Source organism: Anomaloglossus baeobatrachus, chromosome 3, assembly GCF_048569485.1.
Source record: "Anomaloglossus baeobatrachus isolate aAnoBae1 chromosome 3, aAnoBae1.hap1, whole genome shotgun sequence".
Classification (NCBI taxonomy): Eukaryota; Metazoa; Chordata; class Amphibia; order Anura; family Aromobatidae; genus Anomaloglossus; species Anomaloglossus baeobatrachus.
Genome location: NC_134355.1, coordinates 321,833,996 through 321,906,084, shown reverse-complemented (window position 1 = coordinate 321,906,084; position 72,089 = coordinate 321,833,996).

The following is a 72,089-nucleotide window of genomic DNA, read 5'->3' as shown; positions in this document are numbered from 1 at the left end:
CCAATTTGCAGACACGGTGTTTCGGGGTGCTTGCCCCTCGTCAGTGCAAAGTATGGGGGTGTCTGATCTGGCTCATGAGAAAGCTATGTGGGGACCACGGGGGAACACTATTCTCCTTAAGGAGACTTTGCAAGCCAGTCTGGCTGCCAGGTAAGGGGACTTATAGCTGCAACGCCCCTCTAAGAAATATTCAAATTGTCTCTCCAGTAAAGGAGACAAACTCTAGCACAGCGCCACCTATTGGAAGTAGCGATCCTAAAAGTCACAAGTGGATTTTCAACAATCCTTTGCAATATGACTCAGGATATATAAGCCAGATCAGAATCCCAATTTGCAGACACGGTGTTTCGGGGTGCTTGCCCCTCATCAGTGCAAAGTATGGGGGTGTCTAATCTGGCTCATGAGAAAGCTATGTGGGGACCACAGGGGAACACTATTCTCCTTAAGGAGACTTTGCAAGCCAGTCTGGCTGCCAGGTAAGGGGACTTATAGCTGCCACGCCCCTCTAAGAAATATTCAAATTGTCTCTCCAGTAAAGGAGACAAACTCTAGCACAGCGCCACCTATTGGAAGTAGCGATCCTAAAAGTCACAAGTGGATTTTCAACAATCCTTTGCAATATGACTCAGGATATATAAGCCAGATCAGAATCCCAATTTGCAGACACGGTGTTTCGGGGTGCTTGAAATAAAAGTTAATGTACCATAGAGACAATATGTGAAAAAGAAAAAAAAAAGAAAAAAAGCCCTGTAAAAATATTTAAAAAAATCCCACAAAATAAAGAATGAAGTCCTTGACTTGTAGCTTGGGGTCACTTGTGAGGATTTTCAGATTTTATTAGTATATCAGGGGCTTTCCTAATGTGACATGGAATCCGCAATCTATTCTAGCAAATTGCGCTCCAAAATGTAAATGGCGCTCCTTTCCTTCTAAGTCCTGTCGTGTGCCGAAACAGTAGTTTCTGACCACATATGTGGTATTGTCATACACAGATGTAGTAGCACAGCAATTTGTGGTGTCCAGTTTCTCCTGTTACTATTTTTGTTTTTAAAAATTACTATTTTTAATTTTCAAGTTCCAATGTTATAAAATTCTGTGAAGCACTTGTGGGTTCAATATGATCACGAGAACCCCTAGATAAATTCCTTGAGGGGTTCAGTTTCCAAAATAGGGTCACTAGGGTTTCTTTTGCTTTGGCATGTCAGGGTCTTTTCAAACGTGTCATGTCATCCGCAATCTATTTCAGTCAAAATTGAGCTAAAAAATTCAAATAGCGCTCCTTCTCTTCTGAGCCCTGCTGTGTGCACATATGGCAGTTTCCATCTACATATAGGTATCTTTGAACTCAGGAAATAGCTTAACAAATTGTATCATTCAGTTTGTCCTGTTATCCTTGTGAAAATTAAACATTTGGGGCCAAAACAACATTTTTGTGGAAAATAGCTATTTTTTTGAAAGTTTCTAAATGTAGTTTTATATACACCCTTTATGTGCAGTTTATTATAAAGGGGTCACTAAACTTCAAACGTGAAGTAGACCCAAATAAAATAGATTTTGAAAATTTCATTGGAAAAATTAAAAATTGCTGCTAAACTTTTACCCCTTTTATATTTCTAACCAAAATATGTTTCAAAAATGTTGCTGATGTAAAGTTGACAAATGGCAAATGTAATTATTATCAGTAGTATGACTATCTGTCTTAAGGCATCACAATTTAAATTTTGAAAATTGCATGTTTTTCTAAATTTTTCAACAATTTTCAATAAATTCATAAATATACGCAAGTTATATTTAGAGATGAGTGATGTTCGAGGTTCGCCAATTTCATGTTCGAGTGATTTTGTGGGGTGTTTGAGACATTCGACGAACTCAAGCTTTTTGCTAAAAGCTCGAAGTTCGAGAACGGTTCGATCAACAAAAAGCCTAGCTAGTTACTAGCTGGCTTTTCACTCTAATAGTGTGAGTCACTGTGAATCATGATATTATCAAAATTCAGCATATAGTGTGCGGGGGGGACAGGGTTTAGATCAGTGCTGCTGCTGAGTGGTGAGAGAATGCCGATCGCCATTTCTTTTTTCCCCTAACTGTGCGCACAGTGGGACGGGCCAGGCTGTCAGCAAATCACAGAGACACACACTGCAAAGTGGATTTTTGCCAGACAAGCAAAGGCATGTGTCATAGACTGTGCATGTCACATGTCCTTGCCTTATAAGACACGGCCATTTTCCCCATCGACACCATTATGTCTCTGCTGCATGAGGGGGACAGTCACCGCTCCCGCTGTTGCTGCTGTGTGCGCTATAGAGATACAGTGCAATCTACACAGCGCTTTAGGGATTAGGGACTACTGGTTATTTCAGCCCTTTTCAGGGCTGATTTACAGGCGTTCATAGCCATATCTGGTAGGCAGGTCAGTGCAAACACTGTGTAGGGCTTTAGATAACAGCGTCTGGCTACCTGAGTTCAGGCAATTCCTTGCTGCATTTCTTCATTAGCATAGATAGAAAGTGAGGCTTCTTTTGCTGTCCACTGACCCACAGGACCCATGCATTCTACCCACCTGCCCATTTTTGCCGCGCTATTTTATTTCCCCAAAGAGCTGACACTTTTTGGGGCATCCTAAAAGTGTCTGGAATACTAAATTAGTGTTCCTTTGCTGTCCACTGACCCACAGCACCCATGTATTCTACCCACCTGCCCCATTTTTGCCACACTATTTTATTTCTCCAAAGAGCTGACACTTTTTGTGGCATCCTAAAAGTGTCTGGAATACTAAGTTAGTGTTCCTTTGCTGTCCACTGACCCACAGCACCCGTGCATTCTACCCACCTGCCCATTTTTGCCACGCTATTTTATTTCCCCAAAGAGCTGACACTTTTTCTGGCATCCTAAAAGTGTCTGGAATATTAAGTTAGTGTTCCTTTGCTGTCCACTGACCCACAGCACACGTGCATTCTACCCACCTGCCCATTTTTGCCACGCTATTTTATTTCCCAAAAGAGCTGACACTTTTTGGGGCATCCTAAAGGTGTCTGGAATACTAAGTTAGTGTTCCTTTGCTGTCCACTGACCCACAGCACCCATGCATTCTACCCACCTGCCCATTTTTGCCACGCTATTTTATTTCCCCAAAGAGCTGACACTTTTTGGGGCATCCTAAAAGTGTCTGGAATACTAAGTTAGTGTTCCTTTGCTGTCCACTGACCCACAGCACCCGTGCATTCTACCCACCTGCCCATTTTTGCCACGCTATTTTATTTCCCCAAAGAGCTGATTCTTTTTCTGGCATCCTAAAAGTGTCTGGAATGCTAAGTTAGTGTTCCTTTGCTGTCCACTGACCCACAGGACACGTGCATTCTAACCACCTGCCCATTTTTGCCATGCTATTTTATTTCCCCAAAGAGCTGACACTTTTTCTGGCATCCTAAAAGTGTCTGGAATATTAAGTTAGTGTTCCTTTGCTGTCCACTGACCCACAGCACATGTGCATTCTACCCACCTGCCCATTTTTGCCACGCTATTTTATTTCCCAAAAGAGCTGACACTTTTTGGGGCATCCTAAAGGTGTCTGGAATACTAAGTTAGTGTTCCTTTGCTGTCCACTGACCCACAGCACCCGTGCATTCTACCCACCTGCCCATTTTTGCCACGCTATTTTATTTCCCCAAAGAGCTGATTCTTTTTCTGGCATCCTAAAGGTGTCTGGAATACTAAGTTAGTGTTCCTTTGCTGTCCACTGACCCACAGGACCCGTGCATTCTACCCACCTGCCCATTTTTGCCACGCTATTTTATTTCCCCAAAGACCTGACACTTTTTCTGGCATCCTAAAAGTGTCTGGAATATTAAGTTAGTGTTCCTTTGCTGTCCACTGACCCACAGCACTCGTGCATTCTACCCACCTGCCCATTTTTGCTACGCATTTTTAATTGCAAACTGTGCTGCCACTGTTAGGGGCATACTAAAATTGACTGTGATAGTCAGTGTTGGTTCTTCAGCTGTCTATAAAGCCAGACCACCTCTGCATTGTACACACCTGTCCATTTTTGATACGCAATTCTAATTGCAAACTGTGCTGCCACTGTTAAGGGCATACTAAAATTCACTTTGATAGTCAGTGTTGGTTCTTTAGCTGTCAATAAACTAGACCACCTCTGCATTGTACACACCTGTCCATTTTTGCTACGCAGTTCTAATTGCAAACTGTGCTGCCACTGTTCGGGGCATACTAAAATTGTCTGGGATACTACCTTAGTGTTCCTTTGCTACCAATCACGGTACAGCACCTGTGCATGCTACACACCTGTCCATTTTTGCTACGCAATTCTAATTGCAAACTGTGCTGCCACTGTTAGGAGCATACTAAAATTGACTATGATAGTCAGTGTTGGTTCTTCAGTTGTCTATAAAGATAGACCCCCTCTGCATTGTACACACCTGTCCATTTTTTCTACGCAGTTCTAATTGCAAACTGTGCTGCCACTGTTAGGGGTATACTAAAATTGACTGGGATAGTCAGTGTTGGTTCTTCAGCTGTCAATAAAGCTATACCACCTCTGCAATCTACACCACCTCTCCATTTTTGCTACCACATGTTAAGTGTCCAATCTTGTTGCTAACAAAATGAGTGGCAAAAGGAACAGGCACGTTGGAAAAGGAAAAAAAGTTTGTGTCCGTTGGGTAGATGGGAAAGCTACATTAACATCTGCTGAAGAAAGGCCATCTTCCAGCAAAAGTAAGTTGTCTACTACTTTCCGTGGACAATCGGATGTGTTCCCTTTTTACGGAAACGAACAACTGTAAGAAAGGTAGATGATGCACAAAAAAAGAACATGCTTGAATGGATCGCAAGTGCTCCAACAAGCGTCCTCTCCTCCACCTCAACTTGAACATCCAAAAAACAACAGTCCTCTGAGTTGTCACCCCAATCGCACTTGATTCTTCCAGCTCTCAAGTATCCACCCGCCCTGCAAAGTATGGTGTAACAGAGATGGCTGAGTCTGCAGGGCTGTTCTGTCACACTATAGGCTGGGAATCAGAGGTCTGCTCCCAAGCTACAGTGAGTACAGACCAGGAAATGATCTGCAGTGATGCCCAGAAGCTTTGGGAGTCTGATTCAGGCCCTGATGACCAAGTTTCTGAGCATAATGTAGAGCCTCATTCACAAACTGTAACACCTCTTGGTGGAGACAATGAGGAACATACTGATGACGATGAAACTCCGATACCTGATTGGAATGACAACTTAACTATTCAGTCAGGGCAGGAAGAGGATAGGTCTGAGGACAAGGGGAGTGCAAACACAACGCTTGATGATAAAGTTCTAGATCTCCCTTACTGTCAACCCACAGTCAGGCACTCAAGGAGGTCACCAAAGGCGGTGGAGGAGGATGCAACTGCCTCTGAGCACAAGTCGGGGTGGCTCTGAAGGTCGCATGGGCTCTAAGCCTTGCCTAGCCTGGTCCTTTTTTGACATTGCAAAGGATCTCCAAAATCATGTGATCTGTAAGATTTGTCGCCAATCTATAAGTAGAGGGCAAAACCTCACTAGTTTGACAACTTCTTCTATGAATCATCACATGAATAACAAGCATAAGTCCCAGTGGGAAGCTCACCATGCTACAATGCGGCCAACCTCCGTCTATCCCTTCAAGTGCATCCGCGCGCTCTTCATCCTCTATGATTGTGGGGACAGCTGTCACACATGTTTTTCCACGCAGACCTTCCACCTCTTTAACTGCAACAGGCAGTTTGCTTGGCAGATCGTCAATTGTTTTGGAAGGGGAAACAAGTGCTGGTGTAGAGCTCTCTCAGACATCAAGAGCACCAAGTTTGGATGAAGGCAACATCATGTCTCCGCCTGCACTTTCCTCACAGACCTGCAGTTTTCCAGGGACACCCTACTCAACACCGTCTCCACACAGCAGCCAGATCTCTGTCCCTCAGATGTGGACAAATAAAAGGCCATTTCCTCCGAGCCATGACAAAGCTAAGAGGTTGACTGTATCCCTTTGTAAGCTCTTGGCTACCGAAAGGCTGCCTTTCCGCCTGGTGGACACAGAGGATTTTCGAGACCTTATGTCAGTCGCAGTGCCCCAGTACCAGATGCCCAGTCGCCACTACTTCTCCAAGAAAGGTGTGCCTGCGCTACACCAGCATGTCGCACACAACATCACCGCTACCTTGAGAAACTCTGTGTGTGACAGCGTGCATTTCACCACCGATACTTGGACCAGTAAGCATGGACAGGGACGTTACATGTCGCTGACTTGGCACTGGGTAACTATGGTGAGAGATGGAGAAGGGTCTGCTGAACAAGTCTTGCCATCCCCACGGCTTGTGCGTCAATCATCTGTATGTCGAAGCTCCTCCACTGCTTCTGCCTCCTCAACCTCATCTGGGTCCTTCACCTCCGCCCCAAGCCTGCCTGGTCAGGTTACCCACATTGTAACTGCGCACAAGGAATCCCGCACACCTCCTTGCTATGCTGGCAGCAGAGCTCAACGGCATGATGCGGTCTTTACCTTGAAATTTCTTGGAAATAAGAGTCACACAGCTGAGAAGTTGTGGTCAGCTCTTGCAAGCGAGTTCACGAAATAGTTGTCTCCACTCAACCTGCAGCCAGGGAAGGCCATGTGTGACAATGTGGCAAATCTGGGTGCGGCCCTATGCCGGGGCAAGGTGACACACGTGCCTTGTATGGCTCACGTGTTGAACCTTGTTGTCCAGCAATTTTTAACCCACTACCCTGGCCTAGATGGGCTTCTGCACAAGGCACGGTCACTCTCTGCTCACGTCCGCCGTTCAACCGCCGCAGCTGATTGACTTGCATTGCTCCAGAAGTCTTTTGGCCTGCTGGTTCATTGCCTGAAATGCGATGTGCCGACATGCTGGAATTCGACTCTCCACATGTTGCAGCGACTGTGGCAGCACTGCCGAGCCTTGGTGCAATACGTTATGATGTATATCCTGGGCCAACGAGATGCAGAGGTGGGGCAGATCACACTGCTGGAGTGGTCTCAGATCAAGGACCTATGCACCCTTCTGCACAGTTTTGACATGGCGACGAATATGTTTAGCGCTGACAATGCCATTATCAGCATGACAATTTCAGTCATTTATATGCTGGAGCACAAGCTAAACACTTCGGAGTCAGGGGGTGGGACAAGAGGAAGGGGAGGAAGTACAGGAGGATTCATATGCGCAAGGGATACCAACATCTACGAGGTCCAGACGTTCAGCATCACCAAGGTGGCAGGCATGGGATGGTGGGGGAGAGGGATTAACAAGGGTGCATGGTAGCAGCCAAAATGTTGAGGAAGGTGCAGGAGACCAGAAAGAAATGGAAGACGAACTCTCGATAGGCATGGAAGACTCAGCAGATGAGGGAGACCTTGGTCAAATTTCGATTGAACGAGGTTGGGGGGAGATGTCAGAGGAAGAAAGCACGGTTATCACCTCGCCGCCTCAAACACAGCAAGGACTTGGTCCGCATAGATGCACAAGACACATAAGCGCCTTGTTGCTGCACTACCTAAAACATGACCCTCGGATTGTCTGAATTAGAAGTAATGATGACTACTGGGTTGCCACACTATTAGATCCCCGGTACAAGTCCAAATTTGGCAAAATAATTCCAGCCATAGAAAGGGACGCACGTATGCAGGAGTATCAGCAGAAGCTGTTACTCAACCTTAGCTCGGCTTTTCCACCAAACACCAGTTGTGCACGGAGTGAATCTCCCAGTTGTAACTTGCCAAGCATGGGACTGTCTCGTCATTATCAGTCTAACCGTACCAGCAACACCGTATCTGATGCTGGTAACAGCAATTTTATGTAATTGTTTCATAATTTTTTTAGACCATCCAATGCAAGGCCACAAGAGACAAGAAGTCTGACACATAGTCAATGGCTGGAGAGGATGATACAGGAGTATCTCCAAATGATCATCGATGCCATGACTTTGCAACTAGAGCCTTGCTTATTTTGGGCTTCAAATCTTGAAAAATGGCCTGAGCTCTCCACTTACGCCTTGGAGATCTTGTCATGTCCAGTAGAGTTGAGCGCGGTTCGTGGTTCGAGGTTCTCCAGTTCGCGGATCGAGTGATTTTGGGGGCTGTTCTAGATCGAACTAGAACTCAAGCTTTTTGCTAAAGCTCGATAGTTCTAGATACGTTCTAGAACGGTTCTAGCAGCAAAAAAAACAGCTAATTCCTAGCTGGCTTTCCGCTGTAATAGTGTAAGTCACTCTGTGACTCACACTATTATGACATTTCAGTGTATAGTGTGCGGGAACAGCGCATTCAGATCACTGCTGTATGTATAATGGCCATTTTTTTTTTTTCCTTGTCTTCTTTCCCTAAGCGCGCGCGTCTTGTGGGGCGGGCCAGCATGTCAGCCAATCCCAGACACACACACAGCTAAGTGGACTTTTAGCCAGAGAAGCAACGGCATGTGTGATAGGATGTCCATGTCACATGTCCCTGCATTATAAAACCGGACATTTTCCTCCAGCACGCCATTATCTGCCTTCTGGGTCCTTGGTGTCAGACATCACTGGCGCAGCTCCTATCGCCGATACTGCTGTATACGCTCCATACACAGCGCTGGACAGCTTAGGGATAGCACTTTCTATCAGTCCTTTTAAGGGCTGATACCGGCAGGGTCAGACCCATAGGTGACAGGTCCGTGAAAACAGAGTTTAACAGCTACACAAGATGACAGCGTCTGTGTAGCTAAGGTCAGGGATTTCCTCGCTGCATTTCCCCATTAGGATGGATAGAAAGGCAGGCTTCCTTTCCTCTACCCAGAGACCCACAACCCTGCCACTGTACCCTCCTGCCCTTTGCACACTCAAACTCATTGTTACTAAGCCATTATACTAGCAAACACTGAGTGAACTTAGTGGCATCCTAAACGTGGCTATTGGACTTCTGTATAGTCCCAGTAGTGCACAGATATTTGCAGCACGTCTGCCTGCATTGCACACTCAAACTTATTGTTACTAAGCCATTATACTAGCAAACACTGAGTGAACTTAGTGGCATCCTACACATGGCTGTTGGACTGCTGTATTGCCCCAGTAGTGCAAAGATATTTGCAGCACGTCTGCCTGCATTGCACACTCAAATTCATTGTTACTAAGCCATTATACTAGCAAACACTGAGTGAACTTAGTGGCATCCTAAACGTGGCTATTGGACTTCTGTATCGTCCCACTAGTGCAAAGATATTTGCAGCACGTCTGCCTGCATTGCACACTCAAACTCATTATAACTAAGCCATTATACTAGCAATTATGCTGCCAATTTAAGGGCCGTAGTTGCATTGTCAGGGATAATTATTCTTTATTATTCTGCTGTTAATAAAGCTAGACCACCGCTGCAATCCTACACCACCTCTCAATTTTTACTACCACATTTTAAGTGCACAATCTTGTCGCAAACAACATGAGTGGCAAAATGACAGATGCTGGTGGAAAGGGGAAGAGGCGTGTTGGAAAAGGAAAAAAAGGGTTTGTCTGTGGGGAAGGTGGCAAAGCTCCATTAACATCTGCTGAAGATAGACCATCTACCAGCAAAAGTAAGATGTCTACTACTTACCGTGGACAATCCGATGTGCTCCCTTTTTTACGGACACGAACAACAGGAACAAAGGTAGATGATGGCCAAAAAAGGAAAATGCTTGAATGGATCTCAAGTGGTCCAACAAGTGCCCTCTCAGCCACCTCAACTACCGCATCCAAAAAACACCAGTCCTCTGAGTTGTCATCCCAATCAAACTTGCTTTCTCCCAGCTCTGAAGTCTCCATCAGCCCTGCACAGTATGGTGGAAGTGAGATGGCTGAGTCTGCAGAGCTGTTCAGTCACACTATAGCCTGGGAATCAGAGGTCTGCTCCCAAGCTACAGTGAGTACAGACCAGGAAATGGTCTGCAGTGATGCCCAGAACCTTTGTGACTCTGATTCAGGCCGTGAGGACCAAGTTTCAGAGCATAATGTTGACCCTTTGTCACAAACTGTAACACCTGTGGTTATAGACAATGAGGAACATACTGATGACGATGAGACGCAGATACCAGATTGGGATGACAACTTAAATATTCGGTCAGGGCAAGAAGAGGCTCGGTTTGAGGGTGAGGGGAGTGCAAACACAACAATTGATGAGGAAGTTCTAGATCCCACCTACTGTCAACCCACAGTCAGGCACTCGAGGAGGTCAACAGAGGCGGTGGAGGAGGATGCAACCGACGATGAAGTTACCTTGCGCCTTCCTGGACAGAGTCGGAGCACTGGTAGCACGTCTACAACTGCATCCTCAGCTACCACTCTGCCTCTGAGCACTAGTCGGGGGGGCTCAGCAGGTCGCATGCCCTCTAAGCCTTGCCTAGCCTGGTCCTTTTTTGACATAGCAAAAGATCGCCCAAATTATGTGATCTGTAAAATTTGTCGTGATTCTGTTAGTAGAGGGCAAAACCTCAGCAGTTTGACAACTTCTTCCATGAATCGTCACATGAATAAATATCATATGTCCCAGTGGGAAGCTCACCGTGCTGCAATGCGGCCTAGCGGAGCGAACCATCCACCGCCTGCCCCTTCCAGTGCATCCGCGCGCTCTTCATCTTCTAGGACTGTGGGGACAGCTGTCACACCTGGTTTTCCACGCACAACTTCCACCACTGTAACCGCAACAGGCAGTTTGCTTGGTAGGTCGTCATTTGGTTTGGAAGGGGAAACAAGTGCGTGTGTACAGCTCTCTCAGACATCGATAGCACCAACGTTGGATGAAGGCAACATCATGTCTCCGACTGCACTTTCCTCACAAACCTGCATTTTTCCAGGGACACCCTACTCAACACCGTCTACACACAGCAGCCAGATCTCGGTCCCTCAGATGTGGACAAATAAAAGGCCATTTCCTGCGACCCATGACAAAGCTAAGAGGTTGACTTTATCCCTCTGTAAGCTCTTGGCTACCAAAATGCTGCCTTTCCGCCTGGTGGACACACAGGATTTTAGAGACCTTATGTCTGTCGCTGTGCCCCAGTACCAGATGCCCAGTCGCCACTACTTCTCTAAGAAAGGTGTGCCCGCGCTACAGCAGCATGTCGCACACAACATCACCGCTTCCTTGAGAAACTCTGTGTGTGAATGGGTGCATTTTACCACCGATACTTGGACCAGTAAGCATGGACAGGGACGTTACATGGACTGGGCACTGGGTAACTATGGTGATAGATGGTGAAGGGTCTGCTGCACAAGTCTTGCCGTCCCCACGACTTGTGTGTCAATCCTCTGTCTGTCCAAGTTCCTCCACTGCTTCTGCCTTTTCCACCTCATCTGTGTCCTCCACCTCCGCCCCAAGCCTGCCTGGTCAGGCCACCAGCGTTCTCACTGCGCAGAAGGAATCACACACCCCTCATTACTATGCTGGCAGCAGAGCGCAACGTCATCAGGCGGTCTTTAGCTTGACATGTCTTGGGAATAAGAGTCACACAGCTGAGGAGTTGTGGTCAGCTCTGCGGTCCGAGTTTAATAAATGGTTGTCTCCACTCAACCTGCAGCCTGGTAAGGCCGTGTGCGACAATGCTGCAAACCTGGGTGCGGCCCTTCGCCTGGGCAAGGTGACACACGTACCTTGTATGGCTCACGTGTTGAACCTTGTTGTCCAGCAATTTTTAACACACTATCCCGGCCTAGATGGCGTTCTGATCAGGGCACGAAAACTGTCTGCTCACTTCCGCCATTCAAGCGCCGCAGCTGAGCGACTTGCATCGCTCCAGAAGTCTTTCGGCCTGCCGGTTCATCGCCTGAAATGCGATGTGCCGACACGCTGGAATTCGACTCTCCACATGTTACAGCGACTGTGGCAGCACCGCCGAGCCCTGGTGCAATACGTCATGACGTATAGCCTGGGCCAACGAGATGCAGAGGTGGGGCAGATCACCCTGATGGAGTGGTCTCAGATCAATGACCTATGCACCCTTCTGCACAGTTTCCACATGGCGACGAATATGTTTAGCGCTGACAATGCCATTATCAGCATGACAATTCCAGTCATTTACATGCTGGAGCACACGCTAAACACTATTCGGAGTCAGGGGGTGGGACAACAAGAAGGGGAGGAACTACAGGAGGATTCATATGCGCAAGACACAACAACATCACCAAGGTCCAGACGTTCATCATCACCAACGCGGCAGGCATGGGACCATGGGGGACAGGGATCAACAAGGGCACATGGTAGCAGGCGAAATGTTGAGGAAGGTGCAGGAGAACATGAAGAAATGGAGGACGAACTGTGCATGGACATGGAAGACTCAGCGGATGAGGGAGACCTTGGTCAAATTTCAGTTGAAAGAGGTTGGGGGGAGATGTCAGAGGAAGAAAGAACGGTTAGCACTTCTATGCCACAAACATAGCGTGGACTTGGTCCGCATGGCTGCGCAAGACACATGAGTGCTTTCTTGCTGCACTACCTCCAACATGACCCTCGTATTGTCAAAATTAGAAGTGATGATGACTATTGGCTTGCCACACTATTATATCCCCGGTACAAGACCAAATTTTGTGACATAATTCCAGCAATAGAAAGGGATGCACGTATGCAGGAGTATCAGCAGAAGCTGTTACTCGATCTTAGCTCGGCTTTTCCACCAAACAACCGTGCAGGTGCAGGGAGTGAATCTCCCAGTTGTAACTTGACAAACATGGGACGGTCTCGTCATCTTCAACAGTCTACCCGTACCAGTAGGACTGTATCTGGTGCTGGTAACAGCAATTTTATGGAATCTTTTCATAATTTTTTTACACCCTCCTTTGCAAGGCCAACAGAGACAACAAGTCTAACACATAGTCAACGGCTGGAGAGGATGATACAGGAGTATCTCCAAATGAACATCGATGCCATGACTTTGCAAATGGAGCCTTGCTCATTTTGGGCTTCAAATCTTGAAAAATGGCCAGAGCTCTCCACTTACGCCTTGGAGATTTTGTCGTGTCCAGCTGCCAGAGTTGTCTCTGAACATGTCTTCAGTGCTGCTGGGTGTGTGCTGACAGATAAGCGCACACGTCTGTCCAGTGACAATGTGGACAGACTAACGTTCATCAAAATGAACAAGTCATGGATCCACAAGGAATTTACTACCCCTGTGTCATCCTGGGGAGAGTAAATGCTTGTGGATTTGGAATGTGCTTGATGCAAATCAAAACATCCTGTTTGCAACTAGGGCACAAGTGCTGCCCCTGATGGGGTGTCTGTGTGGCCCAATATTTTGAAAAAAGGGAGACTCCGCTTGGAGTAACCCTTGCTTACATTGTTTTTAAAAGGAGCCAAGATGAACAAGTCATGGTTCAGCAAAGACTTTGCTACCTACCCCGGTGTCATCCTGGGGACGGTTAAGAACGGCGTATTTTTTAATGTGCTTGATGCCAATCTAGCTGTGAAGTGTACAACTAGGGCACAAGTGCTGCCACTGAATGGGTGGGTGTGTGTGGGGCACAATTTTTGGAAAAAAAGGGAGACTCCGCTTGGAGTAACCCTTGCTTGCTGTGTTTTTTAAAAATGATCCAAGATGAACAGAGCTGGGATCAGGAAAGACTTTGCTACCTACCCCAGTGTCATCCTGGGGACAGTTAATTATGGCGTATTTTTGAATGTGCTTGATGCAAATCAAAACATCCTGTTTGCAACTAGGGCACAAGTGCTGCCACTGATGGGGTGTCTGTGTGGCCCAATTTTTGGAAAAAAGGGAGATTCCGCTTGGAGTAACCCTTGCTTGCTGTGTTTTTTAAAAATGATCCAAGATGAACAGAGCTGGGATCAGGAAAGACTTTGCTACCTACCCCAGTGTCATCCTGGGGACAGTTAATTATGGCGTATTTTGGAATGTGCTTGATGCAAATCAAAACATCCTGTTTGCAACTAGGGCACAAGTGCTGCCACTGATGGGGTGTCTGTGTGGCCCAATTTTTGGAAAAAAGGGAGACTCCGCTTGGAGTAACCCTTGCTTGCTGTGTTTTTTAAAAATGATCCAAGATGAACAGAGCTGGGATCAGGAAAGACTTTGCTACCTACCCCAGTGTCATCCTGGGGACAGTTAATTATGGCGTATTTTGGAATGTGCTTGATGCAAATCAAAACATCCTGTTTGCAACTAGGGCACAAGTGCTGCCACTGATGGGGTGTCTGTGTGGCCCAATTTTTTGAAAAAAGGGAGACTCCGCTTGGAGTAACCCTTGCTTGCTGTGTTTTATAAAAATGATCCAAGATGAATAGAGCTGGGATCAGGAAAGACTTTGCTACCTACCCCAGTGTCATCCTGGGGACAGTTAATTATGGCGTATTTTTGAATGTGCTTGATGCAAATCAAAACATCCTGTTTGCAACTAGGGCACAAGTGCTGCCACTGATGGGGTGTCTGTGTGGCCCAATTTTTGAAAAAAAGGGAGACTCTGCTTGGAGTAACCCTTGCTTACATTGTTTTTTAAAAGGAGCCAAGATGAACAAGTCATGGTTCAGCAAAGACTTTTCTACCTACCCCGGTGTCATCCTGGGGACAGTTAAGAATGGCGTATTTTTGAATGTGCTTGATGCAAATCTAGCTGTAAAGTGTACAACTAGGGCACAAGTGCTGCCACTGAATGGGTGGGTGTGTGTGGGGCCCAATTTTTGGAAAAAAGGGAGACTCCGCTTGGAGTCACCTTGCGGTGTTTTACATGATTTTAGAAGGGCGTCCCATGCCTATATCTGTGTCTCGTCCTCTTTTTCCTCGTTACGCTCTTTTGTTTTCGCATGAGAATTTGTTCTTGGCACTTTCCCATGTGTTTGTGTTGTGTTGTGAGTTGTTTGTCACCTTTTGGACACCTTTGAGGGTGTTTTCTCGGTGTTTTTATGTGTTTGTGAATGCTTGCCATTGTTTCCTATGCGGTTCGAGTTCGGTTCGTCGAACGTTCGACGAACCGAACTCGAACGGGAGCTCCGTTCGGCGAACCGACCTCGAGCCGAACCGCGACCGGTTCGCTCATCTCTAGTATCCAGCTGCCAGCGTTGTCTCTGAACCTGTCTTCAGTGCTGCTGGGTGTGTGCTGACAGATGATCGCACGCGTCTGTCCAGTGACAATGTGGACAGACTAATGTTCATCAAGATGAACAAGTCATGGATCCGCAAGGACTTTACTACCCCTGCGTCATCCTGGGGAGAGTAAAGGCTGGTGTATTTTGGAATGTGCTTCATGCAAATCAACCTGTCAAGTTTGCAACTGTCGCACAAGTGATGTCACTGAAGTGGTGTGTGTGGCCAAATTTTTGGATAAAAGGGAGACTCTGCTTGGAGTCCCCTTGCAATGTTTTTAAAAATGAGCCAAGATGAACAAGTCATGGTTCAGCAAAGACTTTGCTACCTACCCCGTTGTCATCCTGGGGACAGTAAAGGCTGGCGTATTTTTGAATGTGCTTGATAAAAATCAACATGTGCAGTTTGCAACTGGGGGACAAGTGATGCCACTGAAGTGTTGTGTGTGGCCCAATATTTTGAAAAAAGGGAGACTCTGCTTGGAGTCCCCTTGCGGTGTTTTTAAAAATGAGCCAAGATGAACAAGTCATGGTTCAGCAAAGACTTTGCTACCTACCCCGGTGTCATCCTGGGGACAGTTAAGGCTGGCATATTTTTGAATGTGCTTGATGCTAATCAACACATCCAGTTTGCAACTGGGGCACAAGTGATGCCACTGAAGTGGTGTCAGTGTGGCCCAATTTTTGGAAAAAAGGGAGACTCTGCTTGGAGTCCTCTTGCAGTTTTTTTTAAAAATGTTCCAAGATGAACAAGTCATGGTTCAGCAATGACTTTGCTACCTACCCGGGTGTCATCCTGGGGACAGTTAAGGCTGGCGTATTTTTCAATGTGCTTGATGCAAATCTACCTGTGAAGTTTGCAACTGGGGCACAAGTGATGCCACTAAAGTGGTGTCTGTGGGGCCCAATTTTTGGAAAAAAGGGAGACTCAGCTTGGAGTACTCTTGATGTGTTTTACATGATTTTAGAAGGGCATGATATGCCTATATCTGTATCTCCTCCTCTTTTTCCTAGTCCAGCTGTTTTGTTTTCGCATGAGTATATGTCCTTGTCACTTTCCCATGTGTTTGTGGTGTCTTGAGATTTGTTTGTCACCTTTAGGACACCATAGACGTTGTTTTCTATGTGTTTCTATGTGTTTGTGTTTGCCTCCCATTGTTTTCAATGGGGTTCGAGAGGTTCGTCGAATGGTTCGTCGAACCGAACTCGAACGGGGCCTCCGTTCGACGAATCGAACCGAACTCGAACCTTCAGAGGCTCGTTCATCTCTAGTCATATTTACCTAAATTTAACAGTAACGTAAAGACACTGGTCTGATTTGAAATATTTGGCCTGGTCAGGAAAAGAAATAAACAGACTTCAGCAGTAAGGGGTTAAAAGGAATTTGTCAGTAGGATCAACCAACCTAAGCATATGTGATGTAGGTCATAGGAAGCTGAATAAAATGATACCTTAATATCAGTGATCCAATATCTTTTCCAGGGAACTCCATGTTTTTTTATTTGTAAATGAACAGTTAAGATCTATGGTCCAGACACTGATGCATGAGAATCTGCTTTTAACTTATTTTAAATGAAAAGTAGAGTTATCAGTATGAGACATGTAAGCTAACACCGTACAGTAGAATTGTACTTTGTCTCATGATAACCAGTTCTCACACCTCAGCTGAATTGCAATTTTGGCTGCCTGTAAAATGCAAGCTGAAGCACCATGAGAGGACAAGTACGAGCCGTCTAATGCTGTACTGTTATAATCAGCTACAGATGTGCATTTTGCTACCGTTTTTTTTTGCCAGGAGATGCAGTATTGGTGCAGGAATTTGGTGTATAAATTCCAGCACCAAATTTGCATCTCTTGGCAAAAAATGTGGTTTTGGGCCAGGTGATGCAGCTCTCATTGAAGTGAATGAGTTCTCCTGAAGTGAGGTTACTGAGTTCAACGAGTTCACCCGAGGCAGGACCATGGGAAGGAACCTCCAACTGTAATCGCAGGTAAAATCAGTGACATCACTGCTCACAACTGTGGCTCAGTTAGTGTCTGCCCGAAGCTGCAGCAGGTGGTCATATTTTCTAATGTGCCCGTGTGCTATGACTTCAATATGTAGCAAAGTTAGGATTGTCGTGGGATCTTGTGTGGATTATATTGGATCTGGTGTTAGGGGGGTTAATAAATTGGAGAAAGAGGGTTTTTTTTCTCAAATAAAGTATTTTTTCAGTGTGTGTGGTTGTTTCTTTCCACGTACAGGATTAGTATTGGGGGCTCGCATAGACTCCCACCCATTACTAATCTAGGGCTCAGTGGCATCTGTGAGCTGTCATTAACCTTTTATATTACTCCGAATGGCATCGCACCAGGGCAATCGGGATGAGCTGGCTAAAGAGCCAGAATTGTTGCATCTAATATATGCGACAATTTTGGAGAGGCTGCAGGCTGCTATTTTTAGGCTGGGGGCCAATTAACCATGGGCCTCCCTGGCCTGAGAATACAAGCCCCCAGCTGTCAGCTTTATCATGGTTGGTTATCAAAATCGGGAGGAACAGAATGTCATTTTTTAAACTTATTTGTTTAAATAATTAAAAAAAAGCTGCATGCATTGTGTCCCTCTTATTTTGATACACTGTTTTATCTGTGCTGGGTATCACAATATGGGGTACATTATGCCTTTTTAATGTATTTGTTTATTTTTACACCAATATAGGTACGAAGACTGCGTGTGTGATTCCAACCAATTACAGATGTTATCACACAGAGAATATTACTGCAACCAATCACAGATGCCAGGACTGATGGTGGGCAAGGGAAGCAATGAATATGTGTGAGAGTTAATGAGTTTATCTGGAAGCAATGTGTCAGCCGTGTGGGAGACTCGGTAACTACAACAATCTTGCTGTGCAGCCCCCTAGCTCTATCTACCACCATTTTACAGCCAATGTTCGAGTACCCATAGACTTATATGGGGTTCGGCGTCCAGGCAGATGTTCATGTTCAAGTCTGGACCTGAAAAGAACTTTTTTTTTTTTAAAAAAAAAAATCTGACTTAAGGGTATAAAATTCAGTGTTCAAAATTACATTTTTTGTAACATTTTTGATATTTTCAGAAATACATGCAAATCATATTGAACAAATTTTAACAGTAACATGAATTACAATGTGTCTCAAGAAAACAGTATTGCAAACCGCCCAACCGTCTCGGATTCAGCGGGATTGTCTCTTTGATGGCTCTCTCCCGCAGGCCCGCTGGTGTCACAGCTCTGGTCTCACAGTTCTGGTCTCAGCTCCTCCCCTAAGTGCAGTAAATAAATTAACTAAGTACAGTGTATTAATTAAATTCTCATCTGCTTTGGTTTACCAGGACTCAAACTCAGGACCTCAATGTCCATAGGCAGCAGCTCTACCATTGAACCACTGCTTGAACTGAGAGGCATAGGAGGACCTGGTTATCTTGATCTATACTCCAAGAGTAGCCAGAAACAAATTATTCAGTTACATAGAGAGATATATAATGCATCTCTATGCAGCTGAAGGAAAAGTCAGATTCTTTTGTTCCCATAAAACCACTATAAAGAAATGAGAATAAATACAAATATATATAACATTTTTCTTTATGTTCACCCCCCCTTTAAATCAAACAGCAACTTTCCAACATGTTCCAGTAGCCCTAGTTGTTGAGCCACTAGTTCTAATGATGTCATAGGGAGGATTTTACATGGATGAATCTGCATTACAGCCTCTGATTACACAAAGATCCATTGCACAGAGCAGCATCTCTGTGTCCTTGTATTCTTGAGGGAGAGGAAAAGAGATTTTTTTCCCCCTTCTATTTAAAAGAATTAGAATAATGTAATTTTTATTGTGCTTTTTTATAAAATAATAAACATCACAAATCAGTAAATAACATGGACATATTTGGTGTCCCTGTGATCGTAATTACCTGAACACCACAGCAATCAGATTATTTATGGTGATTGGTAAATGGCATAAAAATATGGCATAAAAATATGGCAAAATTGATTATTTTTCTCTATTAAACCCATAAAAATGTAATAAAAATGTATCGCTGAGGCTCTGTTCAGACAGTAACGTAAATGCTGCATTTTTTCTCCAGGTGTCCGCACCATATGCGCAATCACAATCTTCTCTGATTATTGCGTGTTTGCTGCGTTTTTTTATGCATTTTCCCTGATATCTGATATATGTATGTTGCAGATGTTAATTCTGATTTTTAATGCTTTAATGTATTAATACAGAAAAGCTTTGATTCTGTGTTTATAATATAACACCATATTTTATGTTTCCCTTTTTTTTCAGGCCCACACAAAATGCCCGTGGCACAGCAGCATATAGAGCAAGGAGTCGTGACACAATAGCAGCACCAGTAACGGACTTATGCTGCCTGCCATACGGGACAGGAATGGAACCAATCCAAGGACTCGGTTCCAAGCGTAGATTCAAGCCACTGGGACTCATACAATACAGTGCAGGGAGGAAGAACTCAGGGAAACAGAGAAACTCCCCAGTTCTGACCTCCGAACTATCCATTATTGGCTGGAGCCCATGACAGCGGGGACCGGCAGTCCAAAGGAAGCGACATATCAGTGAGTAAAGAACTTTAATTGCAGCCGCTGTGTTGTCCAATCCTTCCCGCGCCCTGATCTGCTATAATAGAGTGGACTACTACTCTCAACATCCTCCTTGGGGCCTGAGCTCTTCCTGTGGATAGCTGTGCCATCCGAGCTGCATTATTGTACCGCCCCCGCGTCAGCAGCTGGGGTGCTAGGATCTGGATCCGCGGTGGCTCGAGGGGTCTCCGGACCCGGGGCTCATGCAGCCACTCGAATAAAAAGGGGGTTATGTACAGGGGATGGTATGAACAGTTCGTGACGCCACCCTTAGTGTGCGATAAGGGTAAAGTACCACCGCTGCGGCTGGGATTACTCAGTGGCGATGGTGTGGGCAGCCAGGTGTTTAACCTCTCTACGGGTAGAAGGGATGCCCCAGGACTCGGTAATGCCCCAGTTGTCGGGAAGGTGCCGTCAGGCCGGTAAGGGTTAATTGCGTACTCACTCAGTCCAATAATCCTGATGATAACAACCGTGGAAAACCAATGTTCTTGAAGCCACTGCAGCAGGGAGGGAGCACGCCTGGATCCCGTGCCCGTTGGTGTTGCCTGTTAGCCTATGACCTTGACCTTGGCACCTCTTTCTGTGCATTGGTCCCTTTTAGCTTGAAACTAAAACGGGTCCTGCTCACCCGTATGGCTAACGGAGTGAGCTTGCTCTCAGGGTTCACGCTTGGGATTTTCTGGACTATACAGTGGGAAATTCCTATCCCCCTCGTTGTGCTAGTACTCCGATTTTGGAGCAGGTGGAGAACAGATCTTGAAGGGTCCGTCCTTGTCGGGTGAATTACCAGTACGTCTGAAGCTACTTCCTGGCCAAGCGTCCACATACCCCGTTGTGACCTGGCCCCTGCCCGGTGATGGCACAAGGCCGCCGGCTGTCCTCCTTGACAGTCCGTGCCCCTTGTCACGATCCCCTGCAACCGGGGTCCAGCTCCTACCAGGCCCAGACCAACGTCTGCCACCTAGTAACTGAGGAGCCCAGCTCCTGACCTCTCCTCCCCCAAGTGGCTGGACCTATTCCCTTCAGGCTGTCCACTGGTGTGTCTGGTGGGTGTGGTGCAGAGTGTTCCTAGGGTTTTGATTAGCTTGTTCTTAGCAACACCAAAGGTCAGGGACCCGTAACCAAGGAGGAGGTGGATATCATGCAGAAGGGCAGATTGCACAATACCCTTTGACGACCTGATAGGCCAGGACGTCACATTATTATCCGCCCCAGAGAAGACCTCCCGCAGTGGCAGCTCCCACATTTAGCCGCAAACCACAGGTGGCGTCACGAATAACTACTCCCATCATCCCCATCCCCATCTTTATTGACACCGCCGGGGTCACAAAACCGGGCCAGGCCACTGTGACAACCCGAATCGACATCGGCCCGTAGACAAGTAACCCCCGAGACCCCGTGTGCACTGCAAAATTTATCCCTTTTTCTGTTCTTCAAAAGTTGGTATGGTATCGGAATCACTGGGAAATATTGAAGCGTTCCAGACTTGTTACCTAATAGACACTGGTCAGAATTGTAAGATTTGGTTTGGTCAGGAAGGTGAAAAAAGGTTGGGTGGTGAAGGGGTTAATGCAGTTCAGAAGAAAGGAGTTAAATGTAAGTGCCATGGAAATCAGCATGCAAGTTGCTTGCTTACAGGCAAATCACATCATTGTAAATAATTATTAGCTTTCAGAAAGTGCCTGAAACAGGAATAGTTCCATACAGATGTGCACATTTCCTGCACTAATAATCATCATTAGTGCAGTGGGTAACATAAAGAATACTCCTGACGATACGTATATAAAGATAGTTAACACTATGGTCAGTCGTTTTACTTACAGCTGATAAACATTTGTAATCCCTATAATCTTTAGAGAGTATATATTCCATACGGCATCTATGCAGTACTAGTAAAATACGTGTAATGTTCACATTTGTTCATAGTTGTTTATAACTCCTCATGCTATATTGCAGAAATACATAATAATGCCATACCATTGTTTTGGTATAGTATTGATGTTTTGCTTGTCATGTGCATCATGCACAATGCTAGAATATCAAATGATTAAAACATAGGATTTTGTAGCACACTATATAACTAAAATGAAAAAGCTAAACGCAAATGTCTTAGTAATTCAGAAAATTAGCTACTAAAAATACACTGCTAAATATTGAAAATGCAACATCAAGAAGGTAAAGTTGTGAAGTTATGTAAATCATAGGGTTGATAAACATTTTATTGATATGCAAATTTTGAAAAAAATGGAAATGTTTAAAAATGTCTAAACCATCTCGACTTATTAAACATCAAGGATGAGCTCCATGCACAGAAATACACTCACATGTATTAGAATTTTATCAATGAGGTTTGTAATGCTTGTCTGAGGAATGTTCTGCCACCCAGAATACACTCCGAGACGCAAATCTTCGAGCTCTCTTTGCCGTTGCCGACTAACAAAGTCATAGATGTGCTTAATGGGATTGAAGTTCATAGATACTGCAGACCATGCACTCATGTTTAGGTCACAAAGGCTGCCCAAAGTAGTGCAGACAACTTGCGATCTTGTGTTATCCAGTTAAATTTTTTTTATATATTTATATATCCCTTTGTGAACACCTCATCATGAAAGTGGTCTACAAATCAATATCTTTCTATTATTGTGCCCAAGCCTCGTCAATGAAGAGGATAGACCTTCATGCCAACCTTCATTGCTGTCTTCCCTTCAACATAGTAACTTTTGAGAGTGATGACGTGAGGTTAATGGAAAACCTGAAGCTGGACATCTGCCTTGCAATTCAATGTTGTGCAAACACCTCTTTTTGGTTTGTGTAGACATATTTGACACCTTAGGATTGGCATGTGATGTCTAATTTCCCTTACAATACAGAATGGATCAATCAAGGAAGCAGTGGTACAGCCATTTCTTCAAAGTGTTCCTTGATTCATTTTTCAACATTTTGACGCCAGGCCGCATGTTGCTTGTGCAACTGAAATTTGTGTTTCTGGACTTGACTTCCATCAAGTATATCTGGTACATCATTCATTGAAAATTGCAAAGGGAATTGCCAGCATCCTGATGATGGCTTGCTTGCCCAAGTGCATAAAGTGTTAAACAAGTTTCATGTCTTTATGGTTGAAAGTAAACATAAGTTCATCAAGTTCAATCTATAACCAAACATGAGATTAGTGGATCACTCGAAATTGAAATTTGACAAAATCTCTCAAAAATTTTGATTCAAAGGCAATAAATGCATGCAAATTTTAATAGTGGAAAGCAGGCATTTGCTGGAAAAAAACATGAGGAGAAGAGAGAGCCCATAAGAGCTTACACGCATCAGGTGAAAGAACCAAGTTGACCAAACGAACCTACACGTTGCTCTAAAGAAGAGATGGCCCGATTAATCAAAAGAATTAACACTCTACAGGAAAGAGTGAGAGATCAAGAGAGGATTTCGCTGACCGTAAGAGCATAAACTCTACAAGCAAGAGACAGAGAAGACCCTGCTGACCATAAGAACTTACACTGTAGAAGAGAGAGAAAACTGTTGACGAAATGAGCTTATAGTCTACAAAAGAGAGAGAGAGAAATGGCCCAGTTGATCATCAGAGCTGACACCCTACAGGAGAGAGTCAAGATGACCTTGCTAAGAATAAGAGCTTAAACACTAAAGAAGAGAAAGTCTTACCCAGTGACACTGGAGGTGGAATATGACCTTGCCATACAAACTATGCTTTGCTGAAAACCGCTGCTCTCTGATGGTCCAGGTACTGACCATTACCGTTTACGGTATAGCGATCTGTAAGATGTCATAGCACTATGGGCACTATGGGGAAGCCCATGTGGCAATGCAAAGTAACATTAGCCCACTCTCTGATGGTTCAGTAGTGCGGCAAGTAGTTCTGGTAACATTTTTTTGTTATTTTGAAATCTGCAAATCAAATCTCAAAATATTGAAATTCATATGAAACTGTGCATGTTATGAATTCTCAAACTTGATCCTCCATGGATCAATTCACTCATTTCATATGATCTTACTTGATACTGAATAAATCAAAAGATTATGTTTTTTCCCCAATTTTTTTCATCAGTTGCATATTATCACATCTATTGATCCTATTTTTTTTTCCATAATTCCACGATTTCTTCATGGTGTTGCATTTTTAAAGCTGAGGAGTGTACTTCCTCAGCCCTCTCAAAATGTAATTACAGTGCGCTAAAAGAAGTATTCAAACCCCATGAACTTTTCCCAATATTTTAATGTTACAACCACAAACTTAAATATATTTTCTTAAAATTTTATGTGATATACCAAGTAGCGCCCCTGAGCCATCAGGAGCTACAGGGAACTGCATCCTGTCAAAGATGCAGGGCCTACCAACAGGGACCCAGAAGACCAGTGCTGGTAACACCAAAACACACATATAATCCCTGTTTTTCTCCTGCAAGAACTGGTGACAGGCTAGGGTTGGACCAAATGGATAGCCACCTAGGGGTGAAACCGATCCAGTCCACTAGACGACAACCAGGAAGCAGGGGCCAGACAGTCAGTAAGTGGAAGTGAAAGGAGACGGACGTAATGACACTGATGGGAGAGTGTAACAGTGACCTGTCAGGCTCAGGCGTGTGGTTGCTGAAGGAGTACGATGGAGTACTCTCGGAACCATAGCACCGGCGGGGTACAGAGCCCTAGATCAGGCAAATGCTCCAGGCAGACCTGATAAAATCTGCACAGTAAGGGGACCATCCAGGACTTCACTGACCATAGAGTTTGGGGCACAGCAGAGATGGGAGAACCAGGGGACCAGGAACTGAGGACCAACCCGACAGGGTTCAAACTGCCTGCTATATGGACCAGAACCGAAAGACAACCAGGAGGGAACCCCTAGACGCTCCAAGCCACAGAGACCCACCAACCAGAGACAGGTACAGGGGAAGTAAGCAACCAGGTCACCACACCAGCACTGGAACTACGGGGACCAGTGGTGAGGACCAGCCTCCATCGGGTTACAAGCATCACCATTGTGAGTAAAGAACCAGTTACACTGCAATCCCTTGTGTGATCTACCTTCTTTCCATGCCCCGGTATTGTGAACGGACTTAACATCAAACACCATCATTTATCCCCTGGGGCCTAGCCCTACTTACGGAGGTCCACAACATCCAGGCTGCCATTAACATCATCACCAGCAGTGAGAGACTGTGCAGTGGCGGCTCCACCCATATAGCCGCAACCCACAAGTAGCGTCACGACAAAAACTTTATTATAATCCCTGTAAATACCCCCTTTTAAAAGCGACCCTCCCAGGGTCACGGAACACAAAATAGAAAGTATCTGATATATCAGATTACTGTGTGGTGCACTTGCCAGTGAGGAAAACTAGAGTGTAGGAATTAAATATGCTAGTTGGGGAGCATCTGAAGGTATATAGGGAGAGGTTGTTTAGTTGTGGATTAAAAGACATGAATTTATAAAGTGTTCTTATATTTTGACAAGAAGAGAGCTTCAAATCATGATTACTTGTAGCAAATTTGCTGTGCAATAAATCATGCTTACATCATCATTCACGGTGGACTGACTCTTTGTAGCGTTCCCTCTAGACTGTAGACCAACCAAAGGCACCATTTACACTGGTCTGTAGACTGTGGACAGTGTGTCACTATGGTAGGTGTGGACCCATTGTGCAGTGAGCTCGGCCCTCACTGGAGTGGTGTGACTGTCTTCTGGTTCTTCACTAGAGCCTCTGATGGTAAGGATAGGTTGGGCTGCATGTAGACACCTGGTAACACTCCAGGGCAGTCCCTGGAAATGCAGAACCTGACTGTAAGTTCAGAGGCACTGTTAAAAGTTATAAGAGGGCAAAGACAAAGATGTGGTCAGACAATTTGAGGTCAGGGCAGGCAGCACCGGTTCAAAACAGTTAGCCAAGGTCAGCTTCATAGAGGTCAGACAGGATGGGTAAACAAGCTGGGTCGATAACGGAGAGACAGAGCAAACATGCACCCATGGCATCCAGAGACTAGCAACTGGGAACCAAGTCGAGGGCCAGGAAGGGTGGGAGTGGCTACTTTATAAATCTCCCGCTGCTTTGGAAGAGGCCAAGGAAGATTAACCCTACAGGACACAAGAGGGTTAATTCTCAGCAGGAACCAGCTGCACTTCTCTATAGCCAGGTGGACCAGGTGGAAAGAGAAGCAATATGCAGAAGAGTGGAAAATCTGTATGAGGGCTCAATGTGGTGGCCTTAAGGGTGCTTTACACGCTGCAACATCGCTAGCGATGTCGTGCGTGATAGCACCCGCCCACGTCGCTGTTTCGTCATGGGTGTGATCGCTGCTGTAGTGAACAATAACGCTATGGCAGTGTCACACGCACATACCTGCTTAGCGACGTCACTGGAGACACCGAACAATCTCTCCTTTAGGTTCGTTCAGCGTCACAGCGGCGTCACTAAGCGGCCATCCAATAGCAGAGGAGGGGCGAAAATGAGCGGCCGGAATATGCCGCCCACATCCTTCCTTCCTCATTGCCGGTGGACCAGGTAAGGAGATGTTCATTGTTCCTGCTGTGTCACACATAGCGATGTGTGGTGCCGCAGGGACGATGAACAACCAATGGCATGCACCCCCAACGTTATTATGAAAAGGAGCAACATGTCAACGATCAACGATTTTTGACGTTTTTGTGATCGTTGATCGTCGCTTCTAGCTGTCACAAGCTGCGATGTCGCTAACGACGCCGGATGTGCGTCACAAACACAGTGACCCCGACAATATATCATTAGTAGAGATGAGCCACCCCCCTAGAGTTCGAGTTCAGTTTGGTTCGAACCCCATTGAAAACAATGGCAGGCAAACACATAAAAACACATTATACATGTACACATACAGTTAATAAACATTGCCATAACACTTACAGGTCCCCGCGACGCGTCCTGCACTCTGTCTCCCGCCGCTTTTCCTTCCGATAATCACTGCGTCCTCCCAGTAACCAGCACTGATGATAGGACCTATCGTGACGTCAAAATAGCATGTGACCAGTCACGTGTCTATTTTCTCATTGGCTACAGACTCGTCACATGGCTAGGTGTCATGCTAGGTCCTGTCAGTGCATCTCTCCGGTACGCGGTGCTCATTCCAGCATCTCCGTGTACCGGCGAAATGCTCTGGCACATGGTCGGCTTCCCCGTTCCTGCATGTGGGCACTCTTTACAGTCAGCCCATATGCAGGGACTGGCTGCCACAGCCGGTAAATAGCGGCACCGGGAATCACATGTTCGTAGATTGCCGTTGCTATAGTAACGGTGGCAGCGGTGACATCACCGCTTACAGCCTGCAGCCTCTTCTCACTCACTGAGTGATTAGACTGCACGGAGCAGCAGCGTCTTCCTCCCATGCAGTGCTGTCTGATGTAGCAGAGCTGCATGGGTTGAAGGAGAAAGAAGACAGAAGACCAGGATTGTGGAGGGATGAGAGGGAGTAATAAACATGGAGTCTCTAAGTGTGTCTGTGTATTTATTTTTATTAACGTATTTTTTCTCTATGTGGTGTCTTTTTTTTAACCCTTTATTGGAGATTTTTAATGGCCGGGTCAAACTTGCCTGACATTAAGAATCTCTGGCTTAATACTAGCTAGTAAAACAAAGCTAGTATTAACCCATTATTATCCAGCAAGCCACCCGGCTTTAGGGCTGCTGGAAGAGTTGGATACAGCGCCAGATGATGGAGCTTCTATGAAAGCGCCATTTTCTGGGGGCGGCTGCGGACTGCAATTCGCAGCAGAGGGGCCCAGAAAGCTCAGGTCAACCTGAGCCGCGGATTCCAATTCCCAGCTGCCTAGTTGTATCTGGCTGGACACAAAAATTGGGCGAAGCCCACGTCATTTTTTTTTTAAAATTATTTCATGAAATTCATGAAATAATTAAAAAAAAAAAAAGGGCTTCCTTATATTTTTGTTTCCCAGCCGGGTACAAATAGGCAGCTGGGGGTTGGGGGCAGCCGTACCTGCTTGCTGTACCTGGCTAGCTTACAAAAATATGGCGAAGCCCACGTCATTTTTTTGGGGGGCAAAAAACTCCTGCATGCAGTCCTGGATGGAGTATGCTAAGCCTTGTCGTTCTGCAGCTGCTGTCTGCTCTCCTGCATACACTAGTGAATGGAGCATGCTGAGCCTTGTAGTTCTGCTCCCCCTGCCTCTTCCTCCAGCATACAGTCCTGGATGCAGCATGCTGAACCTTGTAGTTCTGCAGCTGCTGTCTGCTATCCTGCATACACTAGTGGATGAAGTATGCTGAGCCTTGCAGTTCTAATCCCCCTGCCTCTCCCTCCAGGATACAGTGCTGGATGGAGGATATTGAGCCTTGTAGTTCTGCACCTGCTGTCTGCTCTCCTCCATACAGACAGACAGCAGACAGCAGCTGCAGAACTACAAGGCTCAGCATACTCCATCCAGGACTGTATGCAGGACTTTTTTGCCCCCCCCAAAAAATTACGTGGGCTTCGCCATGTTTTTGTATGCTAGCCAGGTACAGCAGGCAGCTACGGGCTTCCCCCAACCCCCAGCTGCCTATTCGTACTCGGCTGGGAACCAAAAATATAGTGGAGCCCTTTTTCTTTTTACTTACTTGTATTTCATAGAATTCATGAAATAATTAAAAAGAAAAATGACGTGTTCTTGCCCAATTTTTGTGTCCAGCCAGGTATAACTAGGCAGCTGGAGATTGGAATCCGCAGCGCAGGGTGCCCAAGCTTTCTGGGCACCCCTGCTTCGAATTGCAGTCCGCAGCCGCCCCAGAAAATGGCGCTTTCATAGAAGTGCCATCTTCTGGCGCTGTATCCAACTCTTCCAGCTGCCGTGGTGACGGGTGGCTCGCTGGGTAATAATTGGGTTAGAGCTAGCTGTATATTATCAACTGGCCCTAAGCCCGAAATTCATGGTGTCACACCAATATTAGACATGGCCACCATGAATTTCTAGTACAGATAAAAAAAATACAACACACAGAAAAATATTTTTATTACAAATAAAACACAACATAATTAGTGACTCCATCTTTATTGAAATAAAAAAAAACCCTCCGCAGTAATCCTGAGTCAAGGGTCCCACGTCGTCCAGTCCGGATCCAATATTATCTGATCGGTTTGCTGGAAGGCAAAGTGATCAGATCATGTGTCAGATTCAAGGGTCTGAATCACATGACACAGCAGCTGATTGTAAAAACGGCTTTTATACAATCAGCTGATGCATCAGTTAAAAAAAAAAACAACAAAAAACTACACACTTCTGTGCAGACTCCTGTCCGACAGCAGCAGCTGATAGTTTAGCCAGCCGGGCTGTAAAAATCCGGCCTCACCGATCGACTAATAGTGTCAGCTGATTCCGTCAGGTGAGCGCATTAGCTGATCATCGCCAGGTCTGAGAGAGAGAACAGAGAGAGAACAGAGAGAGAAAAGAGAGAGAAAAGAGAAAAGAGAGGGGGAGAGAGAGAGAGAGAAGAGAGAGAGAAGAGCAAAGAAGAGGAGAGAAGAGAGAGAGGAGAGAGAGGAGAGAGAAGAGAGAGAAGAGAGAGGGAGAGAGAGAGAAAGAGAAGAGAGAGAGGAGAGAGTGAGAGAAAGAGAGAGAGAACAAGAGAGAGAACAAGAGAGAGAAGAGAACTAGAGAAGAGAACAAGAGAAGAGAGAGAGAAAGAGAGAAAGAGAGAGAGAGAAAGAGAGAGAGAACAAAAGAGAGAAAGAGAGAAGAGAGAAAGAAGAGAGAGAGGAGAGAGAAAGAGAGAGAAAGAGAGAATAGAGAGAAAGAGAGAGAAGAGAGAAGAGAGAGAAAGAGAGAGAGTAGAGAGAAAGAGAGAGAAAAAGAGAGAACCAGAGACAGAGAACAAGAGAGAGAGAACAAGAAAGGGAAAGAGAGAGAAGAGAGAGAGGAAAGAGAGAGGAAAGAGCAATGCAGCCTCATTCCGTGAACTGCTCCGATTTTAGAGGTGTGGTCCGCCGCTCACAGCTGATGTCCGGTTCCTCCCCTCAATGCATAATTAAATGAAATTAAATTATAATTATAAATAAATAATAATTATAATTTAAAATCAAATTAAATTCTTTACTGGGGAGGCAGGGACTTGAACTCATGAACTAATGCTTCTTAGGCAGTAGCTCTAACTACTGAGCCACTGGCTCTAATGAGAAACATATGAAGATTTGGTTATCTTGACGTCTGCATTGCAGAGTGAAGTCTCTGGTGACAGTGCGGCTCACTTCAGGTGCTGCGTGGAGAGAACACAAAGCGCTCGTGTTCTACGGGGCTTCCTGTCATCTTCATGTATCAGAGCTGACAGTGTCGTGTGGATTATTTCAGACCTGGATTGTTGTTTGGGGATTAATAAAGAGGTAAATGAAGGCTTTTTTTGTCTTTTATATCCAAATAAAGGATTTTTCGCTGTGTGTGTTTCTTTACTTTCACTTACAGGTTAATCATGGAAGGTGTCTCGGGGAGAGGCTTGTCATGATTAACCCTGTTATTACCCCGATTGCCACCGCACCAGGGCAATTCGGGATGAGCTGGGTAGAGTCCCGGGACTGGCGCATCTAATGGATGCGGCAATTCCGGGCGGCTGCTGGGTGATATTGTTAGAGTGGTGGGCTCCCCATAACGTGGCGCTCCCCATCCTGACAATACCAGCCTCCAGCCGTGTGGCTTTATCCTGGCTGGTATCAAAATTGGGGTGGACAGCATTTTTTTTCTTTTTTATTATTTATTTATTTTACTGCACGATATAGATCCGCCCGCCGGCAGCTGTGATTGGTTGCAGTGAGACAGCTGTCACTCATCGTTGGGGCGTGTCTGAGTGCAACCAATTATGGGCGTCGGTGGGTGGGGAAGGCACGGAATACCTGATTGAATAATGAAGCAGCAGCCATTTTCAAAAGAGGAAAAGCCGCCAGAGATTTGTGACAGCCCTGCAGCGAGGCGCCCATGATTGGTGAGTAGGAAAGAGAGAGTGATTGTGCTGGGGACGCAGGACGCATGCAGATACGCAATGTGCGCACATAGCCTTACTGTGAAAAGTCACGCTTTTGGTAATCGAACCGTTCTCGAACGTAACTCGAACTGCCGAACTTTAAGCAAATCGTTCGAGTTCGTCGAACGACTCGCACACCCCCCAAAATCACTCGAAAATGAAATTGGCGAACCGTTCGACTAGAACATCGCTCATCTCTAATCGTTACCGATGTTGCAGCATGTAAAGCACCCTTTACATGGGAAGGAGCAGAGAGGCAAACATGGCGAATAGCACGGTGTTGCGGAGACCAGCTTTTTACCGCTGTGACACAGTGCTAGTAGTTTTCACTAGATTGTGGACTGACCTACGAAGGTATTAATACTAGACCATGAGCTGACCATGGTGTATATGTAGCGCCCCTGCAGTCACGCTACTAAGATCTGCAACCTGGTTTCTGGAGTCCTAGCTCTGGCTAAACCCGCACACACCTAAACACTCACACAACCCTGAAACACAAGAGGGTTGGCTGTCCTATGGTGTAACGCTTGTCCAGGAAGTGGAGGTTGCCTAGGAGGTGTAAATCCAACCCTCCTGTAGCTAGGTCCCTAGAGGGAAGGGGTTGGTGAGTGAAATGCAGGAGAAAATCAGACAGAGACAGAGAGAGAAGAAGGAAGGAGGAGGACGCCCGGCTGGGTGTCAGGTCTGGGTGCGAGGCCTGAGGTGGCACAAAGCCCATGGGAGAAGAAGCTGGCTGCGGGGTCTGCAGGGGGCTATGACAGAGCTGTGCAAGAGAAGTGCACGGAGTGGGCCATAGCCAGGCTACACAGACAGAGCTGGGACAAAAGGAACCAGGAATCTGTCCCCAGCACTGGGGGAGTGTAACCTGTGAGTAAATCTTCAGTAAAGACTCCATATTTCACTTGGACTTTGCCTTTTTAGATTCCTTTCAGTGTGCACCTCAGTCAGCACCATGGTAACCAGCAGTGTGTGTGTCTGTTTCCTGCATTGTGTACCTCATCCAACACCAAGCGGTCTCATAGGCTGTTCCTGCACTATCCACCTCATCCAGCGCCTAGAGGACACTGGGGTTTACCCTACCTGTGGAGGGGGTTAACACACTTACTGCTGATTCCATCAGCCCCAGTCCCTCATAAGCAGCAGCGGCAGCACCTATTCCCTTGCCGCACTACTGCAGGTGGTGTCACGAACATTAACTTTTTTATCCCTTGTAAATAGCCCCTGCCATTTCATTAAGCATCCCCAGGGCACGGGACCGGGCAACGGCCACCAGAGTGACATTTCCATTTGTTACTGCCCGGGATCGAGTACCTCCTTCCCTGGGCGACACAGCTTAAATTGGCATCACGAACAGGATCGAACTAGGCCCGTTAACTCGGGTGAGGTGTGCCTTAAGAACTGTATCTGATGGACTGTTTGTGCAAAATTTGTCGCCATCTTTAATTGTGAAAAAATGTCTGCGCCATCACGGTGCCCAAAAGAGCGCAAAACTGCAAAAGCGCGTGAACAAAAGTCTTGCCCATGAGTCCTGTAAGCATGGGCCGAAGTCGGCAGTAACCGGCCCCCGAAACTCCCAGTGTGCCCCAGTCCCCTTGAGATTGGTCAGAAATAACCGAGTGGGACTGGCAAGATGGAGGCGCAGGGAGACGGCGACGGCCCAGGAGCTGCAGTGTCCGGCGCAGTGGCACTGATCATGCCAGCAACCTCACCACTGAAGGGGGATATCTGGCGCCAGGGAGTCGGGAGCGGTTCCCAGACTACCCAATTATGTTTTACCTTTAAATATGTTCATTGTGACATCCTTGTTGAACCTTTTTACACTGTTTGGTTAAAGCTAAAACGGTCATCAGGGTATTGGGTGGTGCACCACTAGGAGGTGGCACCAGAGGCCCTCGGTGGAGGGTGGCACAGAGGGTAATGATTCCACTAGATTACCCAGTTATTACTGAGTGTTTATTTTTATTGAAAATTTTGAAAAATATTGATCCTATAGTTGCTAACATATAATCCCTGAAAAAGACACCACGGACAACACAAGGGACTCTGGGTGGTGCAGCACCATGACTAGAGGTGGCACCAGGGATCCAGGTGTTTTGGGTGGTGGGTCAAAGAGGAGGGGACCATGGAAAAAGGATTGTCACAGGAAGGGACTTAAGGACAGAAACCTTGAGTAGAAAAGAGACCTTCTGGATTCACAAGCTAAATACCCTGAAACCCCTAGGTCTCAACGAAGTTACTGATTTGTTTTATTAATCTTGTTTTTATTAAGTATTAATAAAGCTTTGATATTGTATTTATGATTGTTTATTGTATTGTCCTATTTTATTCTCATCAGATCCTTGATTTAACACATGAGGGAGTTTTTCATCTATTTTTAAGCATTCATCAAGTTTTTACATCATATATACATTGATTTTTAAGTCTTTTTTTCCCCCCCTTTATTTCCATTTTTCATAATATTTTTACAATAATATTTTTAATTATGTTTCTAGAGAATAATATTAATATAATATACATTTTTAATAATAACATTAATATATATTTTTATGCATACCTTATTAAATAATTTTCCAGCGCGTTTTCATATGTGTCTTCATCTTGTCTTGCCCTTTAACTTTTAGAGCGTATATTTTATCTATCAGCCCCGTATTTATTGTTTCTGTATTGCATCCTTATTTGCCTCCTTGAAATTTCTCCCCGTAGCACGCACAACTTCACTGTTTTCCCCTTCACACCGCGCACTGTCCCTGGTTCCCACGGTCTGAACTCTCTTTACCCCCAAGCACTGAGAACCCGCTTCACCTTTCACGCATACGCTTCTGCCTTTCTCAATCTCCGCTTTTAAACAATCACTTAGATACTTTTTAGGAACCCTTTTCCCCTGTTTCGACACACAAGAGATTTGACTCTTCCACTACCGCCAACGGATAGTGCTACGTTCCACTGTGTTCTATGCTGTTTTTGTAAAAGAAAAAAATATTTTGAAGCTTTTTATTGTTAAAATCATATTAAAATTAAACATACTCTAAAACAGTTTTTTTCCCTTCATTTTCTAACAAAACTATAATTAGAGGTATAACCTCAAAAGGGTAAATACCGCATATGTCATTTCAGAGCCCCTCTGAGCTGCCTCACTTCCACTAATACCCTGGATAGAGTAATGGATTGGTGCAGGTCTTTTTCACCTGTTTCACTTCACAAATTCCCCAGGTTCGTAAACAAACTGTTTTCTTTCCTTTTTTTCGTCATTTCCTTTTTTTTCCCCCCTTTTTTTCCTTTTTCATAAAACCCGAAATGTTTGCACAAAAATACACACATCTTATTCCTCACAAATATGTTTTATTATCTATTCAATTGTCTGTTCATCACAGTTTGATTCTGTTATGTATTATGTTTGTAAAGTTTTTTTCCTTCATGACAATGTTTCTCTCCACGTGGTAATGAGTCACCACTCTGAACCATATGGGTTGATGAGGTCATGGATGTATACGTGGCAGTATGGACGCCTTTATATAGGATCAGTCCTCCTGTTGTTAGTATAATTTATTTTTTTCCTGAAGAAGGAGACGGACATGTCTCTGAAACGCGTAGAACTGTGAAATAAAAGAGAAATTTTTAATATACTCAGCATCTGTGGTTTTTAGCACGGCAATAAAACCCATTTTCCTTTTTCAATGATATAGTATATACAGGAAGGGACTGTAGCAGAGCAGGCTGAGTCTCCGGCTACTGCTACAACCGGTAGCATTTCCAGGTGCCCCACTGTTGGCCACTCAGTTGCAACGTTCAAAGTAATGTGCCTATGTTATGCATATGTGTTATTTGCTTTACTTTTACAGCCCGAGGAAGTGCTGTGTTTAACCAAGGGGGAATGTAGCGCCCCTGCGGTCATGCTCCTAAGATCTGCAACCTGGTTCCTGGAGTCCTAGCTCTGGCTAATCCCGCACACACTTAAAACACTCATACAAGCCTGAACCACAAGAGGGTTGGCCGTCTTATGGTGTAAATCCTGTCCAGAAAGTGGAGGTTGCCTAGGAGGTGTAAATCCAACCCCCTTGTAACTAGGTCCCTAGAGGGAAGGGGAGGGGTTGGTGAGTGAAGTGGAGGAGAAAATCAGCCAATTTAAGACAGAGACAGAGAGAGGAGTAGGAAGGAGGAGAACGTCCGGCTGTGTGTAAGGTCTGGGTGCGAGGCCTGATGTAGCACGAGGCCCAGGGGAGAAGAAGCTGGCTGTGGGGTCTGCAGGGGACTCTGACAGAGCTGTGCAAGAGAAGTGTACGAAGAGGGCCATAGCCAGGCTACACAGATAGAGCCGGGACAAAGGGAACCAGGAATCTGTCCCCAGCACCGGGGGAGTGTAACCTGTGAGTAAATCTTCAGTAAAGACTCCCTGTTTCACTCGAACTTTGCCTGTTTGGATTCCTTTCAGCCTGTACCTCATTCAGCACCACAGTAACCAGCAGTGTGTCTGTTTCCTGCATTGTGTACCTCATCCAACACCAAGAGGTCTCATAGCCTGTTCCTGCACTATCCACCTCATCCAGCACCTAGAGGACACTTGGGTTTACCCTACCTGCGGAGGGGGTTAACACACTTGCTGCTGATTCCATCAGCCCCAGTCACTCATAAGCAGCAGCGGTGGCAGCAGTGGTGCCCTGTGGGCATGCTAACATGCTAATGAATGCGCAGCGTCAGAGGCATGGTCAATCTCACATCTGTTGCCACCGCTGGATTTCGGCTCAGTGCGCATGGTCAGAATGTCCCCTGACTTCTGGTCATGCGCACTGCACCAGTTTGAAGCCCATACGCGTGGCTTCATAATACGCATGACCGAAAGTACAGGACTTCTGATCTTGCGCACTGAGCCGAAATCAAGCGTCAGGCACGGTGGCAGCAGAGAGGGGAAATTGACCATGCCTCTGATGCTGTGCATTCATTAGCATGTTACCACGCCCACAGGGGCATGCTTACATGCTGAGGGGACAGACTAGTCAAGGGAACTAACGGCCTTGGGACTAGTCCCTGGCATCATTAGCATGTCATAAAGGATCTTTAGAAACACTCTTTCTAAAGATCCCTTTATCTATGCTACTATACACTGTGTGCAGAATTATTGGGCAAATGAGTATTTTGATCACATGATACTTTTTATACATGTTGTCCTACTCCAAGCTGTATAGGCTTGGGAGCCAAGTACCAATTAAGTAAATCAGGTGCATCTCTGTAATGAGGAGGGGTGTGGTGTAATGACATCAACATCCTATATAAGGTGTGCTTAATTATTAGGTAACTTCCTTTCCTTTGGCAAAATGGGTATGAAGAGAGATTTGACGGGCTCTGAAAAGTCCAAAATTGAGAGATGTCTTGCAGAGGGATGCAGCAGTCTTGAAACTGAAAAACCTTTGAAGCGTGATCACCGAACAATCAAGCGTTTCATGGGAAATAGCCAAGAGGGTCACAGGATGCATGTTGAGCAAAAAAGGTGCAAAATAACTGCCCATGAATTGAGGAAAATCAAGCGTGAAGTTGCCAAGATACCATTTGTCACCAGTTTAGCCATATTTCAGTACATCAAACTTAGATAATGGTATAATGCCTCAAGCATATGGAAAAATATTGAAATATACAATGAAAAATGCTACTTGCTAATTTGAACATGTGAATAATGAATTGCATACCTGCCATGAATATTAGGAAAAAGGAGATATTTAGCAATCGCATTGATCAATGTAACTGAGCCCCAAGACCTCGTCAAGGTAAACCTCTAACATAGCCGAAAGGGGCGGAGCTGTGTTCACATTCAGAAATATTTTTTAGCTTGCACTCATAATATATATATATTAGTGCTCACTTCAGTTATCCTATTCAGTTATATGTAATTTTTTTTCTGAATGTGAACACAGCTCCGCCCCTTTCGGCCATGTTTTTTCCATCTCCTATGTAAGAAAGTCCTTAGTTACCCCTCTCCACCCACAGCAGTTTTTAATTGAAATGAGATGACACACAGTTAGGGTCACAGAGCTAGGGACCCCAATATAGAGATATACCTTGACGAGGTCTTGGGGCTCAGTTACATTGATCAATGCGATTGCTAAATATCTCCTTTTTCCTAATATTCATGGCAGGTATGCAATTCATTATTCACATGTTCAAATTAGCAAGTAGCATTTTTCATTGTATATTCCAATATTTTTCCATATGCTTGAGGCATTATACCATTATCTAAGTTTGATGTGCAGCCTTTTCCTTATATAGTATGTATTTTTTGGCTTGCACTCATAATATATATATATATATATATATATATATATATATATATATTAGTGCTCACTTCAGTTATCCTATTCAGTTATATGTAAAAAAAAAATTCTGAATGTGAACACAGCTCCGCCCCTTTCGGCCATGTTTTTTCCATCTCCTATAGAAGAAAGTCCTTAGTTACCCCTCTCCACCCACAGCAGTTTTTAATTGTAATGAGATGACACACAGTTAGGGTCACAGAGCTAGGGACCCCAATATAGAAATATACCTTGACGAGGTCTTGGGGCTCAGTTACATTGATAAATGCGATTGCTAAATATCTTCTTTTTCCTAATATTCATGGCAGGTATGCAATTCATTTTTCACATGTTCAAATTAGCAAGTAGCATTTTTCATTGTATATTCCAATATTTTTCCATATGCTTGAGGCATTATACCATTATCTAAGTTTGATGTGCAGCCTTATCCTTATATAGTATGTATTTTTTGGCTTGCACTCATAATATATATATATATATATATATATATACATTAGTGCTCACTTCAGTTATCCTATTCAGTTATATGTAATTTTTTTTCTGAATGTGAACACAGCTCCGCCCCTTTCGGCCATGTTTTTTCCATCTCCTATATAAGAAAGTCCTTAGTTACCCCCCTCCACCCACAGCAGTTTTTAATTGCAATGAGATGACACACAGTTAGGGTCACAGAGCTAGGGACCCCAATATAGAGATATACCTTGACGAGGTCTTGGGGCTCAGTTACATTGATCAATGCGATTGCTAAATATCTCCTTTTTCCTAATATTCATGGCAGGTATGCAATTCATTATTCACATGTTCAAATTAGCAAGTAGCATTTTTCATTGTATATTCCAATATTTTTCCATATGCTTGAGGCATTATACCATTATCTAAGTTTGATGTGCAGCCTTATCCTTATATAGTATGTATTTTTTGGCTTGCACTCATAATATATATATATATATTAGTGCTCACTTCAGTTATCCTATTCAGTTATATGTAATTTTTTTTTTCTGAATGTGAACACAGCTCCGCCCCTTTCGGCCATGTTTTTTCCATCTCCTATATAAGAAAGTCCTTAGTTACCCCTCTCCACCCACAGCAGTTTTTAATTGCAATGAGATGACACACAGTTAGGGTCACAGAGCTAGGGACCCCAATATAGAGATATACCTTGACGAGGTCTTGGGGCTCAGTTACATTGATCAATGCGATTGCTAAATATCTCCTTTTTCCTAATATTCATGGCAGGTATGCAATTCATTATTCACATGTTCAAATTAGCAAGTAGCATTTTTCATTGTATATTCCAATATTTTTCCATATGCTTGAGGCATTATACCATTATCTAAGTTTGATGTGCAGCCTTATCCTTATATAGTATGTATTTTTTGGCTTGCACTCATAATATATATATATATTAGTGCTCACTTCAGTTATCCTATTCAGTTATATGTAATTTTTTTTTTTCTGAATGTGAACACAGCTCCGCCCCTTTCGGCCATGTTTTTTCCATCTACTATATAAGAAAGTCCTTAGTTACCCCTCTCCACCCACAGCAGTTTTTAATTGCAATGAGATGACACACAGTTAGGGTCACAGAGCTAGGGACCCCAATATAGGGATATACCTTGACGAGGTCTTGGGGCTCAGTTACATTGATCAATGCGATTGCTAAATATCTCCTTTTTCCTAATATTGATGGCAGGTATGCAATTCATTATTCACATGTTCAAATTAGCAAGTAGCATTTTTCATTGTATATTCCAATATTTTTCCATATGCTTGAGGCATTATACCATTATCTAAGTTTGATGTGCAGCCTTATCCTTATATAGTATGTATTTTTTGGCTTGCACTCATAATATATATATATTAGTGCTCACTTCAGTTATCCTATTCAGTTATATGTAATTTTTTTTTTCTGAATGTGAACACAGCTCCGCCCCTTTCGGCCATGTTTTTTCCATCTCCTATATAAGAAAGTCCTTAGTTACCCCTCTCCACCCACAGCAGTTTTTAATTGCAATGAGATGACACACAGTTAGGGTCACAGAGCTAGGGACCCCAATATAGAGATATACCTTGACGAGGTCTTGGGGCTCAGTTACATTGATCAATGCGATTGCTAAATATCTCCTTTTTCCTAATATTCATGGCAGGTATGCAATTTATTATTCCCATGTTCAAATTAGCAAGTAGCATTTTTTATTGTATATTCCAATATTTTTCCATATGCTTGAGGCATTATACCATTATCTAAGTTTGATGTGCAGCCTTATCCTTATATAGTATGTATTTTTTGGCTTGCACTCATAATATATATATATATATATTAGTGCTCACTTCAGTTATCCTATTCAGTTATATGTAATTTTTTTTCTGAATGGGAACACAGCTCCGCCCCTTTCGGCCATGTTTTTTCCATCTCCTATATAAGAAAGTCCTTAGTTACCCCTCTCCACCCACAGCAGTTTTTAATTGCAATGAGATGACACACAGTTAGGGTCACAGAGCTAGGGACCCCAATATAGAGATATACCTTGACGAGGTCTTGGGGCTCAGTTACATTGAGCAATGCGATTGCTAAATATCTCCTTTTTCCTAATATTCATGGCAGGTATGCAATTTATTATTCACATGTTCAAATTAGCAAGTAGCATTTTTCATTGTATATTCCAATATTTTTCCATATGCTTGAGGCATTATACCATTATCTAATTTTGATGTGCAGCCTTATCCTTATATAGTATGTACTTTTTGGCCTGCACTCATAATATATATATATATATATATATATATATATATATATATATATATTAGTGCTCACTTCAGTTATCCTATTCAGTTAGCCATATTTCAGAGCTGCAACGTTACTGGAGTATCAAAAAGCACAAGGTGTGCCATACTCAGGGACATGGCCAAGGTAAGGAAGGCTGAAAAACGACCACCTTTGAACAAGAAACATATGATAAAACGTCAAGACTGGGCCAAGAAATATCTTAAGAATGATTAATCAAAGGTTTTATGGACTGATGAAATGAGAGTGACTCTTGATGGGCCAGATGGATGGGCCAGAGGCTGGATCAGTAAGGGGCAGAGAGCTCCACTCCGACTCAGATGGCAGCAAGGTGGAGGTGGGGTACTTTTGGGACCTTTTCGGGTTGAGGATGGAGTGAAGCTCAACTCCCAGACCTACTGCCAGTTTCTGGAAGACAACTTCTTCAAGCAGTGGTACAGGAAGAAGTTGGTATCGTTCAAGAAAAACATGATTTTCATGCAGGACAATTCTCCATCACATGCATCCAACTACTCCACAGTGTGGCTCGCCAGTAAAGGTCTAAAAGATAAAAAAATAATGACATGGCTACCTTGTTCACCTGATCTGAACCCCATTGAGAACCCGTGGTCCCTCATAAAATGTGAGATCTACAGGGAGGGAAAACAGTACAATTCTCGGCACAGTGTCTAGGAGGCTGTAGTGGCTGCTGCACACAATGTTGATCGTAAAAAGATTAAGCAACTGACAGAATCTATGTTTGGTAGGCTTTTGAGCGTCATCATAAAGAAAGATGGCTATACTGGTCATTAATTTTTTTAAGTTTTGTTTTTGCATGTCAGAAATGTTTATTTCTAAATTTTGTGCAGTTATATTTGTTTTTTTCTGGTTAAAATAAACAAGTAAGATGGAAATATATTTGGTTTTTATTAAGTTGTCTAATAATTTTGCACAGTTATAGTTACCTGCACAAACAGATATCCTCCTAAGAGCCAAATCTGAAAAAAAAAACATTCAAACTTCCAAAAATACTAAGCTTTGATATTTATGAGTCTTTTGGGTTTATTGAGAACATAGTTGTTGATCAATAATAAAAAAAATCCTCTAAAATACAACTTGCCTAATAATTCTGCACACGGTGTATGCTGGGACTGTGACGCCCTGGCCTATCAGGTCGTCACAGGGTATTGTGCAATCTGCCCTTCTGCACAGTATCCACCCTCCTTGGTTACGGATCCTTGTCCTTTGGTGTTACTAACAGCTTAGCCAATCAAACTCCTAGGAACACTTCCCACTCTAGCCTACCAGACACACCACTGGGGGGCCTGATGGGAATAGGGCCGCCCACATGGGGGGTTGGTAAGGGGAGAGTGAGGACAGTGACAGTTGAGCGGTAGAGTTCAGACAGTGGAGAGTAAAGGAGGTGAAGGGACTCTCTGGGAGGGAGAGGTCACGGAGCAGGGCTCCTGAGTACTAGGTGGCAGACGTTGGCCTGGGCCTTGTAGGAGCTGGAACCCGGTCACTGGGGACAGTGTCAAGGGGCACGGACTGCCGAGGAGGGCAGCCGGCGGCCTTGAGCTATCACTGGGCAGGGGCCAGGGCACGACGGGGTACGTCGACCCCAGAGCAGAAAGTAGCTTCACGCATTCCAGTAATTTACCCAATGGGGTGAAGACTTCAAGTGTCATCCCCAACCCGCTCCAAAATCAGGGTACTAGCACACCGATGGGATAGGACTTTCCCACTACAGTCCAAAGAAATCCTACGCGTGAACCCTGAGAGCAAGCTTACTCCGTTAGCCATACGAGTGAGCGGGACCCGAAGAGTTTTATACCCTCGGGTCCAACAGAAAAGAAGGTGCCAAGGACAGGGCCACAGGCTAACAGCAACACCAAGGGCACGGATCCATCGTGCTCCCTGCAGGCTGCAGTGGTGCTCGGAACACTGGTTTACAAGCTGTTGATGTAGTTATTCCAGGACTGAGTAAGTACCCTGAAGTCCCCTGTTCCTATCACCCATGGCACCAAAATACCATCCCTACCACCAATGGGCCCCGGGACACAAACCCCCTACCCACGGAGGGGTTAAACAACAAGCTGCCACATCATCGTCACCGGGCTCCCCAACTGCAGCGGTGGTCCCTCACATTACCATGCACTGTGGGTGGCGTCACGAACTTTCCAAAAAAACCCTGTACATATCTCCCCCTCTTCTTTTATTTGAGTGGCCGGAGACCCCTCGAGCCACCGCGGATCCAGATCCGAGCAGCAGCGGTAGCCCGGCTGCTGGTACGGGGGCGGTACAGGACTGCTAGGCAAGAATTAGCAATATGGACCCAGAACTGCTCTTGGTTCTGTGTGCATACAGGACCTGACAGGTTCCCTTTGACAACATTATTACTAGAGCCATTGATAATCAGCCGACAACTTTTTTCCTATGACATAAAAAGAGATTTTGATGCTATATCTTTCAAACATGTTGAACATGAAAACGTATAACCATACAGTATATGGGATACATCATAAGTCTTGTCTGCATCATAACCAAGGTTATACTGGGCACAATATATGCCAACTTGTGATAGCTACACATAATTGTACTTATTTATGGGTCACTGCTTATGAGTCAGTTAATGATATGCAATTAGCTTCCTACTATATTATCGTATTACAAACAGAACATAGAGGAATAGCATCTGGTATAAAACCTTCCATAGACAAGTTGACTTGACATGCTCTTTGAGAGTACTTATTTTCCATGTGTATCTGACCTTTCTTTAGTTTGCCTTTATTCATTCAAATCTCTTACAGTTAATCCTGTAGAAGTATTGCTGTGAATGCAGATAAAATACAAAGGTCCAGATTCATCAAAGCTGAGGTGTAAAATATCTTGAAATGTCGAATTTTAACGCAACATGAAATCGCACAAAAATGTAATGACTTTTGGCATTTTCGCAACAGTATAGCAGCTCCTATAACATTGGTGGTGCTAGAGAGGAGTCGGGGCCTGACAAGTTCATGAAAAGTGACTGCATTTTGTACCCCATAAATGTTACTGTAGTCCCCAACTGGAGTAATATTGAGGTAAGAGAAGCAGAGGAAATCCGACAATAAAGGACAACCAGTGATGTAGACGTGAATTTGTCAGCTTTTAATGATCCAAGTTAAAAAATATCCATACAGACAGTGACATCAGAAGAAGTACAGAAAAGACTCAGAGGGCACCCGTAAGAACTGACGCGTTTTGGCAGTGCCTATGGCTATGTCTGAATCATGTTTGTCCACATGATCTTATTCAGAGCCATATTGCCCTTATCAAAACTGTGAGAAAAATATAAAGAATTATTCTCTCTTGGTGTAAGGAAATCAGCCAATTGCTCCTCTTTTTTATTACAATCCTATGTCTGGCAATTATCTGAAGAAATGGTTTCCACCCACTAATCTCTCTGCAAAAAAACCTAAATTTGATCTGCTGAATCTGGCTTTGTTTAGTGTTTGTTCCTGCAACTCTCCTTTCCTGAGAAATGGTCTTCTCTTTCCTTTTATATATACAGTGCATTGAATAGTATTCATACCCCACATTTTTTTCAAGTTTCACCCATTAACGTACAGTACATGCATTTTATTAAGATTTTATGTGAAATATCAATACAAGCAGCACATATTTGTGAAGTGTAGAGGAAATGATACATATTTTATAAATAAAAAAAATGAAAATTGTGACATGCATTTGTATTCAGCCCCTCTGAGTGTCACGGGGAGTACAGATGGCACAGAAGCTCTTTAGCTGACTCTAAGGGGTACTTTACATGATGCAACATCGCTACCGATATATCGTCGGGGTCACGTCGTTAGTGACGCACATCCAGCGCTGGTAGCGACATCGCAGAGTGTAACACTAATGAGCGACAATCAACGATCGCAAAATCATTCCAAAACGGTGATCGTTGACACGTCGCTCATTTCCTTAATAACGCTGCTGCCACTGGTACGATGTTGTTCATCGTTCCTGCGGCAGCACACATCGCTATGTGTGACACCGCGGGAGCGACAAAAATCTCCTTACCTGCATCCACTGGCAATGCGGAAGGAAGGAGGTGGGCGGGATGTTACGTCCCGCTCATCTCCGCCCCTCTGCTTCTATTGGCCAGCCGCTTAGTGACGCCGCACGCACCTCCCCCTTGAGGGAGGGATTGTTCAGCGGTCACAGCGACGTCGCTGACCATGTATGTGCGTGTGACGCTGCTGTGGCGATAATGTTCGCTATGGCAGCGATCACCAAATGTCGCACGAGCGACGGGGGCGGGTGCTATCGTGCTCAACATCGCTAGCAATCACTATTGATGTGTAAAGTACCCTTAAGGCTGGGGACTCTGAGCTGTCCCTTATCCCGATGGTAGGTCAGGGTCGAGCCACCAGCATATCCCTGTCTCCTGTTGGGCCCTGACCCAATCAAGAGCTGGGCAGGACACAAAGTATAACACCACCCACAAGACAAAGACAAGGGGATAAACTGAAACTCACTCACACCACAAATATCTACAGAACTGCACAACGATTTTTTGGAAATCAAAAGTCGAGTTTCTTAAAGAGACAGTACACCATAAATCAAAATGTCCGAAAAAGACCTCGGACAGTTCCTCACTGCTGAAACAGAGAAGATACAACCTGCTACTGTCCATTATGAAGCCCAGGTGTAATGCCTGCCTGGATCCACAGACTCAGATGGGCTGTAAAGGGGAGGCTAGAGGGAAGCCACTCACCAAGTAGGACCCCCAGAACCCTGAAACCCTTTAACCCCTATACAGGGATTTGGAATTACACAGGGAACTGGAGATCACTACCTGTGTAAGGCTGCAGTCCGATGAGAGTAGTAGTCAGGCAGGGTCAAACCAGGAATTTCGGAACAGGGACTTAATCGGCAGGCAGTGACGTAGTCAACAAACGTAGCAGAGGTCAGATCCGGGTCGGGCAGCAAGGTACAAAAATAGTAGACAGAAGGGTAGTCAAAACACGCAGAAGTCAACACAGGAATCACCAACAGAAGAGGACGTAACAGGAGCCAGGAAAATCAGAACTATATCTGGCAGTAATAATGTGACAGGAGGGGAAATAAGAAGGGTGTGGTGTCTTCCCATTGGCTGTAGCTGAACGCTGGCAACTTCAGCTGGAAGACACATGCCACCCACACTCAGCCAGCGGTACTGCAGATCCCAAGCTAACCCAGCCCAGTGGATGATCGGAGCCTGCGCCCACTGGTGCCGCTGGCATCGACTTCTCTCCCATCACCAGCACCATCCACGGCAGGAACACGGCGTCGCCTGGCGATCGGAGCAGAAGTCGCTGGAGCAGACTCCGGCGGTGACGTAACAAATCTCTATTGCAACCTGGCCGACTACCCTACTCCAGCAGTGGGTACCTAGGGGACGGCTTGCCTCTTCCAGACCAACTCCACCTCCTGAGCTTGGCAGGGGGCTGCCTCCGAGAGAAAAGCGGGGTCATAGGGCGGGCCGCCCTCGGTAACCGATATAGATGAGCTCAGTGGCGGAATGCGCCCTTATGCCTCTTACAGTTATTTGAGTCACTTGACTCTCATATGTTGCCTCTCAGTCTATCCATCGCCCGCATTACATAAACATTTGATACTTTTGCCAATTCCTATGGTTATCCTTAATGTTTTTAGTATACACAGAGCTCTGCTTGGTTATGTCTGACATCCTTTTTCCCCAAATAGGTCGGGATCCTCTGTCCTGCCTAGGTAAGACGGATATGTTCCCTAGGAACGTTTGTTCGGATTTAGTCTACTGTGCAAGGTTTTTTTTGCCTGATGTTCTCCCTGTTTTCTTTTCTCTCTTCCTCTTCTCCCCGCTACATCGTACCTACCTCCAGTCTTTTCTTCTTTCTATCTTCGGCGGCCAGGCTGATCGTGTTCGTTACTCTCTCTTATAAATCTCTAATGTACTATTCTTTTATAGATGGTGGACCTAACCATCACTTCTTTCAATGCCAGGGGCCTCAATGTTCCGGAGAAAAGGACACAGATACTGTATCATCTTCATAAACGGAAGGTGAGAATAGCGTGTCTCCAGGAGACACACTTCAAACAAGAACATGCCCCTATTCTTAAAAATAAATATTACCAGACATGGGTATCCTCGGACAACCCAGACTCCCACTCCAAAGGTGTGGCAATAGCCATCCATAAATCCCTCCCACACCAAATCCTAAAGTGCACGACAGATAGTCTTGGAAGATATATTATTCTCTCACTGAGGGTGGGAACCCACATTTTCACAATAATTAATGCGTACGCCCCAAATCAAAAACAGGACAGTTTTGTTTCCCGTCTGATAGACGTCGCGATCCCCTTGCTACAGGGTACGGTGATTTTATGTGGCAACCTTAATGTCATCCTTGACCCCACATTAGATAACTCCAAGGGGAAATCTAGTATTACATACACCACCATTAAATGCATTAAAAAAGCTCTACTGCGCATTCAATTGTTCGACACCTGGAGAATACAACACCCGTCGGACAGAGACTATAGTTTCTATTCCCACACCCAGGATTCATATAGTCGTCTTGACTACATACTAATACAACACAGCGCACTCCCGTGGATCCAACACACGGGAATGGATAATATACTGTGGTCAGACCATGCGCCGGTGTACTGCACGATTGAGGTCCCCTCCCTTTCGGCTCCTAGAGGGTTGTGGCAGCTGAATGAGTCATTGCTACTGGATGAGCTTTGTGTTACTGATATTCAGACCTCTATTACAAGGTTCATGGAGGACCACTCAGCAGATGACACAGCCCCCACATATAAGTGGGAAGCATTGAAATGTGTCCTACGAGGTATTGTTATTAAGCACGGGTCCCGAATCAAAAAAGAAAAGGCCCAAGACATAGTAAAAGCTCTCCATAAGGTCTCTGAACTGGAGCTCATCCACAAGAGAGCCTTATCGGTCACAAATTTACAAGCCCTCTTACAAGCTAGGTTCCAGGTTAAAAAACTGCTTGATTCCTCATATCAGCATCTAATACAGGTGGGAAAGGGGAGGTTTTATGAGTTTGGGGATAAACCCGGCAGATTGTTGGCCAATGCGCTGAGGGAAGAAAGAGCTCATACCCTCATACCTTGCATCAAGAACCCATGCGACGAAATACTCTATGCCACCCCAGACATCTCAAATACCTTTCACGACTACTATTCCAAGTTATATAATTTACCTGTTGAGCCCCCCAGGTCGAGTGATGGGTGTCCCTCAATGCCCTCACCTTTTAGATGTCTCGACAGCTCTATAATTGACAACATGGAAAGTCCATTTACACTGGAAGACTTGTTGGCAGTGATTCGCGACACTCCTGGTAATAGGAGTCCTGGCCCCGATGGGTTCCCCGCCAAATTTTATAAATCCTTTTCCGAACAATTAGTGTCTCTAATGCTCTTTTCCTTTAATTCAATTTCGGACTCTGTCCCCTTTCCGCCCCACTCCACCATGGCTCATATCTCACTACTCCGTAAGGCCGGAAAAGACCCCACGGCGTGTAGCAGTTTTAGACCGATATCACTCCTTAATGTAGATTTAAAAATGTATGCCAAGCTTTTGGCAAATAGACTTGGTCCTTTGCTCCCTGACTTGATCCATTTTGATCAGGTCGGGGTTGTCCCGGGTAGAGAGGCGAGGGACAACGCCATAAAAACCCTGGATTTGATTCAACATGCACATACTAAAAAACTTCCTTTGATGTTGCTGTCTTTGGACGCTGAGAAGGCTTTCAACAGAGTCTCCCGGCAGTCACTCTCACAGACCCTGGACCATATAGGCCTGGGACCGGTTTTCGCGTCTAAAATTATGGCTTTATACCATTCCCTGACTGCTCACCTTAAGATTAATGGCACTCTGTCGAAACCCTTCTCCATCCGAAACGGGACCCGGCAGGGATGCCCCTTGTCACCTTTACTATATGTCTTAGTCATGGAACACTCCTTGTCGGCCATCCGGGCCACCCGGACATATGGGGAATTAGGATCGCCAACCGGGAGCATAAATGCACTGCCTTTGCCGACGATCTCCTTGTTTATCTGTGTAATTCCATCACATCCCTCCCGTCCTTAATGGTGGAACTAAACCGTTTAAGCAAGTGGTCCAATTTTAAAATTAATTTTGATAAATCAGAGGCCCTAAATATTTCTCTACCCCAAACAACTGTGAATGTTATAAAACCAAACTTCCCTTTTAGATGGCCACCCCACGGTAGTATTGGATACTTGGGCATCAAGATCCCATCTGACTTGTCCAGGCTCTTTCAATTAAACTACCAAAGTTTCCTGTCACGGCTCGAGGGTGATTTAGCTCTGTGGCACAGAGGCACTCTTTCATGGTTCGGCAGGATCAGCGCACCCAGGATGACGGCTCTGCCGAGATTGCTGTATTTGATACAGACGGTTCCGGTCTATGTTCCAGCAACCTATTGGGCCAAGATGCAGCGCATATTCAGTCAATTTGTTTGGTCTGGAAGGCGTGCCCGTATAGGGAGTAGCGTCCTAACTAGGACAAAGGGTGCGGGAGGAACGGGACTGCCTGACTGTAGGCGGTACTACTTGGCAGCCGCTCATGCCAGGGTCCTGGACCTTTTGCATAATTCTGGTTCTAAGCTTTGGGTCCGACTGGCACAAGATATGTGCCCCTTATCATAACCAACCCTGCTGTGGACCTGGCCGCTCCTCACCAAACATTAGATTGAGATGTCCTATAGCACAAAACAAACATTGAAAACGGTTCACTCTGTGTCATCACGCAATCTCATGATCCAGCCTAGAGGGCCCCTTATGCCACAAACTGATAACCCAGAGTTTATACCGGGAGCATCATCCAACAATTTTCTAGGAAGCACAAAACTGAATCCTTTGAGATTAAATCGGGTAACCCCGGGCGGGTCCCTCATCCCACTCCTGCAGATGGTAGAGAGCCGTAATTTGAAACTGCGATTTCATTTTGAATATGCCCAACTCAAACACTTTTTAACCTCCCAAGACACTGTCATGGCTCATCCCTCGCCCCAAACTCCTTTTGAAAACCTTTGCATTGGGCCCTCTGATACGCGCCATGCAATATCAAGGGTGTACAAGCTTATGACAAGTGCAGCAGAGGTGTCACCTCCTTGCTTCTGTAAAGCATGGGAGTCAGAGCTCAATCAAACGATTCCCGGGAATCAATGGGAGCGTTGTTTCTGTCTGACCCACAGGTCCGTAGTTGCCACTAGGATGCAAGAAACCAGCTATAAAATACTTTCCAGGTGGTACAGGGTTCCGGCGTCCCTTCATGCGTGGTGCCCCGAAATACCGGATACTTGCTGGCATTGCGGAGCCCCGGGAGGCACCATGTCTCACATCTGGTGGCACTGCCTGAGCCTGTCGGTCTTTTGGAACAAAGTACTGGCAGCCATAAAAGAGGTCACAGGGATCGTAGTGCCCAGTCGCCTGGAGGCAGTTTTACTGTATATATTTAACTTATCGGAAAGGGTTTTTAAGAAATCTATCTTGGGCCACCTTCTTTAGGCTGCCAAGACAGTGATCCCACGGCGCTGGAAAGACTCTACCCCCCGACGTTGGATGAGTGGATAACAGAGGTAAATGTGATCCACCGCATGGAAATGGTGATGGCCCAATCACGAGGGCAGACCATGGAGACTGGTTTGAACCCTGGAGATGGTTTGAATTTTTAACACAAGGTTAATCCACAAAAAAAAAAATAATGTTAAAGGCAACCAAACTTAAAAAAAACTAATATAAACACGACAAAATGGTTAAAAAAGCAAAATTAAAAAAAAGGACAAAAAAACTTACGGTCTCAATTCTAAGATTGATGCAAGAAACTGCAACCTATTAAAATGTATATAAGGCCTTTTCTTGCTGGTTGATGCCCCACATCGCTCAGTTGGCTGGCATTCACGGCGATACTGATCTCTACAACTACGCCATCGGCGTGTAACATCATTCACTTTAAATAAAAAAAAAAAACCTATCACCATTTAAGTTAAGAACACATAAATTAACAAATGTTAAAATTAATTATGTTATATATTTTCTAGATTGTACAAATATTATTAATACTTCAATAATAAAATAAAATTAAAGTATCAAACTCATATTTTTGAAAAAATAATATCAATATTATATAAAAAAAAAACCATCAAAAGACACATTAAAAATTGCTACAATTAAAAATAACAACACATTTTTAAATTTTGAAAAATTGACAAAAAGAATTAAAAAAAATTAGACATCCAAAAAAACAAACAAAAACCAAAGCAAAAAATGCAACAAAAAAAAATAAAATAAAAAAAAAAAGAAGCAGCACTACATTTAGGATGATGTTTTTTTTTTTATAAAAAAACTTACTTAAGTTTTGCTGATGGTCAGGACTACATGAATCAAAGTTTGGGTATATACGGCGACAGACTGTGAGCCAGGAGGCATCCTTCTTAGCCCGGTCCGTGTAGCCTGGGTCCCTTGTGTCCCACAGTTCCGGACGCTCCTGAATTAGCACAATCATCAGTTCAACATTAAGTGCACGAGCCATTTTTAGTTATTCCTTGGAGGGATGCAAAGGCGCAATGTCATTTCCAGAGTTTAAATCTATGTGCGGCACCTGGCAATAAATTGCAATCACAGAGAAAAGTCACAGTTGTGTTTAAAATCAGGACAAGACAGGTGTATGAGATGGGAAAACCGTATCGTATATGTAGCAGATGTGTTCATGTTGAATTGCAAATGCGAATGGCTTACGTAGCATTTACAACACACATGCGTTTGCGAGAAAATGATCTTACTATTGAATAACATTGGCGAGATTCGCATCAAATTGCAGCGTGCTGCGATTTCAAGGTGAGCCCATGTAGAGTCGTAAAAAAACGGGGAAAAGGAGACTGCATCATAGGAAATCCTTTGACAGATTAAAAACTGTTTTTACATGCGATGGGAATTGCATAAAATAAACGCCAGTGGAGAAGAGCCCTTAGTCTGTGAATCTTTGGAGTAGACCTCTGATGCAAATGGGATAAAATGTGTGAACAGCTCTGAAGTTACAAGTGAAAAGGTTTTGGTACCGTGTTAGCCAGTTGAAAAATTAAATGAAATGTCTTTTATTATGTCATCCCTCTGCTCTGTTTGTGCATATGTTTCTTCAGATATTTTGTCATACCATGCCTGATGAAGGGACTTGAGATGTCTCGAAAGCTTGCTTAGTAACATCACTTTATTTTATTTTAGTTAGCCATTAAAAGGTATCACAAGATTATAATTTTGTTCCTATCACTGAGAACATTCAATAACAGCTCTGAAGACTCGCCCACAGTCAGTTGGGCAGTTGGAGAGTTGAGACGCGGGGAGAAACAAGTGGCACCCCTGAGGAATGAACTTTGTGTGAGTTTTGAGATACAGGAAACGGTGGAGAGGCTGCTTGTTGCAGCGTTTGCTATCCACTGTAACACATGCTGTTTCTGGCCCTCATTTACAAGTTGAAGCGATGTGCGACTGCCAAAGAAATGTAGTAGAGTAGGTTGTCTAGTAACGGATATTATTCTCAGTTCTCCTGGGATAGAATGAGCAGGTGTTTGCTCAGTAGAACTTTGGCTAACAGAACGTACCCCATGAACACCGTGAACACTCCGCCTATTCCCCCTTCCACCACGACTTTGTCATTTACCACTCATGTTTGATGTACCCTTCCCCTTTCAAACAGAAGATTCACAATCCTATGCCCACACTTGTCAGACAACTGACATAAAAGTAAAATTCTTTATTTCTTGGCTGAGATGGCAATATTGGGATGGCCCACAGAAGTATTAATATCTAGTTAGATGGTTCACTGGCAAATTTTTAGAAGGCATTAAAAAGTAGCAATACCTATTGAGATGGTTTACTGCCAAATTTTTAGCAAACACTAAAAATGGAGCAAAATCTATTGAGATGGTTCACTTGCAAATTTTTAGCAGGGACTAAAATGTAGCAATACCTATTGAGATGGTTCACTGGTAAATTTTTACTTTTCTTTAGCAGGCACTCCCTTTAGCAGCACCTTCCCTAAGATTTAACAATCACAAAATGGCGCCAATGCTGCATGTCCACATTTTATATGCAGAGGGAGATGTGTGGTAGGCAGTCAATGACCCAAGTATTTGTGTTTGAACCTTGTGGATGTGTTCTGCCCCGTGATTGGCTGCAGGACAATCCACAAATAAAGTTGATAAAAAAAGAAAAGTGTACCACTCTTCTGGCCTCTCTTCACCCACTCCCGTCATTAAACACATTCCCCCCATTCCTCATACAGCACCACAATCGTATCCAAAAGCATCATATGTTCTAACTAAAGCATTTTGGAAAACAAACATAGCTGATCATTAACAGGTTTTCCCAAAAATGCTCAATGTGCTTTTTATCTTTAACGCAGGCGCATTGAGTTTTATCCTACGGTTTTGAACTTTCATTACCTTTTCACGCAGGCACATTCTTACTTTGTCCTCTCCAAAGGCTTTTCTATTATAAAAAGACAGCCCCTTCTTTTAGTCACACGGAAAGCTTCTAATTTCTTTTAATTTCTATATGGTTTAAAGGTTCATCCCACTCTTTCTTTACATCATAAGATAATGACTCGATATGCACAATATCTCACCCTGGGAACATAATGCGAAGTGTGCCAAAGCTTTGGAGACTTCACTGCCAGTGTGCTCTAACATAGAGTGGAAGTCTAACCTACAATTTCATTTCCATTAAGTCACAGTGATTTTTTAGTTCGAGACCCACCCCTTTTTTTTTACATTTTTTCCCTTTGCCCTTCTTATATAACATTTTAAACACAAATACTTCACGCCTAACTCTGGCAGTTTTTATTAATCATCTATTATTTTTAGTAACTTCATTGTATTGCATTGCACATGTATACATTTATTCCCCCTTTTTTCCCCCCTTTTTTTTCTTTCATTGCAACTTTATTCACGTTTTCACTGCTCTACGTGGCACTGAGTCATAGCCATGAGTCACGGGAGCTGATGACGCGGTAAATGCATATGTGGCATATGTGGACTTCTATATATAAGCCATGCATAGCTAACACTGATGTATGATTCCTTTTGTCCTGAAAAAGGAGATGGACATATCTCTGAAACGCGTAGATTTGTGTAAATAAAGGGATTTATTTAAATCTTCTGGATTCTGTGGTTTTAGCGTGGCTAAAGCCAGCTTTACACCTTACAATTAGGTATGCGATCTCGTATGCGATGTGACACGCCCAGGTCGCATATGCGATCTTATGAGATTGCACGTAGGTCGTTCATTTGCTGTCACACGAGCGTTAGTAGTCTATGTTACATTGATCAATTTTGTGTGCGATCCTTTAGATCATGTGCTCTGTGACGTATGCATTGTGCACCTTTTTTTTTTTTTTATTTACTGACTTGCCAAGCGTGTGTAATGTAGAGATGCGTTTTTACTATGTCATCTGCCATTCAGCTCTGCTACATGGCCGCTGACAGCAGACACAGACAGCCATGTAGCAGCTGTGAATGGTAGTTGACAGCAGACACAGACAGAGCCGCACTGTCAGAATGAACTCGGGTGAACCTCACCCGACTTCATTGTCATGCTGCGGCTCTGTCTGTCGCGTCCTGATTAGCGGTCACCTGTGAAGGACTCACCGGTGACCGCTAAACTCCTGAGTAACTGAATTGAGCAGCCCTCTCTCATATACTCACCGATCCCCGATCCCCCGCACTGCACGGCATTCACACTGCTCCGGCGGCTTTTACTATTTTGAAAAAGCCGGCCGCCCATTAAACAATCTCATATTCCCTGCTTTCCCCGCCCACCGGCGCCTATGATTGGTTACAGTGAGACACGCCCCCACGCTGAGTGACAGGTGTCACACTGCACCCAATCACAGCAGCCGGTGGGCGTGTCTATACTGTGTAGTGAAATAAATAATTAAATAATTAAAAAAAACGGCGTGCGGTCCCCCCCAATTTTAAAACCAGCCAAATAAAGCCATACGGCTGAAGGCTGGTATTCTCAGGATGGGGAGCTCCACGTTATGGGGAGCCCCCCAGCCTAACAATATCAGCCAACAGCCGCCCAGAATTGCCGCATACATTAGATGCGACAGTTCTGGGACTGTACCCGGCTCTTCCCGATTTGCCCTGGTGCGTTGGCAAATCGGGGTAATAAGGAGTTATTGGCAGCCCATAGCTGCCAATAAGTCCTAGATTAATCATGTCAGGCGTCTATGAGACACCCTCCATGATTAATCTGTAAGTTACAGTAAATAAACACACACACGCCCGAAAAAATCCTTTATTAGAAATAAAAAACACAAACACATTCCCTGGTTCACCACTTTAATCAGCCCCAAAAAGCCCTCCATGTCCGGCATACTCCAGGATGCTCCAGCGTCGCATCCAGCGCTGCTGCATGGAGGTGACCGGAGCTGCAGCAGACACAGCCGCTCCGGTCACCTCCATACAGCAAATGAAGACAGCCGTGCGATCAGCTGAGCTATCAGTGAGGTTACCCGCTGTCACTGGATCCAGCGGTGGATCCAGCGGTGGCCCATAACGTGGAGCTCCCCATCCTGAGAATACCAGCCTTCAGCCGTATGGCTTTATCTGGCTGGTTTTAAAATTGGGGGGGACCGCACGCCGTTTTTTTTAATTATTTAATTATTTATTTCACTGCACAGTATAGACACGCCCACCGGCTGCTGTGATTGGGTGCAGTGTGACACCTGTCACTCAGCGTGGGGGCGTGTCTCACTGTAACCAATCATAGGCGCCGGTGGGCGGGGAAAGCAGGGAATACGAGATTGTTTAATGGGCGGCCGGCTTTTTCAAAACAGTAAAAGCCGCCGGACCAGTGTGAACGCCGTGCAGCGCCGGGGATCGGGGAACGGTGAGTATATGAGAGAGGGGGATAGACTGACATGGACAGAGAGTGAGGGACAGAGATAGTGACGGACTGACAGAGATTAGTGAATGACAGACATTGTGAGGCGCTTCAGAACGCAGCTCTTCAGCTGCGCTCTGAAGCGGACCTTTTTTAAGCTGCGGTGCAGAGCGCACACCTGCGCACATAGCCTCAGACATCAAAATCGTATGAGGGATGTCACACGTTACAATTCACTAGGTTCATACAACAAAACGTCCAATGTATGAGGAATAAACGACGTGTATGCGATCACCGTATTTTCGTTCAATCTTGATTGCACGTAGGTTTCACACGCAAATACGTCACGAACGATGCCGGATGTGCGTCACTTACAACTTGACCCCGACGACGGATTGAAAGATCTATTGAAGCGTGTAAACCAGGCTTTACACCCATATTCCTCTCCTCACTTATGATACCATTAATCTTCGGGGCCGCTGCTGACTACCACCATTACATGTGCAATAAGGAGTTGTGACTGGCACATCCCTATCAGGTGAGTGCATTTTTAGCCCTAGACCTAATCTCCCATACCGGTAAGACCCTATTTGCGCTTTTTTTTCCACAGTCACATCACGTCTTATATAGGAGCTATGGCTGCTTCTTTACCTTCCCCCTCAGCTTCTCCAGATCGACTTCCACAGAGACAAAATGTCTCCTCTCCTTCCCTGCTAAGCACAGACACAGTCATGTGGTTCTACCAGATGACCTGTATGCTATTTATGGAAATCAGGGTTGCTTTATTAACCTGTCACAAACCCACTAATAGCAGAACATAACAGGTGTATTTCTTTGTGCATATGTGCTGAATCTGACCCTGCAGCGGTCGAACCACTCGGATCTGGGGTCTGCTGTGGCTCGAGGGTCTCCGGATCCGGGGGCTTACGGCCACTTCAAATGAAAAGGGGGGTATTTACAGGGGATAATAGTTTGTGACACCACCCGTGGTTCGCGGTAAGGGGAGTACCGCCGCTGCCGATGGGAGTACCCAGGGGAGATGGAGTGGGGCAGCCAGATGACATTTCCCTCCACGGGTAGGGGAGACCCCGGGACTCTGGATGGTGGTGTTGGGGAGCGGGGTGCGGATTGGAAGCAGGGGAGGACCATGTACTCACTCAGGCAATGTTTGTAATGATGCAGCCGCAAAGCAGACTCTGACAACAAGGTGAACCAAGTCTCTGGGTGCTTCTGCCCTCTTGGGGAGTCTGTCAGGGTATCCGTCCTCTATAGTACTGTCGGGTGGTCCAGAGCCTACCTCCATGCACAAATTTTGAAGTGTTATGGTGGCCCTTTGGCATAAAGCTGTCCGGGCTCTGCTCCCTACTGTATGTAGTAGAGCTGTGCTCTCAAGGGCTCACGCTTGGGATTTCTGTGGGCTGCTTGAGTTGGAAAGCCCTATCCCTCTCATTGCGCTAGTGCCCCTGATCTCTGAGCTTCTTGGGGACAGTCCATAAAGTCACTCTCCTCCACAGGTGAATTGCTGGGTTGCCTGAAGCTACTCCCCAACCTAGGGTCCTGTACCCCGCTGTGCTTTCGGTCCCGGACCGGTTATTAGAGACAGATGTCTCCCGTCCTCCAAAACCGGGTCCAAGCACCCAGCCTCAATACCCTGCGACTGGGTCTCCGACTCCTCCGGCCCAGACCAACGTCTGTGACCCAACCTGTAACTTCCCGATAGCCACACACTCCCCTAGCTCCTCACTCATCGAGGGCTAACTTTTCACTCTTCTTTCTCCTACTTCCTCTTACTTTGCTCCCCTGGAGCCGACTACTCTCCTCTCCTCCTTCCCACCAATCTGCCTGACCCCTAGGTGGGTGGCCCTATTCCAGCTCAGCAGCCCAATGGTGTGTCTGGCAGGGTGTGGTGTGAGGTGTGGTTGGGATTTGGATGCTGATGGAGGCAGTACTATAGATTGGGAACCCAGAACCATGGGGGGTTGAGTCCTGCACTAAGGAATAAAGAGCATGCATTACCCTGTGACTACCTGACTAGTCCAGGGGCGTCACACATATAGATACCATTTATGTGCTAAATTCTCATGTGTAATATCTGTAAAGTCAATGTTTGTAGAGTGCAAACATAATAAGGTAGCTATCAGCTCTGCTACGTCTTACAGGCCCATACACAACTTTGGGGTATTACAGATGACCTCCTCTTTTAGGTCATCTTCGTCCTTCTGTGACGCCCTGGGCAAGCCAGGGGTCACAGGTCATCACACCACCACACCCTACAACCCAGTTAGGAACACCAAGGCTAACCAAAATCCTTGTTGCCTTCCTCCAGGGGCTGATGTTCACACCAGGGGGTGGGCCAGGCGGTTGGCTCCGCCCACCGAGGAGTTCACAGCCCTGGAGGCGGGAAAACCAGGCAGCTAAGCTGAGGAGAGGAAAGTGAGAGGAACAGAGTTCGGTTTAGAGGAGTGAAGTAGAAGGAAGTGGTAGAGGAGCTAAAGAGAAAAGCTGAAGGGACAGAAAAGTGAGAGTAGTAAAGCCTGAAGTTGGTCCGGGTGTGTGCCCCGGACAGTGACAGCAAGGTCAGCAGACGGCGGTGATAGTCTGCAGGGGGACTGCTCAGAGGTTGCTGGAAGGACCGCGGACGGGTGGTGACCCGGCGGTCTGGAGCAGTATACGAAGAACAGTCAGCACCAGGGCAGGGGCCTTTCGGATCCCGGCAAGGCTAGGAGTCGCCATAATTTGCCAAATCCGTCAGTGAAGGGGATGTCTGTCTCCTAACAACCAAGTCCCGATTGAAGGCAACAGTCCAACCGCAATGGAGAGACACCGCCACCGCCAGGGCACCAGTTTCTCAGGGCCAGCGCCTGCGGGCAAAGTAGGGCTCCTCCGGCCCATATCCAAGCCGGGGAGCGGGTTACCGGTGGGAACCCATCGCAACCATCATCATCATAGGTGCAGGACAGAGGGACCGTCACCTACTGGGGAAAGCAAGTGCAGCCGTCCGTGGGAACCGTCTTTCCAGCTGTGTGTTTTACCGAGAACTGTGTCATCATCTAAGGCTGAGTGAGTACCACAGTGCCGCAAGGCACAGCGCTGCCCCCGCGTCCCTGCGCCCACCAAGCCCTGCATCTCCCACCTAATCACTGGGCCCCGGGATCACCAACCCCTACCCACGGAGGGGCAACACAACAACTGGCTGCTCCATACCATCCCTCCTGGGATCCCCATACAGAGCAGCGATGGTGTCAACAAATCACCACAACCGTGGGTGGCGTCACGGACAATAAACAATCCCCACACCCAAAAACCCCCCTGTCACTCACGGGCGAGGAATGCTGCTCGAGTCCCTGGGATCCGGCCCATCGCTCGAGCCACCGAGCAGCGGCAGGCCGCAGCAGCCGCAGCAGCCGGACCCGAGCAGTGGGAGAGCGCGGCGTCCCTTCCTCCGCCCGCGACAACTTGGCGTCACGAACAGGATCTTACCGCTCTGCCGTTGGGTAGAGGTGCGCCTTGTGACCGCCGGAGGTATCTGGCTGAAAAATTTCGGAAGTCGCCATCTTTGGCGCGAAAAGTTCTCGCTCGAGCGTCTTCTCGAGTAGCAGAGGCGCGAAGGCCAAAACTCCGCCCCGATAGAGGAGGGGCCGGAAAGAAGCTAAGGGGGACGCGATGGCGACTGGCTGCATGTGAACGCAGCTATAAAAGCAGGGACGCCAGGACTCTGCAGACATCTTGTTCCTGGGAAAAGCCGCCAGCAGCATGTGGATGCCGTCCCGTGACACCGTAGCCCCCGCGCCTGGAACCGCGGCGTGGGTGGAGATCCGGACCGCGCAGCTCTACCAACGGCTGCAGGTCAGGATGCAGCTCCTCATGGAGGAGTGGGAGACCGACACGGCGGACGTTATAGCAGCCATGCGGAGACGCGAGGAGGAGGCGGAGGAAGGGAGGGTGAGTGACCCACGCCCCGATGCCCTTGAAGGGCCGGTCATCGCGGCTGCGGTACCCGGTCCAAGCTCTCTCCCTCCGCTGCCTCCCTCGCCACCCGTCTCGGAGGCCGTGACCCCGCCACTAGGCCCGCTACCACCGCAACCGGTAGCAATACCCAGCATCCCCGCCCAGGCGGGCCGACCTGTAGCCGGAGCCCGTAGTCGACCGGAGTTGTTGCCCTGGAAGGCTCCGAAAACCGCACCGGAGGCGTCTCCAGAGAAAGTCCCCGAGCCGGAGCTGATGAACCGTTCCGAGCCGGAGGCCCAGCTGCGGAAAGCCCCTGTGCCCATCCCCCACACCTCGGCTGAGGTAGCGCCGGGTTGTCGCTGCAAGGTGGCGCCCAAGGCCAAGACGCCGCGGGACTTGCCGCCCAGATCCCTGACAGTGGGCAACGTCCAGAATGTCCCGCGGGGCCCGATCCGTGCGCCGGAGCTCACAGCAGCACCGTATTGGGACAGGGAGCCGCTACCGCTGGGTCCGGAGATCGGTGAAAGAGAAAAGAAGAAAGCGGAATTGGTGGCCCGTGCAATCCGGGAGAAGGAGAACCTCTGCCAGGCGACATTCCGTGTCCGGGGACCGCTGTATGAAGGACAGGTGAGGCGGTTTGATGTCCGCCGGGGCTATGGGTTTATCTATGAACCGGGCCTGGAGGCCGAAGTGTTTATAGCCCGGCGGGATGTGAATGCCCACCTGCCCGAGGAGCACCTCGGCCGTAATCTGATGCCGGGTGATATTGTACAGTATACCCGGCACTGTGGAGAGAGGGGGTGGTTCGCCCTAGATGCAAAACTGAGGGGCAGCCAGGAGAGCCGAGTGAGTTCTGCACCCCCTCCCTCAGATGAAGCCGACGACTTGGAGTAGGGCAGCGGAGCACCGTTGTCCAGTCCCCGTTGGGACCACCACTGTGTGTGTTTGTTTGAAAAAGTTTGTTGAAAAATGGTGATAAGAGGAAATGATTACCGAAGCTTCATCTGATTAACCGTGATTGGAAACCGGCCATTGCCGGCACCGTTGTCCCCATGGGGACCGTTTAAAAAGTTGCATGGAGAACTTTCCATGGACAAACCCGTGAACTTGCAGGGCAACCACAAACGTTAAGTGGCTTGTAAATAAGTTGTGTTACCGTTACCATTTCCGCAATTACCGCCTCCGGAGAGGCAGGTTGGAGGGAGGGCCCACAGCAGAGCAGGCTGGGGCCCAGCCACCACAGGAACCGGTGGCTACCCTCTGGAGGGGAAGGACAGATCCCGCTCGGGTAGCTTGTGCTGGACTTGGGTCAAGGGGTGCTGCCTGGGTTTTAGGGGCAGCATCAGGGCCAGGTTACTTGGGTGGGAGAGAGCGGAGACCGTAACCGTAAACCATTTGCAACGTTTAAGAACTGAACCTCCCGATGTGGGATGATGTCATAAGTTGTATGTGTGTTATTCTCTTTTTATATATTTTTCAGAAAATAAAACCGGTGTTGGACGGGCAGCCAGCGGACGGTCTGCATTTTGCTAAGGGGGAATGTGACGCCCTGGGCAAGCCAGGGGTCACAGGTCATCACACCACCACACCCTACACCCCAGTTAGGAACACCAAGGCTAACCAAAATCCTTGTTGCCTTCCTCCAGGGGCTGATGTTCACACCAGGGGGTGGGCAAGGCGGTTGGCTCCACCCACCGAGGAGTTCACAGACCTGGAGGCGGGAAAACCAGGCAGTTAAGCTGAGAAGAGGAAAGTGAGAGGAACAGATTTCGTTTAGAGGAGTGAAGTAGAAGGAAGTGGTAGAGGAGCTAAAGAGAAAAGCTGAAGGGACAGAAAAGTGAGAGTAGTAAAGCCTGAAGTTGGTCCGGGTGTGTGCCCCGGACAGTGACAGCAAGGTCAGCAGACGGCGGTGATAGTCTGCAGGGGGACTGCTCGGAGGTTGCTGGAAGGACCGCGGACGGGTGGTGACCCGGCGGTCTGGAGCAGTATACGAAGAACAGTCAGCACCAGGGCAGGGGCCTTTCGGATCCCGGCAAGGCTAGGAGACGCCATAATTTGCCAAATCCGTCAGTGAAGGGGACGTCTGTCTCCTAACAACCAAGTCCCGATTGAAGGCAACAGTCCAACCGCAACGGAGAGACACCGCCACCGCCAGGGCACCAGTTTCTCAGGGCCAGCGCCTGCGGGCAAAGTAGGGCTCCTCCGGCCCATATCCAAGCCGGGGAGTGGGTTACCGGTGGGAACCCATCGCAACCATCATCATCATAGGTGCAGGACAGAGGGACCGTCACCGTCACCTACTGGGGAAAGCAAGTGCAGCCATCCGTGGGAACCGTCTTTCCAGCCGTGTGTTTTACCGAGAACTGTGTCATCGTCTCAGGCTGAGTGAGTACCACAGTGCCGCAAGGCACAGCTCTGCCCCCGCGTCCCTGCACCCACCATGCCCTGCATCTCCCACCTAATCACTGGGCCCCGGGATCACCAACCCCTACCCACGGAGGGGCAACACAACAACTGGCTGCTCCATACCATCCCTCCCGGGATCCCCATACAGAGCAGCGGTGGTGTCAACAAATCACCACAACCGTGGGTGGCGTCACGGACAATAAACAATCCCCACACCCAAAAACCCCCCTTTCACTCATGGGCGAGGAACGCCGCTCGAGTCCCCGGGATCCGGCCCATCGCTCGAGCCACCGAGCAGCGGCAGGCCGCAGCAGCCGCAGCAGCCGGACCCGAGCAGTGGGAGAGCGCGGCGTCCCCTCCTCTGCCCGCGACACTTCTTCTTCTGAAGCCAGGGTGCATGATGCTTTCAACGTACATGCGCCGGCATTGAGGTCCTGCGCAGGTGCACTTTGATCTGCTCTGAGCAGGGCAGATCAAAGTATTGTAGTGCGTCTGTGCGGGACCTCAATGCCGGCATGTGTGCATGACGTAGGACGCGTCATAGACCCTGGCTTCTGAAGGAGGAGGAAAAAGATGGCTGAAAAAGGAGGCACCGAACCCGGAGTTAGAATGCTGTATATAAGAACCCACTGGTGGTGGCCGCAGCTTATAGTCGCCAAATTTGGTGACAGGTTCCCTTTAAGGCTATGTGCGCACGTTGCGTATTTGGATGCAGTTACGCTGCGATCTGCACCACAGCGTAACTGCATGCGTCCTGCATCCCCAGCATAATTTATGAAGATTATGCAGGAGACGAAGCGCGCGTTCTAAGAAGTGACATGTCACTTATTCCGTGCGCTCTGCATGCAGTCCCCACTCTGTCTATAGAAGGGGCGGCACTCAGAGCGCATGAAATTGTTTTTTTTTTTTTTTCACTACGGACTCTTTCTGCAGCGATTTGAAGCGCATGTGTGTTGTTCAAATCGCTGCAGAAGTTTCTGCAGGGGCAGAACGCTACGTGCGCACATAGCCTAACTCTCATAGAAGAGACTGGAACATATGGAAACAACATATTGTAGCAATCTAGTATGCTTCAGCTTGGAAGTTACAGAAGCTGTTTCCATTACTCTCATTCACTTCTATGGGAGATACAGAGATAGCATAGTATAGCACAGCCAGTAGTTTCCATAGTCTTAAAGAGTTGTCGCTGCAGCATAGAGAAAGATGCACCTGTCTCTGACATGAACATGTCAAGTGATTAAAGGGGCAAATCATTGTAAGTCTTTTATTGTAAAATCATAAGGAAAATTTCAAAGTAAAGCCTTTTTAATACTTTTTTTTCTACATTGAAATTGTGAATTATGGCATAGAAAGCTTTATTGTTTATGCAGAATGTCAGGGCTGCTCATTTCATAGGACTGAACAAAAACACCAGGAGTCAAGTGAGCCTGGCAGTGCCAGCCTTCATAGATCATTAGTTATCAGCCATAGCTCTCATCAAGTGGTAGGACAGATTAAGGATGTAGCTGTGAAGTTGATAAATCACAGTCACACAGTAATCTTTCTGATGAGTGCAGAATTGGAGGAGGAGGCTGAATGCTTAGAGCGAAACATCCAATTCAGGTCCCTGTCAGAGCTGTAGACATCGCTGGAGCCTTGTGTGGCTAACTGGCCTGCTAAAACTATTATTTATCATTCCTTTTATTATATTACACTCCCAGAGATGAAGAAAGTAATTCCATACACATTTCTATATCACCATTACCAATAGCTCTTCCAGGCCACGCACAATAAAATGAATTGTTTCCTTAAACAGAATCTGTCACCAGGTTTTTGCCACCTAATCTGTGAGCTGCATAATGTAGGGACAGAGACCCTCTCTTAGTCTGAGGCCACACGGGGTTATGTGCGATTCTCGCATGACACTCAGCTCACGCTCACAGCACAGCAGGAGCCGAGTGTCATGCGAGTGTCATGCGACTGTGGTCCGATACTGCGATCAGACCACAGCTGCAGAGGGGAGGGCCGGCGCTGTGGAGGAGAGGGAGGGATTTGTCTCCCCATCTCCTCCATTGCCAGCTGATGCAAGAATCGCACTGCTCTCATGGTACACCGGTGTAACTCGAGAGCAGTGTGATATTTCTCTCTCCCCATAGTCTTGCATGGGTGCGAGTGAAACAGGTTCGCGTTCCACTCGCAGCATACTGCGACTGTTTTCTCAGTCCAATTAGGCCTGAGAAAATATTCGCTCATGGGAGCTGGCACATAAAGTAATCTTGGTCCGAGTGAAATGCGATTTTTTTTTTATCACATTCCACTCTCACCGTTTTTCTCACCATGTGTCCTAGGCTTTACTGGACTGCTTGCTGTAATTTTGATAAAATCAGTTTTATCAGCAATAGATTACTAAAGGACTAGTTGGCATGCTGCTATGTAGTCCACCATATTTATGAGCTGTTTATAACTCTGTCTACACCAATAATAAGCACTTTTCTTACTATGCACAGTGTACATAGAAAGCTGACAATAAGTGATGTGGGTGAGGTTATAAAGAACTAGAGATGAGCGAACCGGCCGTTGTTCGGCTCGAGTTCGGTTCGCCGAACGGAGATCTCGTTCGAGTTCGGTTCAGCAAACCGGTTCAGCGAACCACTCGAACCGCATAGGAAACAATGGGAGGCAATCACAAACACATAAAAACACCTAGAAAACACCCCCAAAGGTGTCCAAAAGGTGACAAACAACTCACAACACAACACAAACACATGGGAAAGTGACAAGAACAAATTCTCATGCGAAAACAAAACAGCATTATAAGGAAAAGAGGATGAGACACAGATATAGGCATGGCACGCCCTTCTAAAATCATGTAAAACACCGCAAGGTTACTCCAAGCGGAGTCTCCCTTTTTTCCAAAAATTAGGCCACACACACACCCACCCCTTCAGTGGCAGCACTTGTGCCCCAGTTGTACAATTCACAGGTAGATTTGCATCAAGCACATTCAAAAATACGCCATACTTAACCGTCCTCAGGATGACACCGGGGTAGGAAGCTAAGTCTTTCCTGATCCCAGCTCTGTTCATCTTGGATCATTTTTAAAACAATGTAAGCAAGGGTTACTCCAAGCGGAGTCTCCCTTTTTTCCCAAAAATTGGGCCACACACCCACCCCTTCAGTGGCAGCACTTGTGCCCCAGTTGTACACTTTACAGTTAGATTTGCATCAAGCACATTCAAAAGTACGCCATCCTTAACCGTTCCCAGGATGACACCGGGGTAGGTAGCAAAGTCTTTGCTGAACCATGACTTGTTCATCTTGGCTTTTTTTAAAAAACACAGCAAGCAAGGGTTACTCCAAGCGGAGTCTCCCTTTTTCCCAAAAATTGGGCCACAAACACACCCACCCCTTCAGTGGCAGCACTTGTGCCCCAGTTGTACACTTCACAGGTAGATTTGCATCAAGAACATTCCAAATCCACAAGCATTTACTCTCCCCAGGATGACACAGGGGTAGTAAATTCCTTGTGGATCCATGACTTGTTCATTTTGATGAACGTTAGTCTGTCCACATTGTCACTGGACAGACGCGTGCGCTTATCTGTCAGCACACACCCAGCAGCACTGAAGACACGTTCAGAGACAACGCTGGCAGCTGGACACGACAAAATCTCCAAGCCGTAAGTGCAGAGCTCTGGCCATTTTTCAAGATTTGAAGCCCAAAATGAGCAAGGCTCCATTTGCAAAGTTATGGCTTCGATGTTCATTTGGAGATACTCCTGTATCATCCTCTCCAGCCGTTGACTATGTGTCAGACTTGTTGTCTCTGGTGGCCTTGCAAAGGATGGTCTAAAAAAATTATGAAAAGATTCAATAAAATTGCTGTTACCAGCACCAGATACAGTCCTACTGGTACGGGTAGACTGTTGAAGATGACGAGACCGTCCCATGTTTGTCAAGTTACAACTGGGAGATTCACTTTTTGGTAGAAAAGCCGAGCTAAGATCGAGTATCAGCTTTTGCTGATACTCCTGCATACGTGCGTCCCTTTTTATGGCTGGAATTATGTCACAAAATTTGGACTTGTACCAGGAATCTAATAGTGTGGCAACCCAATAGTATATTGTATAATATTGACAATACGAGGGTCATGTTGGAGGTAGTGCAGCAAGAAGGCACTCATGTGTCTTGCGCAGTCATGCGGACCATGTCCACGCTGTGTTTGTGGCATAGAGGTGCTAACCGTTCTTTCTTCCTCTGACATCTCCCCCCAACCTCTTTCAACTGAAATTTGACCAAGGTCTCCCTCATCCGCTGAGTCTTCCATGTCCATGGACAGTTCGTCCTCCATTTCTTCATGTTCTTTTGCACCTTCCTCAACATTTTGCCTGCTACCATGCGCCCTTGTTGATCCCTGTCCCCCATGGTCCCATGCCTGCCGCGATGGTGATGATGAAAATCTGGACCTTGGTGATGTTGTTGTCTCTTGCGCATATGAATCCTCTTGTAGTTCCTCCCCTTCCTGTTGTCCCACCCCCTGACTCCGAATAGTGTTTAGCGTGTGCTCCAACATGTAAATGACTGGAATTGTCATGCTGATAATGGCATTGTCAGCGCTAAACATATTCGTCGCCATGTCGAAACTGTGCAGAAGGGTGCATAGGTCCTTGATCTGAGACCACTCCATCAGGGTGATCTGCCCCACCTCTGCATCTCATTGGCAAAAGCTATACGTCATGACGTATTGCACCAGGGCTGGACGGTGCTGCCACAGTTGCTGTAACATGTGGAGAGTCGAATTCCAGCGTGTCGGCACATCGCATTTCAGGCGATGAACCGGCACGCCGAAAGACTTCTGGAGCGATGCAAGTCGCTCAGCAGCGGTGGTTGAATGGCGGAAGTGAGCAGACAGTTTTTGTGCCCTGTTCAGAAGGCCATCTAGGCCGGGATAGTGTGTTAAAAATTGCTGGACAACAAGGTTCAACACGTGAGCCATACAAGGCATGTGTGTCACCTTGCCCAGGCGAAGGGCCGCACCAGGGTTTTCAGCATTGTCGCACACGGCCTTACCAGGCTACAGGTTGAGTGGAGACAACCATTTACCAAACTCAGTCTCCAGAGCTGCCCACAACTCAGCTGCTGTGTGACTTTTATTTCCAAGACATTTCAAGCTAGAGACCGCCTGATGCCGTTGCTCTCTGCTGCCAGCATAGTAATGAGGGGTGCGTGATTCCTTCTGCGCAGTTAGAACGCTGGTGGCCTGACCAGGCAGGCTTGGGACGGAGGTGGAGGACCCAGATGAGGTGGAGGAGGCAGAAGCAGTGGCGGAACTTGGACAGACAGAGGATTGACACACAAGTCGTGGGGACGGCAAGACTTGTGCAGCAGAGCCTTTACCATCTATCACCATAGTTACCCAGTGCCCAGTCAACGACATGTAATGTCCCTGTCCATGCTTACTGGTCCAAGTATCGGTGGTGAAATGCACCCGTTCACACACAGAGTTTCTCAAGGAAGCGGTGATGTTGTGTGCGACATGCTGGTGTAGCGCAGGCACACCTTTCTTAGAGAAGTAGTGGCGACTGGGCATCTGGTACTGGGACACAGCGACAGACATAAAGTCTCTAAAATACTGTGTGTCCACCAGGCGGAAAGGCAGCATTTTGGTAGCCAAGAGCTTACAGAGGGATAAAGTCCACCTCTTAGCTTTGTCATGGGTCGCAGGAAATGGCCTTTTATTTGTCCACATCTGAGGGACAGAGATCTGGCTGCTGTGTGTAGACGGTGGTGAGTAGGGTGTCCCTGAAAAAATGCAGGTTTGTGAGGAAAGTGCAGGCATAGACATGATGTTGCCTTCATCCAACGTTGGTGCTATCGATGTCTGAGAGAGCTGTATACACGCACTTGTTTCCCCTTCCAAACCAAATGACGACCTATCAGGCAAACTGCCTGTTGCGGTTACAGTGGTGGAAGTTGTGCGTGGAAAACCAGGTGTGACAGCTGTCCCCACAGTCCTAGAAGATGAAGAGCACGCGGATGCACTTGAAGGGGCAGGTGGTGGATGGTTCGCTCCGCTAGACCGCATTGCAGCACGGTGAGCTTCCCACTGGGACATATGATTATTATTCATGTGACGATTCATGGAAGAAGTTGTCAAACTGCTGAGGTTTTGCCCTCTACTAACAGAATCACGACAAATTTTACATATCAAATGATTTGGGCGATCTTTTTCTATGTCCAAAAATGTCCAGGCTAGGCAAGGCTTAGAGGGCATGCGACCTGCTGAGCCACCCCGACTAGTGCTCAGAGGCAGAGTGGTGGCTGAGGATGCAGTTGTAGACATGCTACCAGTACTCCTCCTCTGTCCAGGAAGGCACAAGGTAACTTCGTTGTCAGTAGCATCCTCCTCCACCGCCTCTGTTGACCTCCTCGAGTGCCTGACTGTGGGTTGACAGTAGGTGGGATCTAGAACTTCCTCATCAAGCATTGTGTTTGCACTCCCCTCACCCTCAGACCGAGCCTTTTCCTGACGTGAACCAATATTTAAGTTGTCATCCCAATCTGGTATCTGCGTCTCATCGTCATCAGTATGTAACTCATTGTCTATAACAACAGGTGTTACAGTTTGTGAATAAGGGTCAACATTATGCTCAGAAACTTGGTCCTCACGGCCTGAATCTTAGTCACAAAGGTTCTGGGCATCACTGCAGACCATTTCCTGGTCTGTACTCACTGTAGCTTGGGAGCAGACCTCTGATTCACAGGCTATAGTGTGACTGAACAGCTCTGCAAACTCAGCCATCTCAGTTCCACCGTACTGTGCAGGGCTGGTGGAGACTTCAGAGCTGGGAAAAAGCAAGTGTGATTTGGATGACAACTCAGAGGACTGGTGTTTTTTGGATATGGTAGTTGAGGTGGCGGTGAGGGCACTTGTTGGACCACTTGAGATCCATTCAAGCATTTTCTTTTTTTAGCCATCATCTACCTTTGTTCCAGTTGTTCGTGTCCGTAAAAAAGGGAGCACAGCGGATTGTCCACGGTAAGTAGTAGACATCTTACTTTTGCTGGAAGATGGTCTATCTTCAGCAGATGTTAATGGAGCATTGCCACCTTCCCCACGGACAAACCCTTTTTTTCCTTTTCCAACACGCCTCTTCCCCTTTCCACCAGCATTTGTCATTTTGCCACTCATTTTGATTGCGACAAGATTGTGCACTTAAAATGTGGTAGTAAAAATTGAGAGGTGGTGTAGATTGCAGCGGTGGTCTAGCTTTATTAACAGCAGAGTAAACAACAATAACTATCCCTGACAATGCAACTATGGCCCTTAGACTGGCAGCATAGTTTGCTATTAGAATGGCTTAGTAACAATGAGTTTCAGTGTGCAATGCAGAGGTGCCGCAAATAGCTTTGCACCAGTGGGACAATAATGAAGTCCAACAGCCACTTTTAGGATGCCACTAAGTTTCCTCAGTGTTTGCTAGTATAATGCCTTAGTAACAATGAGCTTGAGTGTGCAATGCAGAGGTGCTGCAAATAGCTTTGCACCAGTGGGACAATAATGGAAGTCCAACAGCCACTTTTAGGATGCCACTAAGTTTCCTCAGTGTTTGCTAGTATAATGCCTTAGTAACAATGAGCTTGAGTCTGCAATGCAGTGGTGCTGCAAATAGCTTGGCACCAGTGGGGCACAAATGGAGTACAACAGCCACTTTTAGGATGCCACTAAGTTTCCTCAGTGTTTGCTAGTATAATGGCTTAGTAACAATGAGCTTGAGTGTGCAAAGGGCAGGAGGGTACAATGGCAGGGTTGTGGGTCTGTGTAGAGGAAAGGAAGCCTCACTTTATATCCCTCCTAATGATGAAATGCAGCGAGGAAGTCCCTGACCTTAGCTACACAGACGCTCTTATCTGTAGCTGTTAAAATCTATTTCCACGGACCTGACTGTCACCTATGGCTCTGAGCCTGCTGTTATTAGCCCTTACAAGGGCTAAAAGAAACTTCTATCCCTATTCTGTATAGCAACAAAATAGATATGATCCAGCACCACCGCATATCACCTTGCAGTAACGCACGTGTGCTCATGGAGGGCTGTAAATTACCATATCCTGGGTGGGGGTGCTCGTCCAGAGAAACAAAGTCCAAGTATAGATGAACTGAAGAAAGGAATGAAGGACCGCACTCCGTCCACTGTGCAGGAATAGGATTTATTTAAACGTGCAGGGTAAAAAGCCGGGGACGCACTGTGAGCTGGCTCCTAAGCAATGGACGACGGCCGTTTCGCCTAATCAGGCTTCCACGGGTCCATGTGTGGAGCTACACCACCGTCCCTTATAAAGGAGAGCTCACAGGTGCGTCGCTAGCCACATAAAAACAATCATGGAGAATGTGATGCAATTTAAATGCATGGAACATACCATGCAACAATATAACATCATAAACATCAACAGTACAAAGTATTTTTGTCCAAAACAAAAAATACATACACATATGAAAATAAAAATAAAACTGAAAGATACAGAGGTATAAATAAAAAGGAGATCTACAAAAACACTGACATATCAACGCGATCATTTAACCCCATAGGACCTTGCGCTCCATAATCAATAATAAACCTAGCCTCTACCTGTTACAAAAGTTGCTGAAGGTTGCCCCCCTTAGGAGGGAGAACAACCCTTTTCAGGCCGGCGAAGCGCAAGACATCAGGGTTACCATCATGGTGTTCGCGGATATGGCTAATCAGCCTGGGAGAGCCTTTTCCTGACGTAACAGAGTTATAATGCTCCCTAAATCTGACATATAGACACCTAATCGTCTTGCCTATGTAAAACCTGCCACACGGGCAGAGAATCACATAGACAACGAATTTTGTCTTGCAAAAGATAAACTGGCGCACAGAATGGAAATGCGGGCCAACCTGCAAGGATTGGCCCGTGAGGTGCAAGTTGCAAAACCTGCAACTACCACATCTGTAATTTCCCGGGGGGCTACATCTATCAAGCCACATCCCGGGGCTAGTCAGTCTATTCTTTACCAGTTTATCCCGGAGGTTGCTACATCGCCTGAAAGTTACCAAAGGATTAACTTTGGTCATTTCACACAAGGTAGGATCCCTCTCCAGGATATGCCAATGCCTACATAAAGTTCTCCGTATGACATGTTCCAATGGCCCAAAACGAAAACTGAAGACAAACCTGTTCAAATCACTAACCCTCTTCACAGAGGGACTTTCAAGATCAGGAGAACAAGCACCAGATCTCACCTTCTCAGAAGCAGAATCAATCAATTTATTTGGATACCCCCTCTGCTGCAGCCTTTCCTTTAACTCACATGACTGCCGGAGAAAAGTCCCCTCAGAACTGTTGGCCCTACGTACCCGTAAAAATTGACCATGGGGTAAAGCCATTTTGGTATGGAGAGGATGCGCGCTCTGAAAATGCAAGAGTGAGTTGGATGCCGTAGGTTTCCTGAACAATTGAGTGTGAATAGTACCATCCCTGATGGAAACCTCAATATCCAAAAAATTGAGGTTATCGCCACCAAAAGAGGAAGTGAAAGACATATTCATTGTGTTGGAGTTGTTAAGATATGACACAAAGTCCGAGAATAAACCCTCCGTGCCATCCCACACAATGAATATGTCGTCCACATACCTCAAATAGTGGCGAATATATCTCAAAAAGGGATTGGTGTCAGAAAACACGTACTTGCTTTCGAAAGAGCCCAAGAATAAATTGGCCATGGCACATGAGACAGGGGTACCCATAGCGGTACCCCCGCACTGCAAGTACCACTGGTCCAAGAAAGTAAAAGCGTTCTTAGAAAGAACAAAACCCAGGGCCTCCTCCACAAAATTGCAATAACAGGCATCCTTCCCACTCTGCGCCACCATCTCCCTCATGGCTTGGACACCCAAGTCCTGAGGGATACGGGTATACAGGCTCTCCACATCAATTGATGTCAATTGAAAACCCTGCTGCCACGTTATACACTTCAACAGTGCAAGGAAATCCCCACTATCCCAAACATATGAGGGAATGTGACTGAGCAAAGGTCTTAGTAGCCAATCCAGATAGTGCGATAAAGGCTCCGTTAAGGAGCCAATACCCGCCACTATCGGGTGGCCGGGGGGGGTCAATCCTGCACTTGTGAATCTTGGGTATGCAATACCAGCACGGCTTCGTGGGGTAAGGGGGAATTAACGTCTCCACCTGTGCCTGTGTAAGGAAACCCAGGCCTACATACTTGCCCAAAAGCCGCACCAAAGACTTCTTGTTTTAATGTTTTGTTTATTGAAGCAAAAAAAAAATAAGAATACAAATTCAACAGAAATCACAGTCCTAATCATTATTATTACAACTGTATTGTAATCTTCCCAACTCAATTTTATAACTCAGATTACTTGTGTATTATCTGAGCTCATCCAGAAGAAAAAAATAAAAACTTAGCCTTCCGGCTTTTGGGAGAAAGACCGCTCCAGATTGATTAGCCTGGATTCTGGATTAACATGAAATAATTTTTAACAGTAAATACCATAAGAATTTGGTATAAGGGGGGGAAAAAGGGATTTAGAAGAACGAAGTTATATCGCATGGAATTCAATTAAGGGATTAGAGGTAATAGGTTCAAGAGACAAAAAAGAAGGGGAAGAGAGAGGAAAGAAAGGAGAAAGGAGAGAAAGTTGGTCTTGGGTCCACTCATCTCGTGTCGCACCAAAGACTTCTTGAAATCATGGATAGGATTTCTAGGTAAGGGGGTATAGGTAGCCCTATCAGACAACTGCCTAAGGCACTCCTGCACGTACTGCTGCCGGGTCAGGAGGACCACGTTGCCCCCCTTGTCCGCCTCACGGAACACCGTGTCCTCCAAACCCTGCATAGTACGAACAGCAGCCAATTCCCCCTGACTCAGATTCTGAGTGGGGGTGTCATAAACCAAAGCCTCAATATCTTTTAAGACAGTGTCCTGATACAAGTCAATCAAATTACCTGGCACCGTGGGAGGATAGAAATCCGATTTAACACCCTTAGTAAACCTGCCCGTTTGTAAATCAGTAGTGTTTCCA